Genomic DNA, 67,375 nt, shown 5'->3' on the forward strand with positions numbered 1-67,375 from the left:
AACCCACACATATTCAAATAATTTCTTTTCCTAATATAGATGACCAAAATAATAATCCTCAAAGTGAAAGAAGTTTACCTTTGGTGCCATGAATAAATATGAACTTGATCTTCAAAGGAGTGTGTGATGTGAGAATATTGTAAAAAAAAAATAAAACAAACAAAATAGAATGAGAAGGGAAGGGGCGTGGAGGAGGAGCGGGGGAATGAGAAGAAGAGAAGAAAGATAAGAAGAAAGAAGAAGAAAAAATAAGGAAGAAAAAGAGAGAAAAGGAGGCGTGAGAAGAAGAAGGTAACGGAAGGGATAGGGATTGGGAAGGCGTTGGCGCTGGTCCGCGCCGTTGCCAAGTCCGCGCCCAGACGCGCAGTGGCGCCTCTTGGCGCACAGTGGCGCCGTTAATTATTTTTTTTTTCGTTGCAGCGGCGCTAACTGGCGCCACTATAGCGCCATGTTGCGCCAAGTTGCTGCCTTTTGTACTGAATTTTTTTTTTTTTTAAACTGCTAAGTTGGGTTGCCTCCCAATAAGCGCGTGTTTAACGTCACGAGCCTGACGGTTGCCTCTTTTATGTGCCAACAGAGTTGAGATATTGAGCCACAGTATTTTGTGACACAATTCCTCCGTGATAAAATTTCAACCTTGAACCATTTACCTTAATAGGTCTATCTTCGTCCAATGGTGATATCTCTATTGTACCATAAGGAAAAACTGTCTTCACCATTTAAGGACCAGACCATCTTGATTTCAACTTTCCTGGAAATAACCTCAAACGAGAATTGTATAGCAACACTTGTTGTCCTGGTTCAAACTCCTTGTGCATAATCTTTCTGTCATGCCATTTTTTTGTTTTATCTTTGTAGATTCTGGCACTCTCATAAGCAGAATTTCTAAACTCATCAAGCTCACTCAGTTGAGCCTGTCTTTTCTCAAAAGCTTTTGTTGAATCAAAATTTAAAAATTTGATAGCCCAGAAAGCTCGATGTTCCAACCCTACAGGTAGATGACAAGATTTCCCAAATACCAACTGATAAGGTGATGTACCAATAGGAGTTTTGAAAGCAGTCCTATATGCCCACAAAGCATCATCCAGCCGCTTAGACCAATCCTTCAAAGAGTTCCCAACAGTCTTCTCGAGAATCCTCTTCAACTCTCTGTTAAAGACTTCCACTTGACCACTAGTTTGAGGATGATAAGGTGTAGCAACCTTATGTTTAACACCATACTTTGCCAGTAAGTTATCAAACTGCTTGTTACAAAAATGAGTACCTCCATCACTTATTATTGCCCTTGGTACACCAAACCTTGTGAAAATATTCTTTCTCAAGAAATTTACAACCACCTTAGCATCATTGGTGGGAAGAGCAACAGCCTCAACCCATTTGGAGACATAATCAACAGCAACAAGGATGTATTGGTTGGAGAATGAAGAAGGAAATGGTCCTATAAAATCTATCCCCCATACATCAAATAGTTCTACCTCTAATATGCTATTTAGAGGCATTTCATCCTTGCGGGAAATATTTCCAACTCTTTGACACTTATCACATCTTTCCACATAATCCCTTGCATCTTTGAATATCGTAGGCCAATAATAACCACTCTGTAGAACTTTTTGAGCGGTTCTATTACCTCCAAAGTGTCCTCCATAGTCTGATGCATGGCAGTGCCACAGGATCTCATGAACTTCAAATTCTGGCACACACCTTCTTATAATTCCATCAGCACACTGGAAATACAGATAAGGATCATCCCAATGAAATCTCCTTGCATCTCTGAGGAACTTCTTCTGTTGTTGCCTAGTAAGGTTGGAAGGCAACTCTTTTATCACCTTGTAATTGGCAATATCTACAAACCAAGGGGGTACAAATATAGCCATCACTCTTTCATCAGGAAAATGGTCATTTATTTCGCTATCAGGACCATCTTGTAATTCTTTCTCCTGAATGCGTGACAAATGATCTGCCACCTTATTCTCCACTCCAGCTTTATCTCGGATTTCTAAGTCAAACTCTTGAAATAAGAGCATCCACCTTAACAATCGGGGCTTGGCATCCTGCTTATTCATCAAGTACTTGATAACAGAGTGGTCAGTAAAAACAATTACCTTGGAACCCAACAAATAAGATCTAAATTTGTCCAAGGCATATACTACGGCTAGCATTTCTTTTTCAGTTGTGGCATAATTTACTTGTGCCTCATTTAAAATCTTGCTAGCATAGTATATGACATGTAACAATTTATTCTTACGTTAGCCAAGGACTGCACCTATAGCATAGGCACTAGCATCACACATGAGCTCAAAAGGTAAACTCCAATCGGGAGCTACAAGAACTGGAGCTGTAGTGATCTTTTCTTTCAAAAGATTAAAACCTTTAAGGCATGCATCATCAAACTGAAATTCAGAATCCTTTTCTAAAAGTTGGCTCAAAGGTTTAGCTAATTTAGAAAAGTCATTAATAAATCTCCTGTAAAACCCAGCATGTCCTAGAAAACTTCTAACACTAGTCACATTATTAGGAGGAGGAAGTTTCTCAATCAACATTAATTTTGCTTCATCTACCTCAATCCCTTTTTCAGATATCTTATGACCTAAGACAATTCCCTCTTGTACCATAAAATGACATTTTTCCCAGTTAAGTACAAGATTTGTTTCTTGGCATCTTTTTAACACGTGAGTTAAATTCAACAAACATAAATAAAAACAAGAGCCAAAAACGGAAAAGTCATCCATAAATACCTCAAGGTTTTTCTCCACCATGTCAGAAAAGATGGAGAGCATGCACCTCTGGAATGTGGCAGGTGCATTACATAGACCGAACGGCATCCGTCTATAAGCAAAGACTCCAAAAGGGCAGGTGAAGGCTGTTTTCTCCTGATCTTCTGGTGCCACTGGAATTTGGTTGTACCCAGAATATCCATCCAAGAAACAGTAGTAATTATGACCCGCCAATCTTTCCAACATTTGATCAACGAAAAGAAGTGGGAAGTGATCCTTCCTTATGGCAGTATTTAACCTCCGATAATCCACACACATTCTCCAACCAGTAATAGTTCTAGTTGGAATCAGTTCATTTTTCTCATTGTGGACTACAGTGATACCTCCCTTTTTCGAAACTGTTTGCACCGGGCTTATCCAAGCAGTATCCGAAATTGGATAAATCATACCAGCATCAAGAAGTTTCACAACTTCCTTCCTTACAACCTCCTTCATGGTTCGATTGAGCCTCCTTTGAGGCTGCCTTACTGGTCGAACTTCTTCCTCCATGAGGATTTTATGAGTACAGAATGAGGGATTAATACCCTTCAAATCGGAAATTGACCATCCTATAGCAGTCTGATGGTTCTTCAATACTGTAATCAATCTGATTTCTTGCTCAGAAGATAACCCCTTGTTAATGATAACAGGGTAAGTCTCCTCTTCACCCAAGAAGATATATTTAAGAGTGTTTGGAAGTTCCTTCAACTCTACCTTTGGGGCACCATCTTCTTTATCAGAATCTTTCTTTTCAAGAACTTCAAATACCTCAACCTTTTCTTCCTTCAAAGGAACTAATTCATGCATTTCAAGTTCTTCCTCAGACTGTTGACTAGAAGGCATTTCTTCTTCCACCACTTGCTCTAGAATATCAAGTCGAAAACAATCGCCTTTATCAGAAGATTGTTTTATGGAGTCAAAGACGTTGATGGTGATGGTCTCATCATTCATCCTCAACTCAAGCTTGCCATTTTCAACATCAATCATGGCTCGAGCAGTAGCCAAGAACGGTCTACCCAATAACAAAGGCATTTCAGTACCCTCTTCCATGTCTAACACTACAAAATCTGCTGGGAAGATGAACTTGTCCACTTTAACAAGAACATCTTCAATAATTCCACTCGGTCTCCTCAAAGATCTATCAGCAAGTTGAAGCGAAACGATAGTGGGTTTTAATTCAGTAATTCCCAGAGATTTGCAAACAGATAATGGCATCAAGTTAATGCTTGCCCCAAGATCACACAATGCCCTGCCAACTTCAGTATTACCAATAGCAATGCGAATATTGAAACTGCCTGGATCATTGAGTTTGGGTGGAAACTTTTTTTGTATGATGGCACTGCACTCCTCAGTGAGTGTGATTGTCTGGCATTCCTGCAGCTTATGTTTTCTGGATAACAAGTCCTTCATGAACTTGCATAGTTGGGCATGTTAGCCAGAGCTTCAGCAAAAGGTATGTTTACATGCAACTTCTTGAAGATACCAAGAAATCTCGCATATTGCTGCTTTTGGGCATCCTTCTTGAATCGTTCTGGATAAGGTGCCATGGCTCTCACATATTCCGGATTCAACTCGAATTTCTTCGTTTCAGCAACAATAGGTGGCTCTTCTTCCTCACTTTGCTGAACCGTTTTCTCAACATTATCAAGGATGATCACTTCTTTTTCTGTCTCCTTGACCTCCTTAAGCTTCTCGTCAGCTTCTACATTTGTGCTTGGCTTTTCTGAAGCTGCTACCACCTTACCACTCCTAGTTGTGACAGCCATACAATCTTCCTTGGGGTTGGTAACTGTATTGCTAGGGAAGGTACCTGGAGCTCTTTCTGCAAATTGCTTAGCCAGTTGGCCAATTTGATTCTCCAAGTTTCGAATAGAAGCATTGGTGTTTTTGGTATTGGCTCTAGTCTCCTCCATGAAAGCATTAGAATGCTGAGCCATTTATCCAATTAACTTCTCCAAATCAGGAAGTTCCTTCTGTGGAACAGGAGGAGGTTGCAGATAATTGTTAGAACTGTAGTCAAGACCACCTCCTTGACCTCTCTTCTGAAAATTACTTCCAGAAGAAAAATTTTGATTTCTTGAAAAATTTTGTTGGGGCTTCTGTTCATACCAAACCCCATTTACTTGCAACTGCTGTGGATTATCACCCATGAGAGTAGGACACTCATTAGACTCATGAGCTTCCTTACAATATTCACAAACCACAGGAGTTGATTGAACCTTGGACACTTGAAGTTTTTCAAACTTCTCATTCAAGCTGTCAAACTTCTTGGACAACAGCTTTTGTTCAGCAAGCATAGCATCATTGCTTTCCAGCTTTATCACTCCTCTTTTTAGGTGAGCTGGGACGCTCTCATTCTTATTCCTTGCCAGTTTCTTTATCAGATCAATAGCTTGTTCAGATGTACTCTGTCGAATAGAACCTCCAGCTGCACTATTAATAACCAACCTTGTTTCAGGAGATATGCCATTAAAGAAGATCGCCACCTTTCTGTCATCATCTCCCTCATAGGGCGGACACTTTCGGATAAGTTCTTGGAATCTATTCCAGGTTGCACACAGCGATTCTCCTTCAAGTTGGCGGAAGTTTGTGATTTCATTTACCAGCTGGTTGTATCTTTCCATAGAAAAGAAATGGGCAAAGAACTTTGATGACAAGTCCTCCCATGTTGTGATACTATTAGCTGGCTGCCTTTCTATCCATCTGAGAGCTTTTCCCTTAACAGCAAAAGGGAATAATCGAAGCCTTACAACATCGGCCGACACTCCGTTGTGTTTGGTAGTGTCACAGATCATCAGAAATCGATCTATGAACTCATGAGGATCTTCCTCCTCAGCACCAGAGAACTGAACCCTTTCCACCAAAGAAATCAAAGATGGCTTCAGCTCAAAATTATTTGCCTCCACCGTCGGCTTGATTATACTTGAATTTGGCCTATTGAACACCGAAGTCAGAATGGTGTCTAATAATCGTGGATGTGGGTTATTTGCATTGTTGTTACCCGCCATCTCTTCTATTTGTTGTACAGGTTCTCGATTGAAATCTTCCCAAATTAACTGCTTGGCAACTTTCCTCAGTCTCCTCTCAGTCCTTGAAATTTCAGGATCAATTACAAAGTCTGTAGGAGGAGGTCTACCTCGCATATAACTCAGAAAAGTATGTTAGTAGCACCTGTAGAACACAAAATAAGATAGAACAAAATAAATAAAAAAAATACAAATCCAATCTCAAAGATCAACGGTTATTTGTAATATTGGAATTAACAATCCCCGGCAACGGCGCCAAAAACTTGATGCTCTCCGGCAAGTATACCGATCGCACAAGTAATATAATGAGCAAGTAGAGTATCGTCTCCACAGGGATTGTAAACCAAGTACTACAATAACCAGTCCCCTCAAGTTGGAAAAATGGTTTGTGGTTTGGAAAATTGTGAATTGAATTCGAGTGACAATATGAAATAAAAATAAAGACTTGTTTTTATATTTTTCTTTAAGAGAAATAAAACAATAACAATGAGATTTGATTTTAAAAATATGAGAAAAATATTGTAGTTAGAGCGCACTCACCTTATGATCCTCACTTCTTACTTTGGATTGATTCACAATATTTATTCATATAATTACTCGGATAAATTATTATCTAAAAATATTTGTTAGTTAACCCTCAATTCCTTGCAAGGTTAACCCTTTAATCCCCAATTGGAACCCCAATTCCTTGCAATGTTCCTCATGGTATTAAGCAATGAACGCAATAATTTAAGCATCCGCAATTAAATACACATCTATTCCTAGCATGCATACCAATTGTTGTCCTACCCCCTTTCAAGATCAAAACCCTAATATTCCTATCTAGGGTTCTAACCTTCAAACTATTCTCAACTATCAGATTGATCAGTTCTAATAAAGAAAATAGAAAATACACACAAGGTAGAGACAAAGATAATTATATAAATGAATAAAACTAAATCAATCCATCGTAACAAGGGTTCACATAGGGCTCGTGACCCTAACTACAATAAAAGAGAACTAGCCAAGCATAATCATGGCTGAAAATTCAATATTCGATAAAAGCATAAAATTACAGAGAAAAAGATGAAGAAGAAAAACTGTGGAAGAATCCTCCTGAGCTCTGCCGTCGGCCTCCTCTGAATGGAATTAGATGATCTAGGTCTAGCACAAGGATCCTATTTATAAACTTATTTTTTCCTTCTTCCAAAAATACCCCTGCGGAAAGACGGTGTTATTTTCTCGCAACCCAGCGCCAGTTGGCGCCGGTTGGGCGCACGTTTGCACCAACTTGCTGCCTCGAATACGAAAGTCGAAACTAATTGCACGTGAATCAGCGCCCGTTGGCGCCACCCTTGGTCTTTTGGGCGCCACTTGGCGCCATTCTCCCTTGACTTTGTAATTTTGGGCGCCGGTTTGCTTCAAGTTTGACGCAAGGTGGCATGGTGGCGCTAGTTTGCGCCATTCTGGCGCCAACTAGCGCCAATTCTCTGGCATTTGGCCTGTGCAGCACGACGCAACTTGGCGTGGGATTTCTTAACTTTGGCGTCAACTTGCGCCAACTCTCTAGAGATTGTACCGATACTAATTTGATGAGTTGCATCATTTAACTTTTTATACTTTTCAGTTCTATTTCCTGTAAAAATACAATCAATACGTGAGAAATATTATTGACAAGAAAGAATCAATATAATTAGCAAATATGTAATTAAATTGCTCTTTTGTGACTCAATTCTTATCAATTTTAATATGGAAAAACCACACTTGCCAGAGGCACATCAAAAAGCAAGTATCATTTTAACTAGAAGGGTCTCCCTTTCTCTTTCAATCCTCGTCGAACACTTTCAATTTCAAAGTGTTGAAATAATTAATGCTCGGTTCTCGTGTATATGCAATTTTTCCTACAACTCCAATCTTGAAGAACGAAAGTCGATAATAATTAATTCAATAGTGATTTTAACCTTGTGGTGTAATACTTATCTATTACACCTTTAACATTTGGGTTCGTATTCCCAGAATTTACATTGGAATAAAACAAATTATGATACTTACTGTAGCCAAAAGTATTTTAAGTTCAAAATAATTTTTTAAGTTTCTTATAGTTCATGAATACTAGTGTTTTATAACAATTTCTTTTGATCTTATCGTACCAACCCCACAATCAGTGACTCTTTGACAATTCAGTTTGATATTGCCACACCAACCCCAATTTACTATTTATCTTAGAATATGTTCGAAGTTCTTAGAAGATGCTAAAATTTTTACCAGGGGCGTGATGCTTGTCGGCATGGTGAAAAAGAGTTTTCCGCCTGAGTTTGTTGCTCCTCGTCGTCGTTCATGGAGAGCGATGAATGGTGACAAAAGAAATTTAAAAAAAGAAAAGAAAGAAAAGCAACGATGAAGAGAGAAATTTGGAGAGAGCAGGGAGTGTCTGTGCAGTTCCCAGATGTAGAGAGAGAAAGAGAGAGGGGATGAGTGAGGGAAAAATTAGGATTATATGGGATAAGTATGAGCCATTAGATTAAAAATGAATCTAACGGTGATAATTCAATAGTAAAGATAGTAAGATTAACTGGTAGTAAATATAACCCCTCCTTTTTTTAGAAGAAATTATGATAAATTAATCTACAGAATAACTTTTAAGAAAAAAAAACTCACAATACAATCAAACACCCTAGAATATATCGTGCATTACGCATCTACTTTTAAATTTAGCTATATTTTAATAAGTATTACAAAAACATGATTGATTAAAAGAATTCTAATTGAGACTTAAAAATAAAAATAAAAATGACACGTTATTATTATTATTTTTAAAAACAAGTTATTCTAAATCAATACACTCGAACTTAATAAATGTTTCATTACGAAGCTTATGGTGTCATATCTTCACATTTTATTATTATTATAATTTAATATTATAAAATTAGTGAAGTCTATATGAATCCATACGAGGATAGGAGCGCTTTTACTGTGCACATGGGGCAGGATAGTCCGGCAAAAAGGAAAAATAAAAAGGGATAGAGGAAAAATATAAGAAAAGAAAAGGATATAAGAGTAATTTTTTTACCAAAAATAAAAAAGGACCACAAATTTTTTTTATACTCCTCGAGCATATTAAAAAAATCCCGAGGATAGAAAAAAAAGATAAAATATAGGTCTCCTAATGTCCTACACTTGATAAATATTAGACCCTATTAATATAAGGGATACCAAATCTAAAATTATTGATTTTTTTAATTTAACAATTATAATTTATTGAGTTATACTTATTAATTAATTATTAATTTTTAATAAATTATTACCATTAAATTCACAAAGTTCAACGATTAAAATTTAGGAAAAAAAGTGTCTCATTTTAAATGATATACCTTATATTCTTTCATTCTCACAAAGAGATGTGACCCATACCTTTAAATTTTTTTCCACTTATTCCCTCTCTCATGATTTATCTATTTCTCTCATTTAAAATAACACAACTTTATGTCCTTCAAAATGATACACACTTTCTCCTAATATTTAATAATAAGCATTGTAAAACTTTTAGGTTATAAGTATGGGGAATGATATTCTAACAACCAAGTTACTACCAATCAATCTCACCGTTAGATCGATTATGTTGATCCAACGGTTATATTTATTTTCATCTTTGTATGGTCATGGTTTCTCAAATTTAATACTTTATATTTATTTTCACCTTTGTATGGTTATGATTTTCCATATTTAATGCTTTCACTTTAAATATAGGGAATCATAACCACACAAAGATGAAAATAAATAGAGTAAATATCCTTTTGGGTCCCTAACAAAAAATACGGTCCTAACTTTAGTCCCTTACAAAAATAAATTAGTCAGTTAGTCCCTAATAAATTCAAAGTGGACCCATTTTAGTCCTTTTTTAGGGACTAATATGGGTCTTTTTTGAATTTGTGAGGGACTACGATTTCAACTAAATGGATCAACTTTGAAGTTGTTAGGGACTAACTGACTAATTTATTTTTTGTAAGGGACTAAAGTGAGGACCGTGTTTTTTGTTAGGGACCAAAAATGATATTTACTCAAATAAATATAATCGTTGGATCAACATAATGGATCTAACGGTGAAATTGATTGGTAGTAACTTAGTAATAACATAACTTGGTTGTTACAATATCCTTCCTCGTATGTGAGTAATCAATTGGTTATGTTAGATGAAAAAATCTAAGTTTCCTCCATAGACATAAATTGATGGGCTCCACTAAAATAAAAAATAAAAAAACAAAATAAAATAAAGCGCAAGCTTTTAATGTGCATCCCCTGAGTATATCCTTATTATTATTATTATTATTATTATTATTATTATCAAAGCATAACCTAATCACAAACGGGGGGCAATAGAAGCATCCGATAGCCATTGAAGATGCTTTCACAGTTGTAGTGCAGAACAGATAAAACACTCTTTCTCTGCCTCTGCTGTCTCTGTTACTGCAAGTAATGGCAAGAGCAGCTTGCAATCACTTTCACCTAGTTCCCAATTTAGTTCATCCATTGAAGTCAACACTCCTTTTCACAAATCAAACTCTTTTCAACAGAAACACTCACCTTTATGGGATTCAGCGAAGGTTCTCTTCTTCTTCATCCAAGATAAGCATGAGCCTCCGGGCTGGCATCGTTGGTCTCCCTAATGTTGGCAAGTCCACTCTTTTCAATGCTGTTGTAAGCCACTTTCTCTCATTCCCACTGTGTATGTGGCTTTTTGGTCTAGAATGAGAAGAAACCAAGGAAAGCTCTTTTTTTTTTTTTTTTTTGTATCTGGGTATTCCTTAAAATGAAGGGCCTTTTTTCTCATCCACACAGTTTATGGGTATTTAAATATTGTTCTTAAGCTCAATTTTTTTTTTTTTTTTGATGGGTATGTGTTTGAGTATAGCTTATTATAGGTCAAGTAACTTCAGTGAACACTTTTAGGTAAAACGGTTGTTTTTGAGTAATAAGATTTTACTTTATTCTCCATATGCTGTGTTATGTAATTCCCTTTGATGGTTTCCTAATAACATGAGCTGTCCTCATTTTGTATGATTTACAGGGAATGCTTCTTGTTGATTCATTGTTTCTGAGACTCTTAGAATAGGCCCTGATTCAAATTTACTATCAATGTTGAACTTGATTGTTCCTTAGGGACAGGGTTGGGATCTTCGTCTGTTTGGGTTTTAAAACTCAAAAGATTGTGTTGCTAGTTCCTGTGTGTAGCACTTCTTAAAATAATAGTGGTACCTTTTGTGTTTTGCTTAATGCTAATGCTAAAGCTAAAGCTGAAAAGGAGATATGCATCTTATATACATTTGGACTGTTGATGTTTTGTTGTCTTCAGCTGAGAATGGAAAGTCAACTGAGGTGCTTTATTATATATATGCAATATAAAAAGGAGTGCACTAGTCTGGAAGATTGTTAAGGTGGCTTGGAAATATTGGAAAAAAGCCTAAGTAACGTATAAGTAATTAATAAGCACACACTATAGGAGAGATTGTGGATGGAACAGCTGTAGTTCAAGACGACAAACGAGATACTAGATGGTAGGTGCTTCAGTTCCAATTTGAATTGAGAAGGAAGGAAGGGAGAGTGGTACTTGTTGTGTATTCCAAATGGAATTCTATATTTGTTATGTGCCTAAATTTCTGTACGTACAAACATTTTTCATTTGGTGTATCTTCAGGGGTATAATTATAGAGGACGGATAGAAATATAGAAAAACAGGAAATTAAGTCCTGCAATTTTTACAGCTGACAAAGCAAGAGTGAGGACTGCTGTTTATCATTTACATCATCTCTCCTTTATTTGGGTTTCAATTCAGCTGTGTTACGGTTACCCTGTTAGATTCCAATAGTGTAAGTGAACTTTTTGTATTCACTTATTCTTTGAAATTAGCTCTGATTTTTTATATGTGTTAGAGATATATAAAACCATTAATGTAGCCTCACCTAACAGCTTAAGCTTTTGGGTTGAATTGGTTTTTTACATGGTATCAGAGTCTCGGTATCTCCGGTTCGATCCTTGCCACCCTCATTTTCTTTGTGGAACTTTTTAGTACAGGTAGGCTAGCCCTGATGCATCATTCACCTTTCAAGCCCAATAGGCTTTCTTGTGAGGGGGCGTGTTAGAGATATATAAAACTATTAATGTAGCCTCACCCAACAACTTAAGCTTTTAGATTGAATTGGTTCTTTACAATATAAATGACAATATTACTTAAGACTGCAATATTCTCCACTGCTCCTTATAGTCACAATTTCATTTAGCAGGAAGTGAATTGCAGAGTCAGAATATTAAATATTGGTGTTTATATTAGAATATTTATTCGACTATATTATGTTCATTGGCTAGTGATTAGACTACAGGTTAGCTATTGAATATTAAACCTCTATATAATGTGTTCTGCTGCCAGGTTCCCAAAATATGAAACCTCTATGTTTGGTTCCTGATTTTACCTTGCTCTAGTATCCGGTGGCTGTCTCATATTTTTCAGCAGCTTTCCCAATTCCTTGCCTCTCTCCAACCACTTTCCCGGTCAAATTCTTCTCCGTACAAGGTCTGCTTATCTGATCTGTTCAACCCCAGGCCTTTATTGTCACTTTTCTTGTCATATTCTTACTGGTTTCATAACCAGCAAACTTATGCGGCTGTCGTTGCTGTTTCTCCCTTTTTCAGTCACTATTTTACTAAACAGAAATTACCATGGCATCTAAAAGCCTACAACTTCATAGGTCCTTCACATCTTATTTTAAGATCACCAAGTATAATTCTCAACCACAATAATTCACAAACGCCTTGAGCCATAGCTCGAAATTCAGCCTTAGCACTCGATCTAGCAACCACGTCCTGCTTCTTACTCTTCCATGTCACTAGGTTACCACAAAGAAACATACAATAACCAGTGGTAGATCGACGATCAGTTACGGATCCAGCATAATCAACATCAGTATAAACTTTTAAAGAGAGATTGCCATTACGCCGGAATAACAGTCCTTTACCAGGAGTGCCTTTAAGATATTGAAGAATTCTCTCCACTTCCTGCATGTGTTTTTCTTTTGGATTATGCATGAACTGACTTACAATACTGACAACATAAGCAATATCTGGTCTAGTATGAGCCAAATATATCAGTCTCCCAACTAACCGCTGATATTGTCCTTTATCAACTGGAGGACTCTCCTCTTCATAACCCATCTTGTGATTCTGCTCAATAGGAGTACTAGAGGGTTTACACCCAAGTTTTTCCGCTTCTTTAAGAAGATCAAGGACATATTTCCTCTGGCTGATAAAAATTCCTTCCTTCGAATGAGCTACCTCTATCCCTAGAAAATATTTCAATCTCCCAAGATCTTTAATTTCAAACTCAGAGGTTAGCCGTGCTTGTAGAAAATGTTTCTTAGCAATATCATCACCTGTTATAATAATATCATCAACATATACAAGGAGTACAGTTAGCTTCGCATTTTGGGAGTGCTTGAAGAATAGTGTGTGATCTCCTTGACTCTGTTTATATCCTAAGACCAGCATAACCTTAGTAAATCTCCCAACCAGGCACGAGGAGACCGTTTCAATCCATACAGGGCCTTTTTTAACCTGCAAACTTTATTTCCTCCATCCATAGAGCCAAAGCTAGGTGGAATTTCCATGTAGACTTCTTCTTCTAACTCACCATTAAGAAAAACATTCTTCACATCAAATTGATTCATATCCCAGTTGTAATGGGCAGCAATGGACAACAAAGCTCTCACAGTATTCATCTTTGCAACTGGGGCAAAAGTTTCTTCATAATCAATGTCATAGGTCTGAGTGTAACCCTTGGCAACTAACCGAGCCTTATATCTCTCAAGAGTACCATCAGAATTATATTTCAAGGCATAAATCCATCTACACCCTACTGCTTTCTTTCTAATAGGTTTATCAACAACCTCCCATGTTTTATTTTTCTCCAAGGCATTCATCTCATCTTGCATGGCTTGAGCCCAATTCTCATCTTTTAATACTTCATGTACTGATTTTGGGATTGAGATAGAATCTAGTGCTGAAATAAAGCTTTTGTGCTTCACAGAAAGGTTAGTAGAAGAGACAAAATGAGAGATAGGGTGTTAGATACAAGATCTTTTCCCTTTTCTTAGGGCAATAGGTAAGTCATTAGAGGTACTGGGTAAGCTATCAGAAGCAACAGGCAAATCATTATATGCAACAATATTAAGTTCATAAACAGGAGAAGTAATAATATTAGAATCAGAAACAAGAGATTCAGGACTTACCAGCGGTTCAGACGATTGAGGTTGCTGGTGAAGTAGTGTGGGCTGCTTTCTCCTATGATATACCAACTCAGGTGTCACAATCCTCTGTATTTTCGGTGTATCAGATGGGTCAGACACAAAAGAATTAGAAACAGGAGGAAGAGGTGTAGGAGAAGGCATGGAAGGTCCAGACTCAAAGATAGAAGGTGATGAATCTACTGAAGAACTGCTCTCCCCTTGAAGATGAGGACTTGGGAAAAAGGACTCGGATTCATGACATGTGACATCCATTGAGACAAAGAATTTCCGACTAGCAGGATGATAACACTTGTAGCCTTTCTTATCACAGGCATAACCAAGGAAGATATATTTGAGAGCCCTAGGATCCAACTTATTGCGAAGATGTTTATGAACGTGGACAAAGACAACACACCCAAACACTCATGGCTGAAGACTTTGCATAGAGGGAATAAAGGGAAAGAATGAAGTCATTGAGTGAATAGGACTTACATTGTCAAGAAGATGACGATTCTTTCTCTCAGCAACTCCATTTTGTTGAGGGGTGTCCACACAAGTAAGTTCATGAATCATGTCCTAATCTTGGATGAATTTGGAAAGACATTGATTGACATATTCGGTACCATTGTCAGACCTTAGTCTTTTAATTCTTTTTCCAAATTGGGTCTCAATCATTTTATAAAATCGAAAGAATATCTGTGGTACCTCAGATTTTTCATGCATTAAATAAACCCAGGTTACACGAGTGCAATCATCAATGAAAGAAACAAACCATTTATTACTAGAAGCATGAGGAACTTTAGAAGGACTCCAAACATCAGAATGAACAAGATCAAAAGGCTCATCACTTTTAATGGTACTAGAAGGAAAAGAGACACGATGGTGTTTAGCAAACTCACAAACATCACAATGAAAACACTCAACAGACTTAGACAAAAATAATGATGGAAATAAAGACTTAATCAAACGAAATGGAGGGTGCCCCAAGCGTTTATGATGGAGCCAAATCAAAGAGTCCGCAGTAGACTGAGACTGAGTCAACAAGGTGTGATCTTTAGCATACTTTGCAGAAGATTCTGGCACCAGATAGTACAGCCCACCATGCTCTTTAGCACCCCCAGTCGTCTTTCCCGTGGCGAGATCCTGATCAACGCAGAGTAGGGAAGAAAGTTACAGTGCAATTCAAATCTTTGGTAATTTTATGGTAGAAAGAAGATTTGTGGAGAGTTTGGAAACATAAAAAACATTTTGGAGATGTAAGGAAGGCTGTAAATATATGTTACCGGAACCCGCAACTGATGTGTGTGAGCTACAACTATTGTATGGGTGCCAATAATAGGGTCATAAGAAAGAAATGAGTCAGCATAACAAGCCATATGATCAGTAGCACCAGAATCGATAATGCAAGAATGTTTAAAATCAGTACAAAAAGAAAGAAAAGAATGAGTAGTGGAGCTCACACCAATCATGGCCAAAACACTAGTATTAGATGACTTACTCGTACGAATCTGTTCCAACTCATCTCGGCGAATAGAAATAAATTCCGAAGATGCATCATTTGAACCCGCCATAATATTGAGGTGATAATCACACAAACGCAAATCCAAATGATGTCTGACCGAAGAGAAAACACAGATTTGGAAAGAGGAGACAAAACCAAGCAGGAAAAGTTTTTTTTTTTTTTTTTGCGTGAACAGTACCCGATGAATAGTGTTTGATGAACAGTGCACATGAACAGTACCGTGAACAATGTTTTTTTTTTTTTTTGAGTTGTTCCGGTCGTCTGATGAAAAAGAAACCTCCGTAGAATGATAGATATGAGAAAACGGAGTGAAACAAGGGTCCTCACGGTCCAGAAGGTCCCCGGAATTTTTTTTTCCGGCGGCGGCTTTGTGGCCGCAAGAGGCAAATAGGGTTTGTTTTTTAAAGGCGGTGATTTGCTGAAGCAGAGCCCTAAAAATCGAGAGCTCTGATACCAAGTTGAAAAAAGAGATAGTCTTATTGATAAAATAGTGTTTTACATCTGTAGAATTGCTCTCTATTTAAAGAGACTAAATAACCTAATGGGCTAAGGCCAAAGAAGATTCTAGAATGAAAATAAATAAATAAATATTATTATTTACAACATATAGTCAACTATATTATGTTTGTTATGTTAGCTATGGATTATTAGGATCTAAGTTAGCCTCTAATTAACTCCTAATTCCCCCTTGATTAGTCCATTGTTTGATTGTAGTCAAGCTATAAATAAGAGATCAAGTGTGCATATACACACAATTTCTTTCATCCCGTATTGCTTTCATAACTTATAAGGTTTTTATCTTTCATCAACACTCCAGTCCAGTCCCTACCGCTGAATGATATACATAATTCCAATAAATGCTTCCTTTTGAATATTTTATTTTTTTAGCCTTCCTGGTCCTGTAAATTGACACGTCTTAGTGCTTGAAGTATTGCTGTTACTTATTTATTTGTTTATTTAGGTGTTTTGGTAGATGACTAAAACTTATAGGCTGGAGTTTAGGTTGCCCGATTTTGTTAAAATAAATTAAAGATAGATTCTAGACCTGTTGTTATTTCCATGTTCCAGATGGTCCCTTTTTAGTCATTTTTTCTCTTCATCTCCCCCCTTTTCTTCTTTCCCCCTTTTTTATCACTTTTTTATTTATATTTATATATTTATATATATTATTAATATTTTATTTATTTATTTTTCTTTTTCTTTTTTTTATCTTTTTTCAACCCTTTCGTATCTTTTATTTAGGTTCATCTACCATCGACCCCAATTAATTTGAGATAAAGGTGTTGTTGATGTTGAAATTAAAGATAGATTCTTCCAGGTGGGTTTGTATATATGACCTCTACCAGATATTTCCTCCATTGAAAGGTGATTACCCGTTATTTGGAATAGAAAAAACTATTAAGAGGAATAATTAAAGATAGCACATTGCTCAAATAAAATATTGATGTGTTGAAACGGGATGCATTAAGCATGAGATTTTGCTACATCGGTGAAACAAAGTGGATAGGATAAAATTTGCTTATAATGGGGGATAATTCAAAGGTCAAGTTTACAATGATTATGATCTGTCAAAGCATAATGATCAAAATAGAAGTTTTCCCAAGAAACATATCTAAAATGGAATTCAGAAAGTTTTCAATTGTAGGTTTTTGGTGAAGGGCATAGCGTGGTGACCAGTTTGAGTCTTATTTCTGACTTGTATGTTAGGATTTAAAATATAATAGAGGACATTGTGATGCACTTACGATTGGCCCATTGCACATGGCCCAACCATAGATTCAAGAAGGCCGGAATCAATCAGAATTGTGGCCCAATAAGTATGACTCAATTGTTAAAAGAAGCAGCAATTTGAAATATAACAAATTGCAATCAAATCTAGTTCAAATGAAGCAGCAAATATGATTGTGATTAATTTGGCAAGAAAAGGAAAGTAACACATTTGACATGATTTGAGATTTAAGTTTTGGGACGTGTTTTGAATGATTTAATTGTAATTATTTATTTATATTTAGAGGTTAATTACTGTTATATTTACTTTAGGAAGTTTTATTATTTTTAAGATTTTAGATTTTTGAATTTTGGATCAGTTTGTAATTAGTCTATAAAAGGGTGCTTATGACCTTATTTGAAGAGTTGAATTTTGTTATTTTGTTAAATGAAATTGAGAACCAGAGGGTTACTCTTTTGTGAAATCCTAACTTTCTGTTTAACCACTTTTTCTATGCGTTTTCGCCATCATTTGGTATCAGAGCACTAGGTTGCCTTCAACCAATGGCTGAACAGAATCATAGAGATCATCGATGGCGGAGTCGTGAAGGCAATGGACATGGATTCGTTCCTGTAGAAAATTAGAATTCAAACATGTTTCCGTTTTTATTTCCTATTAATTAGGATTGATTATGATTGATTAGGATTGATTATGATTGATTAGGATTAATTGTGATTGATTAGAATTGATTGTGATTAGGATTGTGATAGGATTGATTAGTCATCGCTTAGTCATTCTTAGCGATTCTTTCTTGTATAAATACTCACTCATGTAATTTATTCAATATCAATATACAAAAACTTCTTTTCAATATGGTATCAGAGCGGGTTCGTTCCTACCCTAATTCAAATCTGAAATAACCATCCAAACACTTCCATCACCGTCAAACACCTCCTAAACACCGCCTTGAATCTGTTCAACACATAAACCTAGTTTACTGACCTCCGATCAAAAAAGTGAGGTGACCATTCGACTCAGAAGGATCCGACGAGTCGACCGCCGCTGGACCCATCGCCGTCAGCCGCTGCACGCGCCACCACGCGCCGCCTTCCAGACGTTTTTTTTCCGTCGCGACTTGCACAGACCTTCTCGCCGGCTTCTCCCCTTCCTGTTCCAGAGGTCAGATCAAAAGTTTACAAAACTTGATTTTTCATCAACGGTCAACCCTTCTCTTTTTTTATTCATGGCTTCCTCAAAACACTCTTTTTATTACCACGAGCAACCTCCTAAGGCCACTAGTCATGTGGTCCAGCAAGGTACAACTTTCCATGTTGATAGTCAAAATCATTGGATCCTTGATTCTGGAGCCTCTGATCATATGACAGGTAATCTTGGCTTGTTTTGTTCATACACTCCATATTCTGAACCTTCTCGGGTCAAGATCGCCGATGGCAGTTTTTCCCAGATTGCGGGACACGGAACCATTAAACTTTCTGAGCTGATTACTTTGACATCAGTTCTTTATGTTCCTTCTCTGACTTGTAATCTCATTTCCATTAGCAAGCTCACCTCTGAGTTGCATTGCTTTGCTAAATTCTTTCCACATGGTTGTGTTTTTCAGGAACAGGACTCGGAGAGGATGATTGGCAGTGCTAGAGAGGATGGTGGACTTTACTACTTTGAGGAGGATGTGACTCATGAAGCTGTTTTCGTAGAAAAAAACTCTATGTTTCCTTTTGATTCATGTAATGATGTTATGCTGTGGCATCGTAGGCTAGGCCATCCAAATTTTATTTATCTTCAGAAGTTGTTGCCAAACTTATTTATTAATAAAAGTCCAAGTTTGTTTTCTTGTGATATTTGTCAACTTGCCAAGCATACTCGTGCTCATTATCCTTCTAAAGTTCACCATGACTCTTCCCCATTTTCCTTAATTCATAGCGACATATGGGGTCCAGCCCGTGTTAAAAATATTTCAGGTACTCGATGGTTCATTACCTTCATTGATGACCATTCTCGAGTTTGTTGGGTGTATCTTCTAAAGGATAAGTCCGATGCTGCATCCGTGTTTAAAAAATTTCATGCCATGGTTCAAACCCAATTCCAAGTTGCTATACAAATTCTTCGTACAGATAATGGCAAAGAGTATTTTAACTCTATTCTTGGAGAATATCTTTCCCAACATGGCATCCTTTACCAAAGCTCGTGTCCTGACACACCCCAACAAAACGGAGTTGCGGAAAGAAAAAACCGACATCTCCTTGAAGTTGCTCGGGCTCTTATGTTTACAACGAGTGTTCCTAAATATCTTTGGGGAGAGGCAGTTCTCACTGCCTCGTATCTGATAAATCGAATGCCATCTCGCATTCTGAAATTTCAGTCTCCTCTCTCTAGTCTTGTTCGTATCTTCCCTTCCTTCCGAGGTGTCTCCTCCTTACCTCTCAAGTTATTTGGTTGTGTTGTATTTGTCCATATTCCCTCCCATCAACGGTCTAAGCTTGATTCTAAGTCTCTCCAGTGTGTCTTTATTGGTTATTCTCCTACTCAACGTGGCTATAAGTGTTATTCACCCTCTCTTCGTAAGGTCTTTGTCTCTATGGATGTCACTTTTTCTGAGAATGACCCTTTCTTCCCCTCGACTTCTCTTCAGGGGGAGTCTATAGGAGTAGATGAAGATCAGTCATGGGAACCTATTAATGCCACAGTATTACCTCTACTTTTAGAAACAGGGGGAGCTACAGAATCCTCACCATCAGGAGCCTCCTCAAAATGGGGACAAGTTTATAGCAGGCGAAAGCCTCCTCAAAGTGTGAATAACCCAGAGCCTCTACACTGTCAGGATTCTGAACCATGTTCTAGTTCCAGCACCCCAATACTTGAGTGTCATGGTGAAAATGATCTACACTTGCCCATTGCTCTCAGAAAAGGTACTCGATCTTGTACTACTCATCCTATTTCTAATCATATTTCATATGGAAAGTTGTCCCCAGGGTTTCGTGCTTTCAATACTATGTTGGATAGTACAAAGATACGGAGAAATATACATGAGGCTCTCAATGATAAAAAATGGAGGGATGCTGTCTTTGAAGAAATGAATGCTTTAGAAAGAAATGGAACTTGGGAGATAATGACCCTACCCAAAGGAAAAAAGGCAGTAGGATGCAAATGGGTGTTTACAATAAAATTCAATGCAGATAATAGCATCAACAGATACAAGGCAAGATTGGTTGCAAAGGGTTTCACTCAGACTCATGGGATAGATTATCATGAGACTTTTGCTCCGGTTGCTAAAGTCAATACCATCCGAGTTCTCTTATCTCTTGCTGCCAATCTAGATTGGCCTCTGCAACAGTTAGATGTGAAGAATGCATTCCTAAATGGTGACTTACATGAAGAAGTCTATATGGATCCTCCACCTGGTTTTGAAAAGGGAAATGGATCAGTGTGTAAACTAAAAAGGTCTCTATGGATTGAAACAGTCTCCCAGAGAATAGTTTGACAAATTCACACAAGCAGTCAAAAGAAGAGGCTTCATTCAAGCACAGACTGATCATACTCTCTTCCACAAACACTCTAAGGATGGTAAAATTGCTATTCTTATTGTATATGTAGATGATATAATTCTTACAGGTGATGATATTGAGGAATTGAACACCTTGAAGAAATTTCTAGCAGCTCAATTTGAACTCAAAGACCTTGGCACTCTCAAATATTTCCTTGGTATGGAAGTTGCTAGGAGCAAAACAGGTATCACTCTAACACAAAAGAAATATGTTCTAGATCTTTTGTTGGAAACAGGAATGTTAGGGTGTAAACCTGCTGAGACACCTGTGGAACCTAATACCAAGTTAGGTATTGAAGATGGAAATGAGGTGGATAAAGAACAATATCAGCGATTGGTTGGTAAACTAATCTACTTATCTCATACGCGTCCTGACATTGCCTTTGCGGTGAGTATGATAAGTCAATTCATGCACTCACCCAAGGAGAAGCATCTTAGTGCAGTCTATAGGGTGCTTAGATACCTCAAGAATACTCCAGGAAGAGGATTATTCTTTAAAAAGGGGTATAAAAGGACAATTGAAATCTACACTGATGCAGATTGGGCAGGCTCATCAGTAGACAGAAGATCTACCTCAGGCTATTGCACCTATGTGTGGGGAAATCTTGTTACTTGGAGAAGCAAAAAGCAAACAGTGGTTGCAAGAAGTAGTGCTGAAGCAGAATTTCGAGCTTTAGCTCATGAAGTTTGTGAAGGAATCTGGTTGAGAAGACTTCTTCAAGAGTTGAAGATTTCATATTCCCTACCAATAAAACTATATTGTGACAACAAGGCAGCTGTTAGCATTGCTGAAAATCCTGTGCATCATGATCGAACAAAGCACGTGGAAGTTGATCGTCACTTCATCAAAGAAAAATTAGATGATGGAAGTGTGCATTTGATATATGTTCCAACCAAAGAGCAAACGGCAGATGTCCTTACCAAGGGCCTACACCGTCCAGCATTCGAAGACTTGATTGGCAAGTTGGGAATGATCAATATTTACCTCCCAACTTGAGGGGGAGTGTAGAAAATTAGAATTCAAACATGTTTCCGTTTTTATTTCCTATTAATTAGGATTGATTATGATTGATTAGGATTGATTATGATTGATTAGGATTAATTGTGATTGATTAGAATTGATTGTGATTAGGATTGTGATAGGATTGATTAGTCATCGCTTAGTCATTCTTAGCGATTCTTTCTTGTATAAATACTCACTCATGTAATTTATTCAATATCAATATACAAAAACTTCTTTTCAATAGTTCCTAAAGAAGAAAGACAACCACGTAAGATAGAAAATGAAGAGCTCGGAAGGCGAATCCAGGATTTGAAGCACTAACTTGAGCAAGCGTTGGATAAGAAAATCCAAGTTTTGGAGCCATTACTTGTGCGGGCGCAGAGAAAGAGAATTCAATATTTGGAGCGACGACTAGTGTGAGTATGCATGAAAGTCCAAATTTTGAAGTGAACTCTTGTGGAGGCGCAAAGCATGGAAATCCAATATTTGGAGCGACGACTTGCGTGGACAAAGTTGGGCATTCAATTCAAAGAAGGAATGAAATTAGAGGACGCATTTTATGACGAAGAGGAGGACGTCAATCCCTTGGGGATTCTAAACCAAGGACAGAATTGTGAAGTACAACCTGGAAATCATTCCACTTTTCAAGATATTGAGATGCAAATCAACATTCCTGACTTTGATATTTATGATCATAACACAGTTTATGATGATTATCCCATTTATGATGATTATCCTTCTTATGATGAAGATTCAGTTTATAATGATAATATCTAGTCTATGATAAATCTGATGGAGAATCAGATTATGGAGATCTAATAGAGGAAGATTTATCATTCGAGTTTTTGTCTAATGAAATTGATATCACTGAATATGAAGCAAATTCGAGGACGAATATTTTCTAAGTAAGGGAGAATGATGCACTTACGATTGGCCCATTGCACATGGCCCAACCATCGATTCAAGAAGCCCGGAATCAATCAGAATTGTGGCCCAATAAGTATGTGACTCAATTGTTAAAAGAAGCAACAATTTGAAATATAACAAATTGCGATCAAATCACAGTTCAAATGAAGCAGCAGATATGATTGTGATTAATTTGGCAAGAAAAGGAAAGCAACACATTTGGCATGATTTGAGATTTAAGATTTGGGACGTGTTTTGAATGATTTAATTGTAATTATTTATTTATATTTAGAGGTTAATTATTCAAAGAAATGAAGGAGAGAGATGAAGAACGAGAGAACATTTTGAGAGATCAGAAAAGAGAGAGAGAGTGATGAATAGTAACTGATATTATTCAATTGAGTCAAAACGTTACACGTGAGCTCTTTATAGAGCTGAGAGCAATGCCACGTCACTGAAACTGATTCAGTTTTGCTAACTAATTGCATTTAGTCTATTACAAAAATACCCTTGACAACTGTTACAAATCTTAACAGCGGTTACAAAATTACCCTTGACAGCTGTTACAAATCCTAACAGCTGTTACAAAATTTACTCAACTATTTTACTCTAATAGCCTCCCTCAAACTCAGGGTGGATGAAACAGAGAATGGAAGTCAACCACACTGAGTTTGTTTCTCAAAGTAGCAAATCGTGAGGCAGAAAGACTCTTTGTACGAGTGTTCGCAATTTGATCCATGGCAGGAATGTGGCAAACACGAATTTCTTTAGCCAGAACCCTTTCCCGGACAAAGAATATGTCAAACTGGTACGAGCATGAAGGACAGGGTTGTGGGACAGATTGACAGTGCTGAGATTGTCACAAAGGATCAAGGGACAAGTGAACTGGATGTGAAGTTCCTTGAGTAGAGACTTAAGCCAAAGAACCTCAGCTGTGGCAAGAGCTAGGCTACGGTATTCAGCTTCAGTGCTAGACCTTGCAATGAGTGTTTGTTTCTTGGACCACCAAGAGACTAAGTTGGATCCAAAGAATACACATGCACCTGATGTTGATTTACGGTCATCCGGATCACCAGCCCAATCAGCATCACAAAAGGCAGTGATAGAGAAGAGATGGCTGGGATGACAAGGTTGAAGTAACATACCATGCTGAAGAGTACCTCGAAGATACCTTAAAATCCGTTTTACAGCAGACCAGTGTTCTTCAAGGGGCTGGGCCATAAATTGACATGCTTTATTCACTGCATAGCTAATTTCTGGCCGGGTGAGAGTTGCATATTGCAATGCTCCAACAACTGAACAATAAAAGGAAGGATCTGAATGATAGTTTGCACCATATCGAGATAATTTACATCCAGAAGGAAGAGGTGTAGAGATTCCTTTTGCTTCAGCCATATTTGCTCTAGTAAGCAAGTCTCTTATATACTTGGACTGTGACAGAAAAAGGGCACCTGATGATGTCTTTTTAACTTCAATTCCAAGGAAGAAATCAAGGTCTCCAAGGTCTTTTAGAGCAAATGAAGCATTCAGATTTTGAACCAGTGAGTGGAGTAAACCCGAGTCACTACCAGTGAGGATGATGTCATCCACATAGACTAAAAGAAACACACAGTAAGCAGATTTCCTGTAGATGAAGAGAGATGGATCACATTTGCTTGCAGTGAACCCAAGATGGAACAAAGAGTGTGAGTTTATCAAACCAGGCCCTTGGAGCCTGTTTTAAACCATAGAGAGCTTTATGTAACCTGCAAACAAGAGATTTGTTAGAAGACTCAAAGCCAGGAGGTTGTTTCATGTAGACCTCTTCCTCTCAGATGCCATTGAGAAAGGCATTGTTTACATCTAATTGCTTTAGTTGCCACCCAAAAGAAATAGCAATAGTAAGGATAATCCGAATAGTAATGGGCTTCACAACTGGAGAAAAGGTTTCAGTATAGTCAAAACCAGCTTGTTGATGGAAGCCTTTGGCCACTAATCTGGCCTTGTACCTGTTGATAGAGCCATCTGGGTTTTCTTTAATTCTAAAGACCCACTTGCAGCCAATGGCCTTTCTCTCTTTAGGGAGAGGAACCAAGGTCCAAGTAGAGTTGGCTTGAAGTGCATGAAATTCTGATTGCATGGCAGATAGCCAATGAGGACTAGCTACTGCTTGCTTGATGGAGGCAGGCTCAAGAGAAGTCAGAAGTCAGAAGAGAGATCAGAAAAGAGAGAGAGAGTGATGAATAGTAACTGATATTATTCAATTGAGTCAAAACGTTACACGTGAGCTCTTTATAGAGCTGAGAGCAATGCCACGTCACTGAAACTGATTCAGTTTTGCTAACTAATTGCATTTAGTCTATTACAAAAATACCCTTGACAGCTCTTACAAATCTTAATAGCTGTTACAAAATTACCCTTGACAGCTGTTACAAATCCTAACAGCTGTTACAAAATTTACTCAACTATTTTACTCTAATAATTATTGTTATATTTATTTTAGGAAGTTTTATTATTTTTAGGATTTTAGATTTTTGAATTTTGGATCAATTTGTAATTAGTCTATAAAAGGGTGCTTATGTCCCTTATTTTAGGAGTTGAATTTCGTTATTTTGTTAAATGAAATTGAGAACCAGAGGGTTACTCTTTTGTGAAATCCTAACTTTCTGTTTAGCCACTTTTTCTATGCGTTTTTGGCATCACATTGATTATTTTCTTTTAAATCAATAAATTTTTGGGAACATGGAGTGCACATACAGGTATCGTGTAATGAACAAAGCATCTGATATTTCGTAAATGTTTAAACCATTTAAAAAGATGAACTATTTTTGGCTAAGAAAGCAAGAATGTTTCATTAAAATGGATGAGGAATGCTCAATGTCTCAGAATTCTTAGCTTTCCTTGATACTTGGAGATGCATTATTTCCATGTAAAAATCTAACTTCATTCATTTGGTAAATACTGTAACATAAATTCTTTGCTCATGAATATTTGACGATGAAGATGTGCTTAACTCTAGCAATTACAAAGAAAAATAGATGTGCACATCTTGTTTAAATCCCTTTCTTATCATCCAAAGATTGTAGAGTACCAAAGCAATGTATCTATGTCAAGGAATCGTTTTGGCAATACAAATGATATTTTATATAGTACATCAGTTTGATCCACGTACTCAGGCACTCAGCCTCTTGTAAAATGCAAGGTGAAGTATCCCTTCCCTTGACCCTATGCAGAGCAAGAGCTTCATAGCACTAGGTTGCCCGTTTTTATTCTCAGTGCCCTACAACTTTGTGCGCAAGTGTTTAGTAGATCCCTCGAAGCTTGAAATGAGGATGTTGCAGTTAAATCTAAGTGCAAAGTTTCCCATGTCTTATTTTTATACTTCCCAATAGGTATTCTTACTTGTGATGAGGTGATCTGTATTTCGAAACAAACTTAAACATACCAAAAAGCTGAGTATATGTATTATGAGATTTGAAATTTATGGTTTTTGTTATGATGACTTACTTGAATTTGTTATTTAGGTAAATGGATACTTTATCATAGAATGAATACTTAAATTTCCTCTAAGAAATAGCTGTGGACAAATATGAACCTTGAATGGCTACTTTTAAAAATAAAATGTTATTATTATAATAAGCATTGAGCTTGCGATAACTTTGTATGCTTCTGTATAATCAACTGACTAGCAAAGTATTGTATGGCCTTTTTGGTTTAGTTTCTTCAATTTCTGTTCATTGTTTTGGTTGATTATTGTATTGATGTTTTGGTTGCTTATAGCTCTAGTTCCCAATGCTATGATAATATATCAAATTTTAATATATGGTGGTCTTGTATGTCTAGGTTGAAAATGGAAAGGCTCAAGCTGCTAATTTTCCTTTTTGTACAATAGAGCCGAATGTAGGGATTGTTGCTGTTCCAGATTCTCGTCTCCCTGTGCTCTCTGATCTCAGTAAATCTCAACGAGTGGTTCCAGCATCCATAGAATTTGTAGATATTGCTGGGCTTGTCAAGGGTGCAAGTCAGGGCGAGGTTTTCTTAATTTCCCTTTTCCTTGTTTAGTTTTGTTGTCAACAAAAACTTATTTTTTGTTGTACATAAGCATTGCTTTGATCTCTTTCTTACTTCAACTGTTGCAGGGGCTGGGTAATAAGTTTTTGTCACATATTCGTGAGGTTGACTCTATTCTTCAGGTGTTTATCTATCATCATTATCTTACTTCATTACTTATTATTTTTGTTCTGATTATCTGTATCTTCCCTTCTTTTGTGAAATCGATTTATTAGCTGTGTACATATTCCTAATTAGAACTTGAAGTTTGGAAAATATTGTATATATGTTAAAAAATATAAGGTAGTTGTTATTCCCCTTTTTGATTTACTATTGCCGTGGGTCTATTGATTATTGCATTAGGTCGTACGATGTTTTGAGGATAATGACATTGTTCATGTGAATGGGAAAGTCGATCCCAAGTCTGATATTGATGTTATCAACTTGGAGCTTGTTTTCTCAGACTTGGACCAGGTCAGCTTACAAACTATCATCCTATAAAATTTTACTGCCTTTGTTTTCTTTGGATCTATTATGATCATTCTAAATTGTGTTGGTAGACAAATGACTTTAAGCATATTTATCATGATTGTATTGATTTGTTTTATTGTATTATTTTCCTTCCTCTTGGTTGTGATCAATTCTTTTGGGTTTCTGGGAGTCTATCTGCCTATGGACATGCACTTGCTATTGATTCTATGACAAAATTGACTGACTGAACTAAAATATTCCTTTCTTCAAGAAATGCAGATTGATAAAAGAATGGATAAACTAAAGAAAAGCAAGACACAGAATTCACAATCTAAACTCAAGGTTACATAGTCTTTAAATGCTACACCTGCATCGGCCCTTGTGTTTATCAGTTGAAAAATATTACTCAATTGATTTTGAAATGCTTGATTTTAGGAAGAGGCAGAAAAGTCTGCATTGGAAAAGATTCAGGAAGGACTCATGGATGGAAAACCTGCACGATCTGTGACCTTAACAGATTTTGAAAGGGATGCTGTAAAGCATCTCTGCTTGCTCACCATGAAACCTGTTACATATGTGGCAAATGTTGCGGAATCTGATCTAGCAGATCCTGCAAACAATAATTATGTCAAGGATGTTACGAATGTTGCATCTGAGTTGCAGTCAGGAATTGTAACAATTTCAGCACAGGTATACATTTTAGAAAGGCAACTTTCAAGTTATTAATCCTATTCGATAAATAGAGATGTTACTTTTAGAATATATGAATAATATCTCATAATATATTGATTGTATCGTAAAATGGTTTAAAGTATTTTTAGATGATCTCTTAGGAATAGCTTTCTTGTCTCTTTGTATTTCATGATATTTTTTTTTATTTAAATAGGATTTGGAGTGTAATAGTATAAGTAAAGATGATTGCTTTGTAGTTCATTTCTTGATATAAATTCTAGTCGAGCTTCGTCTCTTTTTGCTTTAATGAACCCAGATGTTTGAGGTCATTCTCGTATTATTTTTACTTGAGTGTCAAGATATTTTGTCACTTCATTGATGTAAAATCTAGTTGTACTTGATACTCTTTAATACAGAATAGGTCTGATTCATTTTCAACATTTCATAATTTTTATCATGAAAGTAAGACTCAGATTGGTATTCTCGTTCGTACCTTGCACATTTGTAATGCATGAATATTTGTATCAGCCATTCCAAACTTTTGTTATGGCTTCAAATGACTTTTTTCACCAAATTATTGTGTCCATACCCCTCAACGAAAATTAGGTTGTTGATCATTAAAACAGACATCTTATTGAAACAACTTGGACTCTCCTCATTCATGATCATATTCCTTTCCGTTTATGGGGCGATGAAGTTCTTACACCCTTCTACTTGATGAACTACATGCCTTCCTCTGATTGATAACGAGGTACCTCCCTCTGTTTGTCTCCCCACCAACCTATGTATTCTCTTCCTCATGTTTTGGGTCAACTTTTCTTTTTCTATAATCTCTATGTTGGTTTGGATAAAAAAATTTCCCACCTCATTAAATGTGTCGCCGCAGTTACACTATGTTAAAAAACAGTTCTTGTTGTTTTTCCAATTCAAAGCCTATTAACACTTCTGTGAATCCTAGGGGGTGTTTGGTAGAAGGATTATTTTGAGATACCCAGGAAAGTGAAGGTGTGATTCCAAGACGACCATGTCTGGTAGCACATTTCAGAAATTTTTCCCGAGAAAGTGATTTTCTCGGGATTCCATTTGTGTGTAAAACCTAAACCAAAATACCACCTAGGGGGTGGTATTCTTGGATTACCAGGTGATGAGAAAATTTCTCAACTATTTTCGGACCAAAATACCCCTCCTCTCTCTCTCTTTTCTCTTTGCTTGCTTTGTTCGTTGGACTTCCTCTTCTACCAGAGACCCCTATTTTGTTCCAAATATTTCCACAACTTGCAGCTTCACCGGCGAGAGAGATTACATTGCGCTTTGAAATATTGTTTTTGTTCCTCACAGAGACCCAGTTTTGTTCCAAATATTTCCACGACTTGTAGCTTCTCTTCTAGGTTGCATTGCAGCTTCACTTCTATTGTTTTTTTTATCCTTTCCTTTGATCAACATCAACATGAAGAGATCAACAACACCTTTAACCCAAGCTAATTGGAGTTGGTGGTAGATGAACCCAATGATAAATAAGAGGAGATTAAAAAAAATACATAAAAAATAAAAAAAAATAAAAAAATTGCGGAAGGGGGAAATAAGATAAAAGACAAGAAGGGAAAAGGAAAGAGAGGGGGGACTGAAGAGGAAAAGGACTAAAAAGGGACTATATGGATTATAGAAATAACAACGGATTTAATCTTTCACCCTGCTTATAGCTTTTCTCCATTTCGTCCTAAGACACACCGTCCGCCAATCTATATTCCACTCCATTAAGTCTTGTTTAACTACCTTTCTTCAGGTAAGTTTCGGTATACCTCTACCTCTCTTTGTGTCGAGCTCTTGGTAACAAACTTTTGTTCTTACGGGAGCATCCAGGGGTCGTCTCATTACGTGTCCAAACCACCTCAATCTATGTTCCCTCATCTTTTCAATTACCGGTACTACTTCTACCTTTCGTCGAATATCTTCATTTCTTATCTTATCCATCCTAGTATGACCATACATCCACCTTAAGATTCTCATTTCTGCCACTCCCATTTTAAGCTCGTGTTGCCTATGTGCTGGCCAACATTAAACTCCATATAATATTGCAGGCCTTACTACTGTCCTATAGAATTTTCCTTTTAGCTTAAGGGTAATTTTGCGGTCACACAAAAACCCAGGTGCACTCCGCCATTTCTTTAATCCTGCATTGATTCTATGATTTACATCCTCATCAATCTCACCACCTTTTTGCAAAATTGATCTCAGGTATCTAAAAGCATCTTGCTTGGGTACCTCTTGACCAAGTAGATGCACGGGGTCTTGATCTCCATCTTTTACCAGAGAAAACTCACACTTCATATGCTCAGCCTTGCTCCGGCTTAACGTGAAACCTTTAGACTCCAAAGTGCTTCTCCACAATTCAAGTTTCCTATCAACACCGTTTATGGTCTCATCAATAAGCACAATATCATCTGCAAAAAGCATACACCACGACACTTCCTCTTGAATATCTTTTGTTAGTTTATCCATCACTAAGGCAAAGCGATAAAGACTCAGAGCCGAACTTTGGTGTACACCTAATGTAATAGGAAAATAACTTGATGTTCTATTACAAGCTTTCACACATATAGTAGCCTCATCATACATATCGTTGATTGCATTTACATACTTTGATGATACTTTTTTCTCCTCGGGAACCCACTATAAAACTTTTCTTGGGACCTTATTGTATGTTTTCTCAAGATCTATGAACATCATATGTAAATCCTTCTTTTTTTCTCGATATCTTTCCATCAATTGACGCATCAAGAAAATAGCTTATGTGGTACATCTTTGTGGCATAAATCCAAATTGATTTACAGAAATCTTTGTCTCTCTCCTCAAATGATGTTCAATAACTCTCCCACATCTTCATAGTATGACTCATAAGCTTAATGCCTCTATAGTTAGAACAATTCTGGATATTTCCCTTGTTTTTGTAAATAGGCACAAGCATAATCTTCCTCCAAGCATCAATCATCTTATTTGTTTGAAGAATCTTATTGAAAAGATTGGTCAGCCAATTTATTACCACCTCCCCCATGCCCCTTCACACTTCAATAGGTACGCCATTGGGTCCCAAAGCTTTATTAGTCTTCATCCTCTTTAAAGCCTCCTTGACTTCATGTGTATTGATTCTGCGCACAAATCTTCTATTCAGATCATCATAAGCATCATCCAAACCCACCTCGCTTTTATCGCCATCCCCATTAAAAAGTTTGTTAAAAGTAGTTCATCCATCTTTCATTTACGTCTTCATCTCTTACCAAATGTTTTTGGTTTTCATCCTTGATGCATCTAACTTGGGTGAGGTATTTACTTTTCATATCCCTTATTTTTCCAAGTATATATATACCTTTTTCACCATCCTTGCTCCCTAGATTTTTATACAAATCGGCAAAAACCTTACCTCTAGCCTATGAAGCACTGACACTTCAAAAATCTTGCTATGTCGTGTCCGACACTTCCCGACACTCCGACACTCCAACACGCGTTGTAGAGACTCAAAAAAGGGTTCAAAGGTTGTGTTGAGTTGTATTTTTAGTTTCAACTATTAGATTCATTGGATTACGATTACCATTTTATTGAGTTTGATATAAATATTTAGGATATCTTATGTTTTTTTGCAAAATTGATAGGTATTATAAGTTTAATTTCATTTTTTGATAGATTATTGAATATTAAATATACGTGAATATAAAATGATAATGTGTATTAAGGTAATACAAAGAGTTACAATATATAGAGAACCTAATGGGCTTGAGTGAGAAGCCCATAACTAATACAAAACTAAATAGGAAAATAACATTTACAGATAGAAAGGTAATCTATACAAATCTATATCAAATCTATATATCTAATATTTCCTATTCTAACACCCCCCTCAAGCTGGTGCGTATATATTGTGAGCGCCAAGCTTGTTACAAATGTATTCAACTCGAGGACCTCTAAGAGCTTTAGTGAAGACATCCGCTAGTTGATCATTAGAGTTGACAAAAGCTGTTTTGATTTCTCCTGACTGAATCCTTTCTCGAATGAAGTGACAATCAATCTCTATATGTTTGGTTCTTTCATGAAATACAGGATTGGAGGATATATGTAGTGTAGCTTGATTAGCACAAATGAGTGTCATGGGTTGTTTCTGTTCATAAAGATGAAGCTCATGAATCAACTGCTTTAACCAGATTAACTCACAGGTAGCAATTGCCATTGCACGATACTCAGCTTCTGCACTAGAGCGAGCAACATGATGTTGTTTCTTGCTCTTCCAAGAAATTAAGTTTCCTCCAAAGAAGACACAATAGCCGGAAGTAGAGCGCTTGTCTGAAGGTGATCCTGCCCAATCAGCATCTGAATAACCACAAATTTCTGTATTTCCCTGATCCGAATACAACAAACCTTTTCCTGGTGCTCCTTTGATGTATCGGAGGATCCTCACAGCAGCATCCCAATGAGAATCACAAGGGGAATCATGAAACTGACTAGCCGCACTAATCGCGAAAGAAATGTCTGGCCTAGTCACAAGAAGATAATTGAGCTTCCCAATTAGCCTCCGATAACGACCAGGATCAGATAATGGCTCCCCCTGTCCGGGCAATAACTTGACATTGGGATCCATGGGTGTATCAACTGGTTTACACCCCAACATACCAGTCTCTTCTAGGATATCCAAGGCATACTTCCCTTGACAGATAGAAATGCCTTGTCTAGATTGTGCCACCTCAATTCCCAAGGAGAAACGCAGCTTCCCAAGGTCCTTTGTTTGAAATTGACTGAATAAATACTGTTTTAACTGACGAATTCCAACTTGATCACTTCCGGTGAGAATGATGTCATCAACATAGACTAACAAATAGATGCACTTATCAGGAGATGGATCCTATAAAATACAGAATGGTCAACTTGACTGCGGATTAAGCCAAAAGCCTGAACAACAGAACTGAAGCGACTGAACCATGCTCGAGGAGACTTCTTGAGACCATATAAGGATTTACGAAGTCGGCACACCTTCCCAGACTCCCCCTGAGCAACAAAGCCAGATGGTTGCTCCATGTAAACTTCTTGTTGTAAATCACCATGAAGAAAAGCGTTTTTGATGTCAAGTTGAAGGAGTGGCCAGTGACGAACAGCAGCAAGAGCAAGAAACAGGCGAACTGACGCCATCTTAGCGACCGGTGAGAATGTGTCACTATAATCAAGGCCAAAGATTTGAGTAAAACATTTTGCAACTAAGCGTGCCTTGAGACGAACAACATGGCCATTAGGTCCAACTTTCACAGTAAAAACCCAGCGACAACCAACTATAGACTTCTCTGGAGGAGCAGAAACAAGGTCCCAAGTGCTATTGGAATGAAGTGCAGTCATCTCATCAAGCATCGCTTGGCTCTACCCTGGATGGGAAAGTGCTTCACCTGTGGTCTTAGGAATAGAAACAGAAGAAAGACTAAAAACTAAGGTGAAATGAGGAGAAGAAAGACGGTCATAGCTCAAAAAGGTATAAAGAGGATAAGGGTTACGAGTAGTTCGTGTACCTTTTCTTTGAGCAATGGGAAGAGCTTCTGGTGAAGGAGCCAGAGGGGAAGAATCAACACTAGTGGGCGATGAGTCAGCCAGAGTCGAGTCAACAAGAGGCACAGTTTTACGACACTGATAGGTGAGAAATGGACGGTCCTCAGGTATGGAAGCAATATGTTGCTCATCTGGAATAGAAGTACTTGCAGCTGGCAATGACTAGTCATGAAAAGGAACACGAAGAACATGATCAACTTATGACAATTGAGATGGGATAGAATTAAAGGGTTGTTGATCAAGAAACATAACATCAGCAGAAACAAAGTAACACTTAAGATCAGGAGAATAACACCGATAACCTTTTTGAAGACGAGAATAACCCAGAAAAATACACTTAAAAACTTTGGATGTTAACTTGTCCTTACCAGGAGTGAGATCATGAACAAAACAAGTACAACCAAAGACATGTGGGGATAGAGGATAGAGAGGAACATCTGGAAGCAACAAGTTATAAGGAATGTCATTATTAAGCACAGATGAAGGCATACGGTTGATGAGAAAACAAGAGGCAAGGACTGCATCGGCCCAGAAGTGAAGAGGAACATGCATGTGAATAAGAAGAGTCCGTGTAGTCTCAATGAGATGTCTATTTTTACGTTCAGCTACTCCATTTTGTTGTGGAGTGTTAGGACAAGTAGTTTGGTGTAAAGTACCCTGTGTGGCTAAGAAATTAGAAAAGTTAACAGAAACATTCCTTAGCATTATCACTACGTAAAATACGAATAAAAACACCAAATTGAGAATGAATTTCAGCAGAAAATTTTTGATAAATAGAAAATAACTCAGAACGGTTTTTCATTAAATAAATCCAAGTTCAACGTAAAAAATCATCAATAAATGTAACAAAATATCGAAACCCTAAAACAAACACACTACGGCTTGGACCCCAAATATCTGAATGAATAATTGAAAAAGGAGCATCAGCTCGTTTATTGACTCGATTGGCAAAGGAGGAGCGCATGTGCTTCCCTTGCTGACATGACTGACAATCTAAAGTTTGAAGACCGGATAAAAGAAGAACCATTTTCTGCAATTTTGAAAGACTAAGATGACCGAGGCAACTGCGGATGAGTTGTGGAGATTCTGTGAGAGAACAAGCAACTGAAGGACTCGGCACAACTAGGTAGAATAGATTCCGTGACTCACGACCCACTCCAATCGTCTTTCCCGTACCCGGATCCTGCACAGAAATAGAATGGTTTGAGAAGGTAACAATACAATTAAGAGAGTTGATCAATTTACTAATAGAGATTAAGTTATAAGGGATGTCAGGAATGTAATAGACTGATGTCAAGGTCAATGAGGAGGTTGGACAAATTTCTCCAATCCCATGAACAGGGGCTTTAGTGCCATCAGCAAGAGTAAACGAGGGTAAATTATCAGAATATGTAAGAGATGAAAAGAGTTCCTTATTACCAAAAAGGTGATCAGTAGCACCTGAGTCAAATATCCAAGGACCAAGTGATGCAGAATGAGAAACACAAGCAATGGGATTATCATTTTCTGAAGCAGAGGCCTGAGACTGAGGAGAAGCCTTCCTGAGAAGGGTCTGGAGTGCTGCATAGTCTTCAGAGGAGAGAGAGACTGTACCAGTTGAAGCAATATTCTATTGAGCTATATTAGCAGCATGAGAGGGTCGCAGGTGAGGATACTTCGTGAAGCAACGTTCCTCATAATGACCGAGTTGCTGATAATGACGAGGTCGCTGACCACGTCCTCCTGAGCCACGTCCTCCCTGGCCTCTACCACGACCACGACCACCTCCAATGTTCCCGCGAAAGTCAGTACGGGAAACTAGAGCAGTGGAATCAACAACAGAAGACGATGCAGGAGCAGATCTCTTATTAAGGTTCAGAAGACGCTGATACGTCATTGATAGATCAGGATCCCCACTGGTCAAGATAGTATCCCGAACATTATCATATTCTTCGGGAAGACCAGAAAGTGTGGCAACCATAAAGAGACGTTCCACCTGTTTCCGATATGCAGAAGCATCAGTAGGGTAGGGCAACATATCCAAATATGCTTGCATCAGAGATCGACTTTTGCCAACATATGTCTCCATCTGAGAGTCAGATGATTTTTGCAAATTCATAAACTGAGACATGATGGAATAGAGCTGCTGAACATCATTAGTGTAGAGGTGTTTTGCTTCCTCCCACGCTTCATTGCAGGTTTGAAAAGAATAGAAAATATCCAAGACGATTGGATCAATAGACTGCCAAAGGATACTCAGAAGTTGGTTGTCAATTCTTTCCCAATCAGATTTTTCTTCCTTAGGAATATCAGTAGATTTAGTTGTGAGATGGTTCCCATGTCCCTGTCCAAAGAACCAAACTTGAACAGAGGTGGCCCAATTCTTGTAATTAACAGAACCCTTAAGCTTTGAAGAGGTAATGGGCCCAACATTAGTGGAGATGACAATAGGGAAACTTTTGGCATGACGAGAGGGAGAACTGACCTCCGAGTGAGCAAGAGAAGATGCTGCCATTATTATAAATCATAAGGATATATAACCAAGTGATTAGAAACTAACCTGATCGCAAATCAAGAAGAAGTACGCACAAAAAGTGAGACCTACAAAGAACCAACCACATATCTGGAGAGAGGAGGAGAAGGCGAGTCTTTCTGTCCAAGAATGGCCGGAAAATTCCACCGGAACAGTGCACACGTGCTGGCAGAAGGTGGCGCGTGAGCACCACGTGTAGAGAAGACAGGCGGCGCGTGGAGGCGTGTGACGGCTGCGATGGTGGTCGGACCTCCACAGAACTTGTCGCCGGGAGGAGACGGTCTTGATCGCAGGTGGTTTGGTTCGAAAACTCGCCAGAAAACGTCTCCGGCGGCCGGAACAGTGACGTACGGTGGTTCTGGTGGCGGTCGGAGGTGCTGACGCGTTTGGAAATCACTCAGAAGGAGCTTACAACCCTAGATGGCTTGCCGGAAGGACGCACGGCAAAGAAAAGAGGACCCCTAAGCAGTGGGCTTAGGTTTTAAAGCGAAAACGGAGTTTTAAGCGAAAGCGAGGGTCCTCATAACAAAAGAGCTCTGGTACAAACTTGAATATAAAATAATAATGTTGTGGACTAAGGTAATACAAAGAGTTACAATATATAGAGACCCTAATGGGTTTAAGTGAGAAGTCCAGTCCTAATACAAAACTAAATAGGAAAAGAATATTTACAGATAGGAAGGTAATCTATACAAATCTATATCAAATCTATATATCTAATATTTCATATTCTAACAAATATAATATACACTACATAAATTAAAAATATTATTTAATATCAAAACGTGTCCTAACGTGTCGAAATCTAACACTTTTTAGAATTAACGTGTTGGAGTAGAGTGTCGTGTCGTATCTCGTATCCCGTGTCGGTGTAGGTGCAACGTAGCCTCTAGCTTTTCGCACTGATTTCTTTGCATTTTTTCTCGCCAATCTAAACTTTTGCAAATTATTATCATTGGGACTTTTATGCAAAGATCTAAAGCATTCATATTTCTGTTTAATTGCCTCTTGCATCTCTCCATTCCACCACCATGTTTCCTTTGTATGGAATCCAATTCCTTTGCTTTCTCCAAGCACCCTCTTTCCCACATTTTGGATACATATAGCCATCTCATTCTATATTTCATTAGCTCCTCCAACAAACTCCCATGGTCCTTCATGCAACATTCTTTCTTTAAAGTCTAATTGTTTTTCCTCCTTTAGCTTCCACCATCTTATCCTTGGGTTTTGAGCCCTTTTTCTCATTTTAAGTACTTTGTTGAACCGAACATCTAAAACTACCAGCTTATGTTGCGTAGCGACTCTCTCTCTAGGGTAGACCTTGCAGTCGACACAAGAATTTCTATCTTCTCTTCTAGCCATAAAGAAATCAATTTGACTACGATTTTGGCCACTATGATAAGTGATAAGATGTGACTCTTTTCTGGAAAAAAGTGTTTGCTAGCATCAAATCCTAGGCTAGTGCAATGTTCAAGATATCTTCTCCAGTCTCATTTCTCGTCCCATAGCCAAAATCTCGATGAATTCTATCAAAACCTCCACTGCTTTTACCAACATGACCATTCATATCTCCTCCAAAGAAAATCTCCTCTCGTGGTATCCCTCTCAAAACCTCCTCCAAGTCTTCCCAAAATTGGTTCTTATCATTTGATTGCAACCTAACTTGGGGTGTAGACACACTGAGGATATTCAAAATTAGTTCACCCACTACAAGCTTAATAAGAATAATCCTGTTGCCTTTCCTTTTGATGTCAACGACTTTTTCTATGAAACTTCTATCGATCATAATTCCAACACCATTTCGACTCTTTTTTATACCTGTGTACCCCAACTTGAAACTGGTACCATCCACTTGCTTGGCCTTTTCTCCAACCCACTTAGTTTCTTGCAAGCAAACGATATTCACTTTCTTTCTGGCAAAAACATCTGCTAGCTCCCTCAATTTACCCGTTAAGGTTCCTATGTTCCAGCTTCCTAATCGCATCCTTAACCCCTGGGCAGTGCTTGCCCGCCACGCTCGCCCATCTGCGTTTTAGGACCTTGACTTACTTTTCACCAAATCCGCGTGAAGACCCGGCCCTTGCCTTGGGGCAAGGACCCTGACCCATTTTTCGCTGCACCCGGGGTACGATGCAACGCGTCGCTATGAAGGGTACGCCACTACGAAAGATCATAAGGGTTCATCTCATAAATATAGTTGTTTTCTTACGATCGGCTTGTTACACCTGACGCCAACCCTCCTCCTTTATCTTGGCTTGGGACAGGCCATGCTTGCAAGCACGCATAGGCGGAGTTTTTTGGTATTAAGGTTAATTTTGTAAATTCGGTCCATATTCCCAGTAATATTTTACAATCAACCAAACATAGCATCAGGAAAATTGGCCCAATATTTCCGGGAATATTTTGGCCTATCAAACAACTTTTTGGTAACATTCATGAGAAATTCACTTTCCTAGCATCTTCGGATAAAATTTTTTCTCTTTGCCAAACGCCCCCTTAATGTCAAACTCTTACCAAATCAAGAGGAGTCATTATCTCGTCGAAGAAGATATAGAAGATTTTTTGGGAAACTAAATTACTTAATAGTTAGCAAGTGTCCGGATATTTCCTTTGCTGCAAATGTTGTGTGATGAGCATTGGGTTGTAGTGATTTATGGCTTGAAGTATATCAAAGGATCTCTAGGAAAAAGCCTTATCTATGAAGATAAGGGTCATACTCGCATTGTTGGTTATTCAGATTCCGATTGAGCAGATTCTCCTATTGATAAAAAAAGCCCTTTTGGTTATTGTGCTTTCATTGGAGGTGATCTAAAGAGGTGGCAAAACGGATTGGCCCGCTCCGGTCCGCCTTGACTTGATGCCAACCTTCCAAAAACTCCGCCTTTTAAAAGTGGGTTGAAATTATCAACACTCCTTGTTTTATTCCAGGTTGGCGGGTCAATCCGTATAAATAAATATTATTTTATGAGTTTATAGTGTTATTTAATTCCATTTCACATTCCGGTTAATTTTTTCCATCCCCAAGCCTAAATAAATGTTAATATTCAGTCCAACAACCTCTAGGAACTCATTTTTACCTCCCTGTATGGATAAACTTTGTGATAAATAAAGTGTTTTCTTCTTTATCTTTTGTAGAGGAGTACTAAAAAAGCTTGGTATGACAAATAAAATACTACTTTGTACAAAAAAATAAAATACTATCTTTTGTGGCGGGTTAAACACCATTTTGCCACCTCTAAATCTAATATCCTGAAAGAGTAAGAAACAAAATTGGGTCACAGATCAAGCATCGAAGTAGAATATCGAGTTATGGCATCAACTACTCGTGAAATTATTTGGTTAAAACAACTACTTTAAGAGTGTCGATTCAGGGAGGTTATGCAAATGAGCTTGTTTGTGATAATTAAGTTGCATTGCATAGTGCTTCCAATCCTGTATCCTATGAGAGGACCAAATATATTGAGATAGGTTGTCACTTTATCATAGAGAAGATCCTATCTCGGGACATTACCACTGGATGTGTCAATTCAAATACATAATAGACTATACATGTTACAAGCTAGGATCATATGATATATATATATATATATATATATATATATATATATATATATATATATATATGCTCCAGTTTGAGAGGGATTGTTAGATAAATAAAGATGTTACCATAGTTTGTTTTGTAGTTACGCTTATTTAATATTGTTAGCCTAGCTATTCTTTTATTTTTAAATTGGCTGTATAGCTGTTTAAGCTTGCTGTGCAAGCTCTCTTCCTCTGAAAAAAAATCAGTAGTACTGTGACAGCAGGTCACACTTTCCCTCTTCAATGGTTTGTCCTTTGTCTTCCTTGTTTCACAAATACTGTTTGGATTATTTGAACTTTCCATGTGTTTTCACTTTTCACTTGAGAATTTGTGAATGTCAACTTTTGCTAGAGCTGTCACTTTTCTATATCATATTGAAAAGAAACTTACTGGGATTCTTGTTATTGTCACCACAGAGAGTCAAGTAAGATGGGGTTATTTGTCCTTGCAGGTTGAGGCAGAGCTTACTGAACTATCAATTGAAGAAAGACAAGAATATTTGAAATCTCTTGGTGTTAGTGAAAGTGGTCTTGGGAACCTAATTAGGGCAACCTATGACCTTTTGGGGCTGCGAACTTATTTTACTTCTGGTGAGAAGGTAAGAGGAAAGCTAGAAAATATTTAAAGAGAATTACAGTTTATATCCTGTTAAACATATATGGTTAGTATGGTAACTTGAATCACTTGATTAATTATTACAGTGATTAATTTATTCTAAACTGTAAAAATGTTCACCAACACATCCTAAATTATAACTCTCCCAAAGTATTGGTTACATATCATATCATATTTTATCTGCGAAACTGATTTTGTTTTTCTAATGTGTATACAGGAGACAAAAGCATGGACAATACTTGCGGGTTAGTTTTTTCTCTGGATGAGACTATTTTCCTTTGACTGGATTTTATCCTTTTCTGAATGCCATGTTCATATAGTAATTTAAAAAGGTTATTAAAATGGAGTTTTTGAGAGGAGCCTTGGAACAATGGTAAGGTTGCTCCTCCGTGACCAGAATTCCGGTCACGGGTTTGCGTTTGGAAAACCACCCCTTTGTTAGAAAATGCAAGGGTAAGACTGAGTACAATCGACCCTCACCCATACCCTCTGCATTATTATAATGGAGTTTATTTTAACTTTTTCAACTTTGGATGGGCAATGAAGAGATCTTGTGCCCCTTTCTTTTCAAGATTGATTGTCCATTTTTGTTTTGGAGTAACCTGAGATTGATTGACCAAATAGAATTAATAATAATATAAGGATTCTACTTAGATTGGATCACTTTTCTAAATTTTAAACCTCTGTTGTACTAGGAATGACTGCGCCTCAGGCTGCTGGAGTTATTCACTCTGACTTTGAGAAGGGTTTCATTCGAGCAGAAACAGTAAGCATCAAGGATATGATTTTGAACTCTTGTTTATAATAACATATATGACTTGGCATAGCAAGTATATTGTAAACATTAAAAAACAAAAAGAAAAACGTGGAGGTGATTTTGATATTCAATATTCTAGATAATGTGGGGAAATAGACTATTCTTGATAAACTTAATGGTAAGAGTTGTAAGTTTTTGTCTAAAGTTTATATTTTAGACCTGAAGTGAGGCAAAACAATCTGTTTTTTAGTACTACTTTTGTAAAAAAATGCATTGAATATAAGCAATTTTATTTGTATTAATTTGATGTAAGTAGATTCCACTAATTACCTCTTACGTTACTTTGTTATTATTATGATGTAGTCTTTACTGTTTTGTTGCATGTCCCACATTTGTATGTTGCAGACTACCAAAGTCAAGATAAAATAGAGGAGGGGGTAAGAGAGAGGGAGGGGGACCAGAAATCTATCAGATATAAGTTGCTTTCTGTAGCCTAGTTGGAAGCCATAAAGTGTTAGTTGTATGACAAAGAGACCAAATATGTCATAATTGAAGCTCACCTTCTCCCAACTTATTAGTTTCTCACTTTGTGATTATCACACATATTGTGATTACCGTTTCTCATGATACTGTATGCAACTCACCTTTTCTTACAGTTGATAGCCAATTAGCCATTAAAGAACAAGTTTTGATAAGTTAGGATTTTGTCGTTAGTATCCTCGAATTTACTTTAAAGTGGGCGATTTTAGAGCAGTAGTAAAGCTGTTGCTTTGTGACCAAAAAGTCATGCATTTGAATTCAAAAAACTGTCTCTTTGCAAAAATTGTAAGGATAAGACTGCACATTAGGATTTTTCTCACCTCTACCGTCGCAAGTTATTGTTTCATGGGGAGTGATTTTTCTTATACTAGAATTGGATTTCTGTATTCTTCATTTTGATTTATACTGCTATAGGATAGACAAAAATGAAAGCTAATTTTCACTGGATTTGGGTGCCTGAATGAAGTGAGACCCTGAAAATTCATTTACTTTTATTACATATTCTATTGCGTTTATTTTAAGCACACGTCATAGTTTACATACTGCATTCATTAACCGTCATTAAAAATGTTATTTTAAATTAGGTGTCTTATGATGACTTTGTTGCTGCTGGTTCACTTGCTGCAGCACGAGAGAAAGGACTTGTAAGTTGCTTATTTCATTGTCCTCCTAGTAAACGTGGTTTTCTTTCATATTCTTGATATATAATTTAGCTTTAGTAAAATGTTTACCTACTGTGTTATGGACTTCTGTTTGATTTCCGCAAGCACAAAAGTATAAAATGTGAACGGGTGCATTGCTGGCATGTTAGTTAGGTTATTTCAATATCCTTGTACCTATTTGGTTGGAACCGTTGGATTCAAGGTTTATTTGCTCATATTCTCTATTATATCACATGGGTGCTGCTTGATGTTTACTTGTCTATGTGGGATTAATAGTTGGTTTGGGAAGGAAGAGCATGGTTCCTTTCTATGAAGCACCGATATTCCAAATTTTTTTTTCCAACGTATCCGATACACGTATCGGAAACGTATCAAAAACGTATTGTATCGTATCGACGAATTAATGGTCGTATCGAGAACGTATCGGGAACGTATCGAAAATGCCGTGTCGGAGTCGGTGCTTCATAGGTTCCTTTAATAATCTGTTTGTATTGTAATTGTGTTTCAGTGTAATTCAACATCCATCATTTCCCTATCCCCTGCGGAACATGTACAAATTTATGAACTGGAAATCAGTTTCTTTTCTCCTGGAATATTATTCTAAATTTACCTAAATATATGGTTTGCAGTTGAGATCTGAAGGTAAAGACTACATTGTACAAGAAGGAGATGTCATGTTGTTTCGATTCAATGTTTAGCAGAACATACTGCTCCCAGCTGGGAGTCAGTGGAGAAGTTGAGATATAATTCATGACTAAGGTCAGGATATTTTTTTCAGCCATTTGCTGGTTTAGTTTGGATAAGCATTGTTTTGTTTTAGTAACAAAATGTTCCCAACTAGGAGCCATTGGAGAAGTTGAGACATAATTTATGACTACAGGTGGAAATTATTTCAGCCAATTGCTGGTTATAGTTAGGAGAGGCATTGTTTTTTTGTGAAAACATTCAAAATTTGTAATATTGCAATACATTAAATTTGCTTGAATAATTATGATATAATAGTAAGAATGAAAATTCTCTCTCCCTCATCTTTGGCTATAAATTCAAAATGCATTATACTCCAATGTAAACATAAGTAGCTCTCTTTACTTGCACGTTTCTCGTTTTTTCATTTGACTTCACAATGTAATGCTTAATTTGTATTAGTGAATTATGCAGATTTCATAGGTTTAAGAGAGTTGCTAAATGTATTTCCAAAAAAAAAGAGAGTTGCTAAATTTAATCTAGAAAAATACCTGCTGGGCGTATTGATAGGAAAACACATGAAAGATAGTTTGGTAATTTTAGATGATGAGGTTCCAGCAGGATACTCTTTACAGGGTCCCAATTATATTAATTTAATCTGTGGCCCCCTTATAGAAAAGGGGTTGGTTTCAGAGTATCGACTAAGTTGGAGTTCGTGGAATTTACCGTTCTTCTACTCTGTTGCTCTGACACCGGAGGTTGACATCGACACCAATATGGGCATTGACGCTGATACTAGACACAAGATATCACTTGATATTCAGATACGTTAGTTTTAAAAAATGTTAAATTTTGACATATTAAGATATATTTTGATATTAAATAATATTTTTAATTTATGTAGTGTATATTATATTTAACATTTTATAATTTAATAAAAAAACAAAGTTAAACTTATAATATCTATTAATTTTACAAAGAAAATATATATATATATATATATATATATATATATATATATTAAACTTAATAAAATGGTAATTGTAATCTAACGAATCTAATAGTTAGAACTAAAAATACAATATAATATCAGATTTTTTAAAATGTCGGTGCATCATAACTTTTATATCATAACTTTTATTTATGAATAAGTTTCTTCTAGTTATTTAATCATATTGAACATTGAACTGACTTGAGCGTCGGAGTGCCTGGTAGGTAGGGGTGTTCGCAGTCTGGATTGGATCGGTTTTGAAAGCAAAAATCATCCGATTCAATCTCTTCGGTTTGATCATGTAATCATCTATTCAGTTTAGATTTTTTTTCAAATCCGATCCAATCTAATTTTTTTCGGTTTGGATTGGATCATTTTTCGGTTTTTTGAAAATCCTAAAATTTGTTTCATGATTATTGTGCAAATAACATCTTTTGTATATATTGGCTTTGTAATTTTTTTTTTTTGAAATACAAAAGAATCAGTAAACGATAATATATTTTTTTTATGGGCAATGAGACATTAAGCTCTCCACAAATGAAATTTTGTTGATGAGATGTGATTAGATTTTTTTCTTGGGTTTAGTTGATGTGTTAATACATCTCGGGTTTAGAAGTTTTTGGGCTATGATTGGGGAAAGACCCAAGTAGGTAGAGGGAGAATTAATATATTGGATCGGTTTGGGATTGGATCGATTTTCATCAATAAATTCGAAAATTGATCCAATTCAATTAAAATTTGTGATTTTTTCTCGGTTTTTGATTTTTTGATTTTCGGTTTATTCGGTTATCGATTTTTCGGTTCGGTTATCGCGGTTTGAATTGATTGATGAACACTCCTACTTGTAGGTATGCCCAGTCTCCTCCAAACTCACCAGATACGCGAAGTGCTGATCAACCATCTCACCAAGCAGCCCAGCATCTCAACAATTCTTCAATCAACTTTCCTTCTCTTAATCAACATATTCTATTCTCAACTGTGCATGGTCAGACCAAACCAAATATTTATTGGACCGATTAGTATTGAGTTGCTGTGATAATGTTACTGGGTTAGAGTAATATTTCACGATATTAAATGAATTCGACACTACATCTCAACCTAAAATATTACATCTCAACCTAAAATATTAAATTATTGGAAGAATTTATTGTAAAAGAGATTGAATAAGCTAGTGATAATTGAGTGAGCTCTACATATAATTTTTCTTAAAATCTTAAGGAATCAAAATGTTTTGTTGAACCCATTCAATAAATTATCGCTTAATTAACTCTTTACTAATAATTCTCCTTCACCATCAACTCCCCCCACTTCCCAACGGATAGTGCAACTTATTGCTCACTCCCACCGCCTTAGGCTAGAATAAATTACCGAAATTCTAACTGAGCGAAAGGCCCTCATGTCAGAAAGGATAAAGTGAGATGTTTTGGGACAAATAGTTGAGTGGCGCAGCCTTGAGCATTAGCCACATAAGACGAAGCACCTAGTCAAGGTTCCATTTCTGTGGGACACCCACCAACCTCGTGGCACATCTTGGTGTAATTGAGCGGCCCCATTTTTCTATTTTTAATGAAATCATCAGGATATTTAGAACAAAGAAATAAAGTATCTTTGTGAAGTAGCATACTTTAGAGATACATGTCAGAATAGTGCCTCTTCTTATCTTAAAAGTTATCTTGAATTATTAGCCTTGTCATGCAAGGGTCTTCTTACTTTGTACATTGCAGAAATGAAGTCAACCATCTAAGTAAGTGATAAGAGCTTACTACCCAAAAAAAAGAAAAAGAAAAAAGACACACTAGGTTCAGAGAATAGTGTAACCAGGTAAATCATAATGTTTACGAAAACAATTGCAGAAAAGTGAAAAGGATTCCACCGCTAGTTTCATATCGGTTTATTTTGGTTCGAGAATTTTCAAATTAATATTGCATGTGACAACTCTTTCCATATTATTTTCTCCAATTTTAAAATTCGAACTTAAAATTTCTGATTAAGTAGAATAAATCTCTTTACCGCTTAAATCATACTTGTTAGTTATAATTCTAACATTGAAGTTTGCTTCTTCTTTTTTTAATTATGAAAAATACAATTCTAGGATCTACAAATGATTCCAAATTTCAGTTGGTAAAAAACATTAAGAAACAACCAAAAAAAAAAAAAAATTAAGAGAAAATTACTAAAGAAGCCCTGATAATGTCATTATATATCAAGAAGATATTTCTATTAAAGAAAAATAATAATTTCCACTATGTAAGTAGGGAAAGGTTATACTTATTACATTTTTTTTCTTACTACTCATGTAAGTAATATCAAATGATTAAGGTAAATCTTAGATTTTACACTTAAATGCATTAAGATTATTCTGGAATTTAATGTTAAATCTGATGTTAGAACTCTGATATGAAATTTCTCAGTTCACACTGCTTTCCCTTCCGTAACTGTATTCATTATAGTGCTCTATCTTTTGACTATTTTACGACATCAAAATTCAGATCGTTAGAGGCGAATTGAAAGCTAAGAATGGTAATTCTAAGAATCCCTGAGATCTCAAGCTCATGTTCTAATTATGTGATGTATCAAAAGTTTTGTACTCAGTTTTATTAGGGAAATTGATACTCATTTAACATAGAAACTGCGCTATTGAATCAAGCATTTTTTTTTTAAATAAAAGTTTTGTTATGGATCCATATAAGAGGCCTATTGATTGACAAGCCCAACAAAAGACAATCTAAGATTTAAATCAAGCATAACTACAGAAGGATATCCATGAATGATACCAATTTTAATACAACAACATGATAGATGGGCCTAAGCCACCATCAGAGAAAGAGGCGTTAAAGGTCCAGAATCTACTACTCACAAGTAAACCCTATAAATAAGAGGTAAAACCTACAGGTACGTTACGCTCTCTCTCTTATTGTTATGCTGTCACTGTGCGCATACACACATTCCCTTTGGAAAAACCATTATTGTTTTCCTGTGCACAGTGATATGCTTGACTCAAGGGTATCTCCTTCATAGATACCTTGGAGAGGGCATTAGATCCAAGATCAACATACTAGCCCATTGGGCTAGACAACTCTGTCTCCAAGACAGAACACTGGCGCCGTCTGTGGGGATCGACAAAGTTGATATTCCCACGAATCTGACTAGAGATGGTAGTCCGTACGAGGAGTAATAGCCAACAGCCACAGCCTCCCTATCACCCATTGGATCCGGTTCTGGAAGAGGTGAATCAACCTAAAAACCAACTAGAAAACGAGGTGGACTATGACACAGTCATGTCAATGAGGATGTTTCAGATACTGCCTCCACGCCAGCCCCCCGCAACCGAGTTGCAGACCCAGCTCTGCCTCCCCTTCTTCCTCAAAATTCGGTGGATATTGTCGCCCGCGTTGCGCAAGCTGCAGATCCTGACTCCCGCTTTGCCCAAAATGCGTTCACCGCAATCATATGACAGATGGAATATATGGAAAATCGCAACAACCTCCAACGGCAAGAAGATTTCAGGAGAATTCAGGAGGAGAACATGAGGAGGATGCAAGATATGGAGCAATGTTTAATGGAGCTAAGGGGACTGGGATCTGAAGGGATCCAAGGTCGAGATGGTAGTGGCCAGAATAGGGATCATAACCTGGATAATCAAATTCGGGTTACGGAGGCTGGGATCCAGGGAAGGAAAATGCAGGAACTACTGTGGACCCAAATTTGGGAAGCCATGAAATGAACAACCAAAATGCTTCAACAGGAGGAAATATGCATAGAAACATCTGGTGCAAAATGCTTCAACAAGAGGAAATATGCAGAGAAACAGGGATGGGACACATCTTAACCAAGATGCTTAACCTGTCAGAGGGCTTGTTGAACTCAGTGCTTACAGGAGAAAGTACAGTAGGGGGCAATATAATAACAGCCCCTTTACTGGTGAAACACTGAATGCTCCATTTCTGGAGGAATTTGACTCGGCACACTTGTCGAAGTATGATGGAAGCCAGGACCCTCAGGCCCATATATAGATGCATTCGACACAGACATGTATATCCGAGGAATTGATGAACCAATCATATCCCGAATATTTGCTATGACTTTAACTGGGGCTGTACAGGCATGGTTTTCAACCCTGCCTGCTAACTCCATTAGATCTTTTGAAGAATTCGGAGAAAAGTTCTTGTTGAATTTTGCAACAAGAAAAAAACATCTAAAGTCCGAGTTCGCACTCGAAAAGATACGACAGCAACTTGGAGAAACACTCCAGAGGTATCTGAATTGATTTAAAGATGCAGCTTTGCAGGTACTGGGTTTGCAGGAAAACGTCCATGTCCACCTCATTGTAGCTAGGTTGGATGGATTATCTAGATTGGCAAAATCAGTCTATAAAGATTCCGTAAGGACATTAGAGGAGTTCAGAACCCGTTCAAAGAAGTATTCGGAACTTGAACAAATGGAGATAGAAAATGCGCAGAGTGAAAAGAATAAAAGGATAAGTAAGTTCAAGAAGGAGAAGCCCAGCCCTGAGAGAAAAAGAACGAACCAGCAATAAAAAGAAGGATTCCCGTGGGAGAATCCCGGAAGATAGAAACCGGGTTGGAAGATATGAAAAATACACACCGTTGAATGGGCCACGCTCTCAAATATGAAGGAAAATGGCAATGACGGACATGAAGAAACAGATAGACCTTGGCCCATATTTAACAAAGGAGGCTTGGATAAATCCAAATTCTTCTTTTCACAATGGACCAGGGCGTACCACTGATCAGTGTTGGGATCTTAGAGATGCTGTGGAAAAAATTTTCAGAGAAGGGAAGCTACGTTAATATATCATTAAGACACATGGATTGAAAAGCAATAAGAGGAAACCCGATAGCCAAAATAGAAGCAAGAGCCCAGCACCTGAAAAGAAAAAGAAAGAAGATAAAAATCAAAAAGATGATTCCAACTATGATGAGTTTCCAGAAGCCGAGTTCGATTGCAATGTGATTAGTGGAGCCCTCGGAGGAGGGGGAGATATAGTGAGTGCCAGACAAAAGTACCTCAGAGAAGTACTTTCTATCAGAGATCATCCGAAATTTAAAGAGGACCCTGGTAAGCCTGAGCCCCCTTTACTCTACTTCACAAGGGAAGACATGCAAGGCGTGCTGCTAGGGCATGTTGATGGGCTGGTCATCACTGGAACCCTGGTAAATTGTCGGGTTAAAAAGATTTTCATAGATGCAAGCAGTTGTGCCGATATCATCCTATAGGATGCTTTCAAAAAGATGAACCTGGATGTAGAAGATCTCAAGCCCGGTAAGACAACCTTGATAGCTTTTAACGAAGAAAACACACCTCCCAAAGGCTATATAGATCTCAGATTAACCATGGGAACCAAAGAGGCATTCAAATCAGAACGCATGAGGTTCATTGTGGCTGATTTCCCCTCTCCATATAATATCATCCTTGGGAGACCAACCCTACATAAATGGGACATGCTGGTTTCCATGAAACATCAAAAGATAAAGATGGTAAGCAACAAGAATGAAGTCATTAATATCCATGGGGATAAAAAAGAATCAAGAGAGTGTTACTTTGAATCCATTAAAGGAAATGAAGGCGGACACTTAAGTCCACCCCGGATTCGTCCAGCAAACAAAGTCGGGAAAAAGGCAACCCCTCATCATTCAAGTAAACCAGTTAATATGATTGAATTGGACATGAGGGAAGAAGCGGTTCCCAGACCAGAACCAGATGGTGAATTGTTATGTTAGGAGAAGAACCCGTTCAATTTACCAAAATTGGTAAGACAATTAATCCCAGTGTCAAGCAAGAATTAATTGAATTCCTCAAAAGCCACAAATGTCTTTGCGTGGAAGTCATTTGAGATTCCAGGCATTGATCCCAAATTCTGCTGCCACAAGTTGACAATTTATCCCGGGTCAACGCCAGTGGCACAAAAGAAAAGGAAACTGGGGCCAGAGAGAAAACAGGTCTTAGAAGAACATGTCAAAGAATTACCCACAGGTCTGTTTGCAGAAAGACGACCCCTACCCCGCCTGGAAAAACCACGACCCCGGCTTGTAGGGTTCTCATCTAAACCACGACTCAATAACCCAGATCTCTTTCTAGATCTACCACCATGATAACCACAAAGCATGGCTTCGTGTTCTTCTTCTTCTTCTTCATTTCTCGAAATCCCCCAGAACCAAAATCGAACCCCAGGAGGGACCTTCTTTAACAACTCGGATTCTTCCTCCTTCACCCCCTCACAATGCACAACTGAAGAAGGAGGTTTTTCCCTCTTATTAAGATGAATATCGAAACGACAACAAATTCAAATAACGATGAAGGAAACGAAATACAGTGGAGAACAGTGCAATTTGAATGTCAAAGGTCAAAGAACATGCATTATCTGAGAAAGCTAAAAATGCAACCAGCAAACGATTTACCAGAATGACATATCAAGAACAAAAATCCAAAACAGAAAGGACGAATATCCAGAAGTTAAACAGACAAAAGCAAACTACTGAAGAGGAAAATAAGAGAAGTTGAAAGTTGGAAGGTAAGCAAGATACTTGAGTAGAAGAAATGAAGTGTAAGAGTGTATGAAAGCACGTTTGTAGATACTAGCACTCAAAGAATTGCACAAAAATGAACTTCTCCAGAATAAACAAAGTAAAAGAGAAAGAATGAAAAGCAAGCACGTTTATATACTAGTAGCGGTAACCGCAACGGTTACAAATTGCAAAGGTCAGGGGCATCCTAGTCAATACATCCTAAAAAGTAATGATTAGACGCTTGAAATGACTTATTAAATAAATGCGCACGAATTGCGAAAACAACACAAAACGGCTGCAGCACGCTAATGAAGGCAACAAGCATCACGTGTAAAAAAAAAATGATTACTAATATAAAAGCTACCAGAATCATGAAAAGATCATCATACATCTAACAAGGAGAATAAGAACCCGTAACCGGGATCCCGAAAATGGAAAACTAGGCAAAGAGATGCCAAGCCGGATTGTAAGAGCGATGAGCTTAGGGGTAACTCGCCAGTTGGATCCCAACAACTCAAGCCCATCCACAACCCGGTAAAAAGAAATATATACAGTATCTCACCGATTGCATACTCAACCCGACGAGATAAGGGGCAATAAAGTTCTATTCCTTGTTCTAGAAAATTTGAAGCTCATAATACATGCATAAGGAGTGCACGAGAATCCGAGCATTTTCGACAAAACCTCGGATTAATGCAAAAAGAAGTTCACCCCGGCAGCCCGGACACTCAAGCAGCCTGACTGAGGGGCAACTGTTATGGACCCATATAAGGGGCCCAATGATTGACAAGCCTAACAAAGGGAAATCTAAGATTTAAATCAAGCATAATTACGGAAGGATATCCATGAAGGATACCAATTCTAATACGACAACGTGATAGATGGGCCTGAGCCACCATCAGAGGCGTTAAAGGTCCAGAATCTACTACCCACATGTAAACCTTATAAATAAGAGGTAAAATCTATATGTACGTTATACTCTCTTTCTCTCTTACTGTTATGCTGTCACGGTGTACACACACACACCCTTTGACAAAGCCGTTATTGTTTTTCTGTGCACAGTGATCTATTTGACTCAAAGGTATCTCCTTCATAGATACCTTGGAGAGGGCACTAGATCCAAGATCAACATACTAGCCCATTGGACTAGACAACTCTGTCTCCAAGACATAACAAGTTTAAATTACTCGGAAGATAACTGGGCTAGCATGGACAATATATATTCGACCAGTTGTGCCAATCCTCATTTACGTATTGACTATCTTTTACATTTTCTACTTTTGACGAATTTATGAGAAAACCAAATTTTCTCAACAGTGATAGATGCATGTGACAAAAACAATCTTTTATATAAACAAAATTTGACACCATTGTGTGCATGCTCTAGTAAAATTTTTCAGTCTATGTCAAAATTTTATTAATTTTTTCTGTGCACGAAAATTAAAAAATTCAACAGCTAAACACATTTTTCTTCTTATCAAAGACTTGTTCATGTATCATGTATTGGTTTTATTTAAGCTCTTCCTTTTGGGGGAGGCATGGGTATTAGTAGTGGGGCTCAAGTCCTTGGCCAGAACCACTGAACCAATGGGTTCAGAGAAACAATGGGCTCTATTGGGTGATTGATTAGTGATGAGTGAGTGGCAAGTTCTTATATTGTGTGCGGAACTACAACCCTCAAATTTATTAACCAAAAGATGACTTGTTTGTGTTACTAAAAATGTTTGGTTGCAAATTGACCCCCCACTTCTAGCACCGGAAAACAATGACTTTGCACCCACCTCTCTCACTCACTCTCTTTAAAAGTACCGTACACTTATTGTGAGTGTATTTTAAGCCTCTTTGTCTCTCTTTCTTTTATTTTTATTTTTCATTCATTGGTTCTTACTAATCAACCCCCTCTCTGTTTCTCTCTCACCCTGAATCAGAATTAAACACCCCCCCCCCCCCCCCCCCCCCCCCCCCCCCCCCCCCCCCCCCAAAAAAAAAAACGGATGAAGAAGATCCATGTAATACTCAGAAAGTGCAAGAGCTTGTCAAGGCAGCTAGGAAGATCTTCATCATATAGTAGCCTCAGGTCCAAATCTGTTAAGGAAGACTTATGGGCAGGACAAGGCATACAAGAAGATGAACATTGTGAAACTATATTTGTAGGCAGCACAAGGAAACGGTATGTGATTAGTTCCAAATATCTGAATCATCCTCTTCTGAATGCTCTAATCAACAAGTCAAAGCAAAAGGGCAGTGATGAAAATGTTTTGGTGGTCAACTGTGAGGTGGTTCTCTTTGATCATCTATTGTGGATGCTAGAAAATGCAGATCCTAAGTTTAGTTCTGAGTCTTTGGAGGAATTGGCTGAACTATATGTGTTTTAATTTAAGAGTTTTCAATGTGCAGAGTGCACATGCCTAGTGTCATTTTGTTGGGGTGTGCAAGCATCTAGCAAAATGTAATGGTTGAGAGTCCCTTTTTGTTTCATTTATTATAACTTCATCTCTATGGTGCATTAAATGGTTCTGTAATTGCATAGCTGATTTCTGTTCTAACTCATTGGTTTTTCAGGAGCCCTATGCTTGATTAATGCCATGATATTGTTGGTTTGGGCAATTGGCCTTGTCGTGTGGCTTTCTTAATGTTTAATAATGGATAGCTACTTATCTTTGTGGATCCCCAATTGATTATAATTATGTATTAGGGATAAGGATACTACATACTAGTAATATTAAAGTTATTTTTTCTGTTTCCACCACATGAGTCTACAGCTTAAAAAAAAATTAAATTATAAATATATATTATTTCTAATATATAGTTGTAATTGATTACTACAAAAGTTTAACCTTTCCAACATTGTAAGAAGTGATTTTGCCTATTTTTTTTTATCAATGGTTCTTTATCATAACCTAAAATGGCTAAACTAAATAACAGTTAAGTCTGAATTTGGCCGATACATGTCACTCCAATTTAACACCGTTGATTATTTTAAAATAAAAAAATTGATAAGTGTAAATTTTTATTAGTTATACTTTTAATAAATTTTTAGCTTAATTGAAATTTTTATCCTTTTAATATACTTCTAAAAATAAATAATGTGATTTTAGTCCTACAACATTTTTTTTAAGAATCGATTTTTCTAAATGAAAAAAATGAGGTCTATGAGTTTTGTGTGTGGATAAAATCAGGTCTATGAGTTAGTTTGTCATCCAATTACAAACAAAAGCTAGTGATGTGGCCAATGAATTACATACGTAATATGATATTTTATTAAAGGAATAATTTATTTTCACCCATTGTATTTACATGGTTTATCACTTGACTTTATGTTATTTCAAACTTGTCACATAGATATACTATAATTATAAAGTTGTATCATTTAAAAATCCCCTCAGCCCCGGGTAAGTTTAAAGTATTGCATATACCCAACTTAGTTATAAAAATGTTTCACTTAGATTTTGTGGGCAAAAAAATTTAATTATTGCATTTTAATTAAATAATTACGTATTTATTACAATTTTGGAAATAAATACGGATCTATTGCACAATGTGACGCTTTTTTTGAGCGTCACATGTGACGCCTCATTTAGACGTCTCTCACCTAAGGGAAGACTCCCCAATGGGGCGTCTCTCACCTAAGATTGACACGTGTCATTTAAAAAAAATAAAATAATAATTTAATAATAAAACTTCTGAAGGCCATAACTTTTGATTCAGGTATCCAATTCAGGTAATTCTTTTTTTGGTTCTACATAATTTTTCGAGACCTATGCAATGACATCTCATTTGATATATTTTATTTCACACAAACATAATTTAAATTTAAATTAGGTAAACCTTCTTCCTTAGAGATTTAGAATATTTATTTAATTATTTCCTTTATTAATACAGATTTTTCAAATTGATTTTTGAGTTTAAATCACAAATCAAATCTTTATTTTGTTTTCCTTACTAATAATAATTGTTACTTTTAATTTAAATCACAAACTAATTTTTTTTTATAATTAAATCACACATCAAATCTTGATTTATTTTTTATATTAAATCACAAACGTAGAACTCAGAGGCTTCTGAGTTTAAAAATGTGACACATGTCAACACCTGACACGTCACCAATCACGTCTAAATTGGGTTTTAATCAAGAGGCAATCACGCCTAATTTAGGTAATTTTATTTTTGAAAAATATTCATAAGCCATCATTAATTTCAGACCACGAATAATTACTCAGAAGCTTATAGCATTAATCATTAATTTCAAAAATAATATTCTTCTTCCTTAGAGATTTAGAATATTTATTTAATTATTTTCTTTATTTCTACAGATTTTTCAAATTGATTTTTTAATTTAAATCACAAATCAAATCTTTATTTTGTTTTCCTTATTAATAATAATTTTTATTTTTATTTTTAATTTAAATCACAAACCAAATTATTGTTATAATAAAAAAAAAGTATTATAAAAAAAATTTAAATCACAAATCAAAATTTTATTTATTTTTTTATATTAAATCACAAACCAAGAACTCAGAGGCTTCTTGGTTTAACAGCTCTTATAATACCATTCTTGCAAATTAAAATTGTGTTTGTGAGAAATAAAATATATCAAATGAGATGTCATTGCTTAGATCTCGGAAAGTTATGTGCAATCAAAAAGAGAATTACCTGAATTGGATACCCTAGTCAAAAGTTATGGCCTTCACAAGTTTTATGATTAAATTATTATTTTTTGGAAAAAAAATGACACGTGTCAACCTTAGGTGATAGACGCCCCATTGGGGCGTCTTCCCTCATGTGAGAGACGCCTAAATGAGGCGTCACATGTGATGCCCAAAAAAGACATCACATTGTGCAATAGATCCGTAATTATTTCCAAACTGCAATAAATAGGTAATTATTTAATTAAAATGCAATAATTAAATTTTTTTGCCAGATTTTGTGTGGTCTTATATATATATAAATATAATTTTTATTTTTCATAATTTTTATGTTATAATATTATCATATTATAAATTATAATTATAATGATATTAAGTATTAAAAAATAAAAAAAAATTATACGTTTATAAATTATTTAACATTCTTTAAAAATAAATTATTTGTCCAAAAATATAAATTATCTATCTTATATATATTAAAAATTAAAATATTATTTAATATTAAAAAAAATTTACCTTACAAATTAAAATAATTACTTAATTTTTTTTATTAATAATAATATCATTCAAATACTTGTATAAACTTTTTTATTTACTTTCTTTTTTATTCTATAGTAGTATAATCATATCAATTTAAATTATATTAGTTATTAAAAATAAAAATAAAAAATATTAAATAATTTATTTGAAAATTATGATAAAATTAATAATTTATTTAAAAATTATCTTAAAAATAATCAAATATTATTTAAAAAATCAAATGCCTATTATCTAATGCATTCAATTTAAATAAATTGAATTAAATTTTAAAAAATATATTTTTTATCGGAAAAATAAATTGAAGTCAAACATTATTTTTTGTTTTATCTATTTTTATCTAATATCATTTTAATATTATAAAATAATTTGACATAAATAATTTGTTTAGAAAATAGGTCTTTAGTTTATTTTAAAGAATATTTTAATTTTAATTATATTTTTAAATAAATAAAAACTTAATATTTTTTTAAAATAACCTGAAATAATTTAATTTAATTTTTAATAAATATATTTTATTAAATGTTTGTTTGATAATATTATAATTTTATAAAATAAAAATTAAGAAAAATAAATAATTTTATATTTATAAGACCTTAAGGGATCTAAATGATATATTTTTGTAACCACGATAAATATAAGTGAAAATTTGAAACTACAAAGAGTTAAATAAATAACTTATTTAACTACAGTGTCTATAATTGATAAACTTAAAATCACAAGGGATTAAGTGATTAAACCACGAGGTTAAAATAAAGTTTAGCATCCTGATAGACGAGCTAGTGACTTTAGCCTATTTGAAAATTTTCAATATAAACAGATTTAACATAAGATGACGTATTTGAATGTAGTAAAATGATACATTTAAATAGATTAAAGTTTACGATGGGTCTATTGTGACTTCCACATACGCATTGAATCAGACAAGTAATGAAGTGGAAGTTCAGAAATATTCTCACTAGGTTTGAATATTAAAAGATCTAATTCATTATTTTAACTCTATTTGAATGAATTAACATAAACTGAAGAGGACTTTAAATTATAAGGCAGTGAATAAAGTAAAGAGTTCAATTATAATAATTTATGTGATTATCAGTCGCCATATTTCACAATGAACAAGAAAGTTAGGATTTGATTCCCCTAATTATTCATTAACATTACATAGATCTAATCCAATTCAATTTTCTAATATCTACTAAAACTCAAATTTATCTAACTAAGAGCTAAGAGCTAAATTGATCAAAACCCCTTAATTTGAAATAAGCATTAAAATCTATTGAAACCCAAAGGTTTCCATATAAGAATGTCTATTCGTAGATCATTAGCATATACAATTGCATTAAGATCTTAATAATATAGGCAAAAAAATTAAAATAATATATTTAAATTAAATAATTACGCATTTAATGCTGTTTTTTAAATAATTACGCATCTGATGCACAATGTGACGCCACTTTTGGGCGTCACATTTTGGGTGTCACATGTGTGCTCTATATATTCCCCCCACCCCCTCCATTCAATTCACACCTCTTCTCTCACTCTTCATATCTCTCTTCTCCACCAAAATTCCTTGTTCTTTAATTTAGTATTTGAATTTTATTTTTTATTCTATTTAAAAATGAGCCCAAATCCTGATTCTGTTCGTATTGTGTTATATTACAATGGTAGGAAGGTAGAAGGTCGACGATGTGTCATCTTCGAAGGTGAAAAAAGACCGACACGTATCCAACGCAACGCAACCATTGGCGAACTGCATCAAAGAATTCGGCAGAAGTTAAGTCTTCAAGCTAACCAATGTATCACTTAGATCACGGCAAGGTTATGTCAATGTGATAAATACATTAGTTTGCAAGTGGTTGACGATGAAGAACTAGAGATGACAATGGAAGAATTTTTCAATCAGTCAAGGACAGATTTTCTGAAGTTGTATGTCGACATCGCCGCAACCGAGAATGTTCCCTTACCGGTGAGGTCAGTTGATTTAAAATCTCCCCGTCTTCCAGCTTCGTCTGCCGCTCATGCGTCTCCAGTTGGTAACTTTTCTGAGGGAGAAGAGAATGATCCGACTTGGGAAATGCACAACGAAGACTACGACGACGACGATGAAAATATGGCAATGGAAGAACGTCTTCTGGCGGAGGATGCTAGTGCTTCAGAAGGAGATGAACCCCGTGAGATGGGTGCGTCTCAAATCCCAATATTCCATCAACCAGTCGTTGCGTAAATGCCGCAGTTGCATGACGTTGCGTCTGCCCCGTTAGGTATTCACCATGAAGGTAATTGAAATAAATTGTATATAGCTGAATAGATACCTGCTTTAATACCTGAATTAGGAAGTTTGTATTAAAAATTTATAATTCGCAGTTGCAGGTGACGAAGCTGTTATTCCTTTTTGGGAAGGAATTCTGCATTATTCCTACATTGATTGGAGTTGTCGGAGCGAACAAGAATCATGCACTGATGGTACGGTTTCAGGATCGGGTTCAATACAAGGTCCGTGGCAACTAGGTGACAAGTTATTTGTCAATCAAGAATTTGCAACAAAAAAAGATGTCCAAATGGCACTTAAGCACCACCTTATTAGGGAGCATCAAGAAGCAATTGTAATTGAGAGCACGCCTGCAAAGTTGTCCATGAAATGTTGTGCCTATGATAAAGGTTGCCTGTGGCGCGTCAGGGCGATCAAACCGGTGTTTGGTGAAAATTGGAAGATTACGAGATGGGGTGGAAATCACGATTGTTTGAATAAGCACATTTCCCAGGGACATAGACAGCTCGATTCGGACGTTATTGCAGATCTCGTCATAGGTACATATTTATTTATTTGTTTGACATGTCAACGTTTACGTACTGCTGTGTAATTAAATTCGTTCGATGTAATCGAGTCTGGGTCATCTTCAATGCAGGGATGATTAAGGAAGAACCATCTGTGTCAATCTCTTTGGTGCAAGAAAGGATAACTGCTAAATATGGCTTTAAAGTTTCCTACAGAAAGGCGTGGTATGCGAAGCAGAAAGCGATGGCAATTATGTACGGTGATTGGGAGGAATCGTATGCTTTTTAGCCAAGGTGGTGCGAATACATGCTTCGCTTTTCTCCAGGTTCTTTTTATCATATACAAACAAATGATCTTTATGCCGAGCAGAGCTTAGTTACTGGAAAAAAGGTTTTTCATCGCATATTTTGGACGTTTAGACAGTGTTGTGAGGCGTTCAAATTTTCCAAACCCGTCATACAAATTGATGGAACACATTTATATGGGAAGTACAAAGGCAAATTGTTGGTGGCCACAGCCCAAGATGGTAATGATGAATGCTTACCGATCGCTTTTGCCATTGTTGAAGGCGAAACATTGGAAGCATGAGATTATTTTCTTGTTAATATTCGTGCTCATGTTACTACAATGTCAAACATATGTTTGATCTCCGATCGGCATCGAAGCATAATATCTACTGTGGAAAATAACCCTAATTGGCAGCCGCCAAATGCATATCACGTCTTCTGTATTCGTCATATTGCAAGCAACTTCAATCAGAATTTTCGGAATGAAGGTTTGAAGCGGATGTTAAAGAATTTAGGTATACTCATTGACACGATGCGTTATTATTTCTTTCCATTATGGCTGAAAATTTATTTTTAATGCGATCATGTACAATATGTGCAGGTTATAAGATGCTTCCCGGCAAGTATACCGATCGCACAAGTAATATAAATAGTAAGTAAAGTATCGTCTCCACAGGGATTGGGTCGAATATCAATTAATTGTTCCTTTCAAGAATGGATGAGTTCAAATGGTTTTGACAATTACTGTCGATTTATGTAAATTTGAGAACTGAAATAAAGGCTTGTTTTTTTTGTAATTTTTGTATTGAATAAAAAGAATAAGAACAAAGATGAATTTTTGTAATTGAGAGAAAGAATTGTAGCCAGAGCGCACTCACCTTATGATCCCCACTTATTACTTTGGATTGATTTAAAAATACTTATTCATATAAATACTCAGATAATTATCATCTAGAATTTATTAGTTAAATTTCAATCCCTTGGCAATTTAACCCTTTAACCTCAATTGGAATCCTAATCCCTTAGTAACCCCTCATGAAAATTAAGCAATGAACACGATAATTCAAACATCTGCAATTAACATACGTCTATTCCTAGTACGCATATGAATTGTTACTTTACCCCCTTTCAAGATCAAGAACCCCAATATTCCTATTTAGGGTTCTAACCCTCAAACTATCATGAACTATTAGAGTGATCAAGTCTAATAAAGAAAACAGAAATTTCGCACAAGGTAAAGAGAAAGAAATTTATATAAACTAGTAAAAACAAACCAATCCGTCGTAACAAGGGTTCACATAAGGTTTGTGACCCTAACTACAACAAAAAGTACTAGCCAAACATAATCATGGCTAAAAAATCAATATTCAATGTTACTTGGAATGAAAGAATGGAAGAATAAAGATGAAGATGAAATTCTCTCTAGAGCTCTTCTTCTGAAGCAATCTTTGTTTCCCTTCTTCTCTGCTGTCAAAGTCTGACGTTTCTGTCATAGAAACCCTGTTTTTATAATCCTTTTCTTCCTTTTCCAGAATTTCCCTCTTGAAAAGCACGGGCTATGACTTTCGCAAACTGGCGCTCTCAATGCTAGTTCCACGCCAAGAGCGTGGCTGCTTCTGATTCTCCACGCTGTCAGCTTGCTATCCACGCTATGGGCGTGGGAAGAAGGATGATTTCATGCTGTGAGTGTGGAAGCCTCTAGTTCTTCACGCTACCAGAGCGTGACATCCACGCTATGAGCGTGGATCTTCACTTTGGCAAATCCTCATTTTGCTCCAGATTTGTTTGTTTTTCCTACAAAGTAAGCATAAAATCAGTCGAACAATTCTGAAATTGGAATTTAAGCAAAGCAACAATAAACGTTGCCTTTTCACTGAGAATTAACCCATAATCTTTCTCTTTTGGCTTGAAATTACCCATGTGCTCAAGGCACATCAAACAATTCCCAGATTTGAACTTTGCTGTCCTCAGCAATGTAATAGACTAAAGAGAAAAGCAAGATCAGCTCTGTGAAGAAACACATGAACATACACATCTTAAGAATTCAAATTGCTGTGCATGTATGACTTCCGGGTAAAAACTTCACAATAAAGCTCTTCAGTTGTATCAAGAACTTAGATCCTAGCTTGAGTATTTCTCACCAGATAATACATTCTCATCACTCAGTGTCTGAGGTTTCTGCACTCATTCCATCAATGTAGCAGTATTTCCATGATCTTGAACATATTCTCAAGTTCCTAAAAGTGAGGAACCCATTTGCCATGCATAAACTGATCAAAAGGTCTTTGATAGGTGATAACTTGGCCTGGTTTGGGGGTAAGAATCTTTTGGTTAGAGGCTGATTAATTTGGAGAGACTGAAATCCTAAGACTTTTGACATTAGTTCCTTCTCAGCTCTTAAATTCTACCATTTTGACATGTTGGGATTCTCTCTCCACCAAACGAATATTATCAGACTTGAGCTCCCAATTATTGTTGCCAACTTCAGGATGGACAATACTTGAATTGGGCCTGTTAAATAGTGGCGTCAGGATAGTGTCCATGAGTGGATTGTCTTCTTCATTGTTCCCTGCCATGATGTGTGTTTCTTCAGACAGAATTTTTGACTCGTCGAATTCAAGTTTCTTCCGAGCAAATTTTCTGTTTCTCTTTTCAGTTTTTGTAATCTCCAAATCAAGTGAAAATTCTGGCTCTTTACCTCGCATACAACTCAGAAAAGAGATTAGTAGCACTGTTCAAGAAAATCAAAAGAAATCAAAAAGTAAAAATAAAATAAAAATCCAATCTTAAAAATCAAAATTACTTGATATAAGAAACGCCAATCCCCGGCAACGGCGCCAAAAACTTGATGCTTCCCGGCAAGTATACCGATCGCACAAGTAATATAGATAGTAAGTATAATGACCCTAACTGGTAAATCTTAGTTAGAGATTTAATTTAAGGATTTAAATGCCATAATTAGATTCAGTGAGCGATTTCGAGTATTTTGACTGTAATCATGACTATGTTATGAACAGTGCGTTCTGCCGGAGAATTTACAGTTTTGTGAATTAACCGGTAGAGCTTAAAATGAGCAAAATAATTTTAGGAACATAATTTGAAAATTCTGATGACAAATATGAGTTCAGAACGAAAAATTGTATAGTCTGGCACTTTCCGTGAAAATCTCGTGAATAGTGTTTCTACCGGGTATTTTGTACTGCTGTTTAAGCAACCGGTAGAGTCCAGAAATAAATAATTGACGAAATAAGAATAAGAAAGTCCAATATATGCCAAGCAAGTCAATATAGGCCCAAGAAAATGATAAGTTTATAAGTTTTAAGTTTCGTAAGTAAAGGAAGTACAATTAGTGATGCACAGTGCATTTCGTCAAAAACGGTGCAAAAACCATACTGTGAATTATGAATATTGTTCCTTGGGAAATAATTGATGTTAGAATGTGAAATTTATGATGGATTATTGTTGTTTAGGAAGTTATAGTGTTGAGTAAGCATCCACATGTGATATAAAAATTTAAAAGTCCTATTGCATATTCCTCCTAGGTTTCGGCCATCATGGAGTGAGTAGGAGTTATTGTGGAAAAAATTATATTATGTATTGTGAAGGTATAGTGTGTTGGAAATGAGTGAAAATGGATGAGTTAGTAAGAATGCCTAAGTAAAAAGGACTTGGTGTCTAAACTCAAAATAGGAATTTAGTGGAAGCATTCCTAGGTGTTTGCAAGTTGTAATGAAGTAACGAAAATGCATTGTAAAAGAGAAGGATCTTTGGAAATTCCCCTTGTAGGATTCGACCTATAGGGTATTTAGGGATATATTTTGTACATTTTATTTTAAATAAAATGTGTTGTAATAAATTGTATAAAGGTGATGAGTTTTGAAGAAAAATAGCATGATTTATGTTGAAAATTCCTAAGGGAATGGTTGATTAAATTAAAGAACACCAACGGTTATAAAGAGGTCTAGACTTGTGTATTGGCATAGGATTGGCAAAAATGCAAAGAAAGGAAAATAAGAGATAAAATGTATGCTTATGAAATAATTATGGTATTGCATCATTTTATTGATGCATTGTAAATTATTCTCTAGGTGTGCCTAGGGATTGAGAAGGATCGAAAATCTCTTGAAGCGATAAAAGTAACTTGTTCCACAAGTAAGCGTATTGGTAAAGCTTCAAGAGGTAAGCTCTATGTTTAAGGAGTCTTTTCCTGCTTGAGTGCTCCACCATGGTTAGTGAACTATGGTTGGACTGTATGACTGTGATTTAGATGCTTTGTATAGATGCATTCATATAGAGTTATTTGATAACATGATATGTTTTGCTCTGATATGACTTCTGTAATTTGATTTCTGTAACAATCTCTGGCCATTGATTGTATAGTACCCGGACGTCCGCTTTGGGGTCCTCCCTCGGGACTGATGGTGTACTCCTCTGATATGTCTGGTTCCGCTTTGGGGTCCTCCCTCGGGAACACGTGCGTTGATTTCCGCTTGGGGTCCTCCCTTGGGAATGACGGCGCACATCTCTGATATGATATGGATATATGCTCTGTTCTGTTATGATATCTGTTATATGTTGTATTTGTATACTCTGTATCTGACTTTCATGCAGGAGTGAGCCAGGGGTATGGAGAATTCTCTATAAACCTGGAGCTTATTGAGATTTGTAATCTCACCCCTCTTTGGGGACACATTTTCAGGTGCCCAGATTTCCGGTGAGTCCTCACTAGGCAGGGACACGACACGTGGCTGAGGCAGTTGACAGACCGGATTTTGAGTGGCTGTAGGCTGCTACCTTTTTGGAGTGTTTGATGTATTTCAGTATTTTCGCATTTGATGGATCATGATATTGATCCTTTATTTTGTATATGGTCTGTATATGTTTTGTACATGTCTGTCAGTTTGATGCATGTACATTTGAGTATTCAGGAACGTTATATGATGATGTAGTATTCAGATAGGTTTATGTTTTGATGGCATGCTGTTAGATTTAGTGGCACGGAGCCATGTTATGCATGCGCCCATGTATGGGTATTCGATTATATTTTGATATCTGGTATTTCTGAATTGATATGTTGTATAAACTGTTTATCAGGAAATGCTTTTGAGTGGGATTGGAAAATCCCCAGTTGTCCGATTTATAGAGGAAACTCTGCCCGATTTTCGTTTACGCCGAGAAAGAATTAAGTTAGAAAAAGAAAAAGTTAGCTCATATTTTCGTAAGTTAAGTCTTCCGCTGTTTTCTGTTTTATCATATGTATGTTAATTGAACCGGCTCGAGACGGGGATGTTACATTTATGGTATCAGAGCAGTTTCTCTAGGAGAGCCTGTGAAATATTGCATGAACTGTTCGGGTTGTTATGTTCTTGAGTTTTTTCTTGGAATACTATGATATGCATGTCTGATCACCGAGTGTGAGCGTAGCTAACTCATTCCTTTGTGTGAAATATGCAGAATTATGGTTCGCCCAAGAAGGACTTCTGATCCTCCTATTGACCCGACCGATCCAATATTGGCAGATTTGGCAAGACCCCGACTTAACCCGCGGGGAAATACTTCACAGCCAGATCCAATGATAATGGCCTTAACTGAGATGCAACAAAATATGGCTGCAGCTAGGCAGCGAGAGCTAGAAGTGATGATGAAAGCAAATCAAGATCTGTTAGAGGCTAATAGGTTGGCCAATCAAGAAATGATGGCAGCAAGCAGAATGGCAAATATTGAAATGATGAGATTACTCTTGGTTGAGGTGAGGGCGGGTGGGCAAGGTCCACAGCCACAGCCTTTGCAACAGCCACAGCCTGAGCCACCACCACAACAGCCTGTTCCTCCTCCTCATAATCCTATTGTTGTGGAGGGTGAATGAAATAATGATGTGAATGAAGAATCTAGTTACAGGAGTGGTGTGGCACAGCCAGCCACTAATAGAGAGCAAAGAGAAAGAATGCTAAATGCCTTCCGAAAACATGCACCACCAAATTATAAAGGAGGCATTGATCCTATTGCTGCAATTCAGTGGTTAGAAGAATTGGATCGCATTTTTACTGTCATGGAGTGTGATGATCAGCAGAAATTGTTGTATGCTTCTTATATGTTGCAGAATGATGCAGCTGATTGGTGGAGAAATACCCGTCTGCCCTTGGAATGTCAGGGTTATGCTATTACCTGGCCTTTATTTGAAAGGCAATTCTTGCTGAAATACTTTCCGGCTGAAGCCCGGATAAGGAAGAAGGGTGAATTTGAAGAACTAAAGCAGGGTCAGATGTCTATTGATGAATACTTGAATAAGTTCAATAAGCTGGCCAAATACTCTCATTTCCAGAGAGCTCCACCTACAGAGGATGACTTGATTTTTAAATTTCATAGAGGATTACATGATAACATCTCTGAAAAACTTGCAGGTGACTCATTTGATACTTTTGCTGCACTTGTTAAAAAGTGTAAAAATATTCAAGAATATTACAGAAGGAAGCATAAGGACCAATCTGCTCCTAATTCTGGTCCTAAAAACACTTCTGGGAATTCTAAAGGAAAAGGGTTGCAGGTTAGACAGTCTGATGGTAAGTTCAAAAAGGCGGGAAATTCTAAGCCTGGAAATATTAAGCCTGCTTCTCTATGTGCTACATGTGGTAAAGTTCATGCTGGGGTTTGCAGAAAAGAGCAAAGATTGTGTTACAAATGTGGCCAACCTGGGCATTTTATTAGGGACTGCCCCTTTAATGGGGGACAAATTTCTACTATTCAGGCCACTCCGGCTCCTATTGTGGTTGAGGAACCATCTCTACCTCTCCCACCTCCAGTTGCCCGAGTATATGCAGTGACTCAGCAAGAGGCTGAGAGGTCAGCTAGTTTGGTGCGAGGTATGATTTCTATTCATGATGAAATGCTTAGTGTTTTGTTTGATTCTGGTGCCACGCATTCTTTTATTGCTGATTATGTAGCTGAAGCATTTGGTCTGCATGTGATAAAAATGAAAACTCCTATGCGTATTGTTACGGCTGTGGGAAGAGTTTTTAATGAAGACTATGTTTGTGAAAATGTGAAATTCAAGTATGAAGGCAGGGAATATTCTGCCGACTTTATTGTCTTGCACCTTGCTTCTGTGAATTTAATTCTGGGGATGGATTGGTTGTCCAAGTACTGTGTGAAGATTGACTGCTGCAGTAAAACCATTTCTGTCTCATCTCATGATGAAGAAAGGGAGTCTCCTTATTTGTCTGTACTTCAGGTGGTAAAGGCCTTGAAGGAAGGAGATTCCGGGTATGTTTTATTGGGAGGTTTGGTTGGCGTCAACAAGGATCCAGTTTCTGTTATTCCGATTGTCTCTGAATTTGAGGATGTCTTTCCGGATGAAATTCCGCACTTCCCTCCAGAGAGGGAAATTGAATTTGCAATTGACTTATTGCCTGGTGTGGGACCTATCTCTCTTGCCCCATACCGGATGTCACCTCTGGAATTATCCGAATTGAAGAAGCAGATTGAAGACTTATCCAGAAAAAATTTTATTAGGCCGAGTGTGTCTCCTTGGGGAGCCCCGGTGATCTTTGTTAAGAAGAAGGATGGGTCTATGAGATTATGTACAGACTACCGGCAGTTGAATAAGGTTACTGTTAAGAATAAGTATCCTTTGCCGCGTATAGATGATTTGTTGGATCAGTTGCGTGGTGCGACTGTATTTTCTAAGATTGATCTCCGGTCCGGGTATCATCAGATCCGGGTAAAGCCGGATGACGTTCCGAAGACAGCTTTCAGGTCCCGTTATGGGCACTATGAGTATCTGGTTATTCCTTTTGGGCTTACAAATGCACCAGCCGTTTTCATGGGTTATATGAATCGGATCTTTAAAGCCTATCTGGATCAGTTTGTGGTGGTCTTTATAGATGACGGTAGCTTGAATTCATTAGTTGAGCGGATTAAAAGAAGCTCAATTGCTTGATGAAGAGATTCAGTCTATGAAAGAGCAGGACTTTGGTGCCCCCGACTGAAGATCTTTGCTTCCTCTGGTTCACAGGGATTTGATACAACATCATTGTTCCAAAAGGTCAGATGGTAGATGAGTTATTAACTGAGGGTCACATGGGTAAGTACACTATCCATCCTGGTGCTACCAAGATGTACCAAGACTTGAAACGGAATTTCTGGTGGTCGGGAATGAAGAAAGACATTGCTTGTGAGTAAGTGTTTGACATGTCAGAAAGTTAAGATTGAGCATCAGTAGATCTTCGCCATTATGAGCCCTCTGCATATTCCTAATGGAAATTAGTCAGTATTGATTCTGTAGTAGCATTACCGAGAACTCAGGCTGGTTTTGATTCCATCTGGGGTAGTCGTTGAACAAGAATCCAATAAGTCTGCAATATTTCTTCATACCAGTTAAAACGACTTTCCTCCATAGAGCAGTTGGGCCTCGATATGTAAGAGAGATTGTGAAACTTCATGGTGTTCCTGAAAGTATCATTAGTGTATCGGTACCAAATTTACTTCTAGACTCGGCATGCAGTGCAACAGGCCTTCGGTAGACAGCTGAGAGGCTGAGCACGGTCATCATCCCCAGACCGATGGTCAGACTGAGAGGACTATTCAGACCTGGCAGCTACATGTTGTAGGGCTTGTGCCTTAGAGCAGGAAAGTCACTGGGATAAATATCTTCCTCTAGGTGGAATTTTCCTGACAATAGTTATCATGCCAGTTTGGGCATGGCTCCGTATGAAGCTTTGAACACGGCCGTAGGTGCAGAACCTTGGAGTCTGTTGGTCAGAAATTGGAGAGGCAGTGAT

The 67,375-nt window shown here is 36.9% G+C and overlaps 2 protein-coding genes across 4 annotated transcripts; both read left to right on the forward strand.

Annotated features, from left to right (window-relative positions):
• The first annotated feature begins 10,130 nt into the window (after positions 1-10,130).
• Positions 10,131-43,221, forward strand: LOC133285938 (uncharacterized). 3 transcript variants are annotated; one of them, XR_009748069.1, is made up of 12 exons: positions 10,131-10,453; positions 26,555-26,743; positions 26,851-26,904; positions 27,125-27,235; positions 27,512-27,574; positions 27,668-27,922; positions 40,028-40,174; positions 40,409-40,436; positions 40,887-40,957; positions 42,073-42,132; positions 42,780-42,909; positions 42,992-43,221. XR_009748069.1 is itself a non-coding variant. In XM_061483255.1 (11 exons), the coding sequence occupies exons 1-11, from the start codon at positions 10,232-10,234 to the stop codon at positions 42,846-42,848; spliced, it is 1,269 nt and encodes a 422-aa protein (XP_061339239.1). In that variant the 5' UTR covers positions 10,131-10,231; the 3' UTR covers positions 42,849-43,218. The 3 variants fall into 3 exon arrangements, 1 of the variants encoding a protein (XP_061339239.1); XR_009748070.1 differs by having other exon boundaries at positions 43,031-43,221; XM_061483255.1 differs by having other exon boundaries at positions 42,780-43,218.
• Positions 43,222-52,346: 9,125 nt separating this feature from the next.
• Positions 52,347-52,805, forward strand: LOC133285937 (auxin-responsive protein SAUR76). The gene has a single exon (XM_061483253.1). The coding sequence runs from the start codon at positions 52,347-52,349 to the stop codon at positions 52,725-52,727; it is 381 nt and encodes a 126-aa protein (XP_061339237.1). The 3' UTR covers positions 52,728-52,805.
• The last annotated feature ends 14,570 nt before the right edge of the window (positions 52,806-67,375 follow it).

This window comes from Gastrolobium bilobum, unplaced genomic scaffold (genome assembly GCF_033153095.1).
Source record: "Gastrolobium bilobum isolate Gb01-03AN ecotype WA unplaced genomic scaffold, APGP_CSIRO_Gbil_v1 utg90377, whole genome shotgun sequence".
Classification (NCBI taxonomy): domain Eukaryota; kingdom Viridiplantae; phylum Streptophyta; class Magnoliopsida; order Fabales; family Fabaceae; genus Gastrolobium; species Gastrolobium bilobum.

What these genes read in the sequence shown, in the direction of transcription:
- LOC133285937 (XM_061483253.1), top strand. Translation starts at nt 52,347, where the DNA reads ATGAAGAAGATCCATGTAATACTCAGAAAGTGCAAGAGCTTGTCAAGG.
- LOC133285938 (XM_061483255.1), top strand. Translation starts at nt 10,232, where the DNA reads ATGGCAAGAGCAGCTTGCAATCACTTTCACCTAGTTCCCAATTTAGTT. An exon ending in TTGTAACAATTTCAGCACAG is followed by an intron (nt 27,923 to 40,027) that starts GTATACATTTTA and finishes TTGTCCTTGCAG; the next exon opens with GTTGAGGCAGAGCTTACTGA. An exon ending in AGCATGGACAATACTTGCGG is followed by an intron (nt 40,437 to 40,886) that starts GTTAGTTTTTTC and finishes CTGTTGTACTAG; the next exon opens with GAATGACTGCGCCTCAGGCT.